This window comes from Brienomyrus brachyistius, chromosome 19 (assembly GCF_023856365.1).
Source record: "Brienomyrus brachyistius isolate T26 chromosome 19, BBRACH_0.4, whole genome shotgun sequence".
NCBI classification, from domain to species: Eukaryota; Metazoa; Chordata; class Actinopteri; order Osteoglossiformes; family Mormyridae; genus Brienomyrus; species Brienomyrus brachyistius.
This window is the reverse complement of record NC_064551.1, coordinates 8,490,088-8,544,026: the sequence shown is the minus strand read 5'-3', so window position 1 is coordinate 8,544,026 and position 53,939 is coordinate 8,490,088. Positions and strand designations below refer to the sequence as shown.

The 53,939-nt window shown below is 42.3% G+C and overlaps 2 protein-coding genes across 7 annotated transcripts in view; both read left to right on the top strand.

Moving 5' to 3' along the window:
* The window catches only part of e2f6 (E2F transcription factor 6), an 11,741-nt gene extending 7,078 nt beyond the window's left edge, over positions 1-4,663 (top strand). For all 4 annotated transcript variants that reach the window (XM_048984832.1, XM_048984830.1, XM_048984831.1 and 1 more), the window contains 6 exons: positions 430-491; positions 837-1,065; positions 1,345-1,500; positions 2,034-2,148; positions 2,652-2,811; positions 3,666-4,663. In XM_048984832.1, coding sequence (XP_048840789.1) covers positions 430-491; positions 837-1,065; positions 1,345-1,500; positions 2,034-2,148; positions 2,652-2,811; positions 3,666-3,679 — 736 coding nt within the window. In that variant the 3' untranslated portion in view covers positions 3,680-4,663. The remainder of the gene's footprint in view (positions 1-429; positions 492-836; positions 1,066-1,344; positions 1,501-2,033; positions 2,149-2,651; positions 2,812-3,665) is intronic.
* A 3,469-nt stretch (positions 4,664-8,132) lies between these two features.
* asap2b (ArfGAP with SH3 domain, ankyrin repeat and PH domain 2b) lies at positions 8,133-50,372 on the top strand. Of its 3 annotated transcripts, XM_048984823.1 has the most exons (29): positions 8,134-8,695; positions 15,528-15,600; positions 27,365-27,510; positions 27,650-27,724; positions 29,995-30,044; positions 30,757-30,886; positions 31,015-31,100; positions 31,195-31,270; positions 31,400-31,486; positions 31,583-31,686; positions 31,892-31,961; positions 32,110-32,197; positions 32,437-32,485; positions 32,675-32,841; positions 36,560-36,693; positions 36,917-37,011; positions 39,241-39,430; positions 41,946-42,031; positions 42,457-42,572; positions 42,758-42,825; positions 43,021-43,128; positions 44,408-44,663; positions 46,073-46,207; positions 46,467-46,677; positions 46,773-46,831; positions 47,457-47,539; positions 47,856-47,975; positions 48,163-48,268; positions 49,090-50,372. In XM_048984823.1, exons 1-28 carry the CDS (start codon positions 8,570-8,572, stop codon positions 48,235-48,237), a joined length of 3,063 nt encoding a protein of 1,020 aa, XP_048840780.1. In that variant the 5' UTR covers positions 8,134-8,569; the 3' UTR covers positions 48,238-48,268; positions 49,090-50,372. The 3 variants fall into 3 exon arrangements, with proteins under 3 accessions (XP_048840781.1, XP_048840780.1, XP_048840779.1); XM_048984824.1 differs by having other exon boundaries at positions 8,133-8,695; positions 47,460-47,539; positions 48,163-50,372; XM_048984822.1 differs by having other exon boundaries at positions 48,163-50,372.
* The last annotated feature ends 3,567 nt before the right edge of the window (positions 50,373-53,939 follow it).

The window sequence follows — 53,939 nt, the reverse complement described above, 5'->3', positions numbered from 1 at the left end:
TGACCCTGCTTTCTCAGCTGTTTAGGGCTTAGGATAAAACTTAATTAAGCTTAATTAATGTAATATATCTATTGTAATACAATTATGTATGTTACTGACTTCAAAACATTGTCATTGAATTTCCTCTTACATATATGTGGGACAAACTCGTTTTTGTTATGCCAACAAGAGCTATGAAATACAGGGATTTTTAAGGAAAGAACAGAGAGACTTAAGCTCTTAAACTGGTAGGTGTCTGGAATAAAATGCATGGTTTTCCCTGTAATTTTAAGAAGCATCTAGCAAACGCCTGATTAGTTGGCCATAGCTCACAGTTGTTCCCAACCTAGCTCCACCTCCAGAACATCCATATATAAAATTATGCAAGTGTAACTTGTGTGAATGCCTGTTAGATTATTATTAAAACCAACTATGCCTTTACCACCATAGGAATAACCACATAAAAACTGAAGAAGAGGCTGACCCAAAAGACAGTATTCCCAAAACGAAAGGTATGGGGCTTGGTTTAAAAGATGCGACTGACAGTTTTTTAAGTAATGGAACGTTTATTGTCGAAGTTAAATTCTGTGCTTGAAATGATGTGATATGTTTGAAACTGGGCTAAAAGGTTTGTCAGTTATCACTGATACTGACTAGAGTTCTATTTCTTAAGCTGAAAATAATACAATGTATCAAATGAGCATGATTCACTATTGCGAATGAACCATTTTCATATAATTATGAGCTTGATTTGCCTCAGGCAGTTTCTTTCAGAACTTATGGATACTTTGTACCCATATTGTACTCCGGAGAGACTATCTAAGCACTGACCTCAAAAATCTACACCCTCGCTACAGGCAACAGACCACCACCCTCCTCGCAGACAAAGTACAGGTGTGACGTATCACTGGGGCGGCTCACCAAGCGCTTCATGGACCTCCTGTACATGGCTCCAGAGGGTGTGCTGGACCTCAACGAGGCGGCCCGGCTGCTCGGAGCACGTAAGAGGCGGGTCTACGATGTCACCAACGTGCTGAGTGGCATCCAGCTCATCAAGAAACGGACCACCAACCAGATCCAATGGGTGTAAGTTCTGTTAGACACCCCTGAGCTGGCATGGTCCTCTTGCTGAGCATGTGTGTATTCATGCGTGGGTCCAAATGTAAGTCGTAGGGTTGGTCACAGAACCCTGTGGAGGGCTGGAGAGGGATCTCCAAAAGTCTGTCTTTAAAAAAATGTCTTGTTTCCTTCCTATCTACAATGCTCCAAGAAAATCTGTGATTGTTTGGCATTGCGATGGGCCAGACGCGTGATTGTGCCAGGGAGTCGGGCCAGTGTGTACTACCTTCCTCTATGTTGTTTCAGTGGTTCCATTCCTACCAGTGAGTTGCCCAGCCAGTGGCTTCTGAAGCTGAGGGAAGAGCTGCTGAACCTGACAGCTGTGGAAGAAGCCCTGGATGAGCTCATAAAGGACTGCGCTCACCAGCTCTTCTCCCTGACAGATCAGAAGGACATTACTGAATATCCTCTCCGCACGATGGTCACCGTCCATGCCTCACACCCTGGTGTTCTGAGTGCCAGAGCACCAAAATCTCCATTCCTACTTTTTGACAAACGGACGATCCGGTCAGACCAGAGAGCAGTGCTTCCCAGTCTGGTCCTCAGGGACCGCCAGTTCACGTTTTTTGCTCGGGAGCTGGGAGGGAGCAAAAATGTAGACTTGGCGGGTAGTTAAGGGTATCCCATGGGCAGGATGCTGGTTTGTCTCAGCGCCCGCTCAGTGATTCACTTTTTTGCTTCTGTACCTAGAAGTTCAAACTTAAATGATCTTTAAATGATCTAAAGACTGATTTTCACATTTGAAAATTGCTTCAATCTGTGTATGAAACTGAATTGCTCTTTGAGTCACAAAATTCTGATTCATCATAATACGGATCAGAGTTTTTCAAATTGTCATATTTCTTCAAAATGGCTTTGTTACATTTAAATGGTCATTAGTCTTGAATAATAGCCAGTGTCCTTGGCTGTTTGCACTAGTCCTTAACAGCCACCACCTCAGCCTATGTGACACATGAGGACATCTGCAGGATCAAGGCTTTCCAGGACCAGGTGATCATTGCGATCAGAGCTCCTGAGGAAACCAAGCTGGAGGTCCCTGCTCCCAGGGAGGTAAGCTGCAAACTCAAAAGGTACAAAGAAAAATCATGGTCAGGAGAAGTCTCTTCCCAGTCGGTGTCTATCAGAAACTTATCATCAAATCAATAATGGAGAAAACGAGAGAGATTTGAGGTCCAATTTGATTACAGGGACAGACACACATGTACATTTCACATATGAGAATTTGGTACAATTTGATCTTCATTTAAAGCCACATATATGCTTTTTTACTGGTTATAGACCAGGAGTCTCCAACTCCGGTCCTGGAGAGCTACCATCCAGTAAGTTTTCTATCCTACCTGGCGTCTGATGAGCCACACCTGTTCTCAGGTAAATACCAGGAACAGCTGTGGCTCATCAGAAGCCAAGTGGGACAAAAACCTACTGGATAGTAGCTCTCCGGGACTGGAGTTGGAGACCCCTGTTATAGACTGTTACTTGGGGGGGGGGGTTCCAGTCACATAAGCAATCCATTGGCAGTCTGGCCAAGCTGACCGGGACTTGTCTCTTCTCAGGATAGCATACAGATCCGCTTGAAAAGCTCAAAAGGCCCAATCAACGTGCTGCTGTGTGAGACAGATGGGATCGACGGGAGCCAGGGGGCAGTGGGGACTGAGTCGGGCCACTTCATGTCTCTGGAAAATGGCAGGATTCATGTGACAGCCCTCCAAGCAGGTATTTAAAGACCCAAGAGGCTGACTGCAATTTGCTCTCAGAATCAGGAATTATGGGAATCCTTTAGTTGGAATTCCGCATAGCTCGGTGGGTTTAGCGTGCGGCTGGTAAGACTGACAACCCTTTGGTCATGGGTTCGATGCTAGCCTCCGGGCAACCTCATCTGTTTTGGGGGGCACTGTGTGGCTCGATAGACAGCCTCAATGGCTGTAATCGGAAGGATGCTGGTTCGAGCCTGGCTTCACTACGTCTGCGGGTCTTCACAGCTAGCTTGCTATCACCTTCAGAGAGCAAGTTGGAGGAGGCGTAGAGAATTTCCCCCCAGGGATCAGTAAAGTATCTTATTATTATTATTATATTCAAAAAACAGACCAGCAACGGATGGAAGCAAACAAGCCCACTTTAGAGATTCCCACAAAGAGCTGATACCGTCCATCTTACACAATAATACTTCTGTAAATCACATTGTATTCAGTAATGTACAGGCATTAATTAAAGTGATAGTGTTTTACATATAACTAAGGCACCAGTTCAAAGTTTAAAAAACACTTGTTGTTGAGTTGATCTGTTCTAGTCATGAGACTTCAGTATTTTCTATAATATGTCCATAAGTTCATTTGCTGCAAAGATTATGGGTCAGATCATAGTAACACCCACAGTGATAAATGCTTTCCTTTCTAGAATGTTCTTGTATATAGGGGCACTGTCTGACTTTTCACTAAGGTTCTTTCTGTGCCACAGGGTCTGTTAAATTCATGAGCACATCTGTGTTTGAATCAGACATCTTGTTAGCTGGGCAGTTTTTTCTTTTCTGCAGCTCGCTGAAAATCAGTCATACTTTCTCTGTCCTGCAGACTCCTCCCATTGATGTGTGCATGGCACCAAAGGGAGCTTCTCTTCTGCTGTAGGAATCTCCAAACCCTACAGATACCAAGTAACACTAAACAGCCTATTTTCAATCTGGACTTCTCATTGTCAAGGAACCCTCATTCTTGGAGAAGTGGATTGCTGTTCTTTTGGAAATTGAATGACAACAAATCAATGGACCAGACCCCATGGTTTACATACTTGAGATTTTAAGAATGGTCAGATGATCGTACAAAGATTTATTTTTATATTTATATAATATATGTATGTATATGTATATATATGTATGTATATGTATATATATGTATGTATATGTATATATATGTATGTATATATAATGAGAAAAACAACATTGTGGTTTGCTTTGCTGCATTGCCGAATGCCTTCGGTTTCCTTGTTCAAGTTACGTGATGGAAAGTGGTAGCTGGAATATTTCGCAGATCAAGGTGGTGGCCTGTCTGTTCCCTCCAGTTCAGTGTAGTTTATCTGATCAGGCATTGCCGTAATCGTACACATGCAAGTCACCTCCCCACTCGCTGTTAGTTATGGATTTGTATCGAAACAAGTGAAAAATCATTTGAAACCACTAGTGTAATTTACTGCAAATTCTTAATTCTGCTTTATATATTTTAATGTAACCCTAAAGGGCTGCTTGTTAGTTTTAAATGTACCACCGGAATTTTATGCCAAGGCCAGTGGGACCTATAAAGGTTTCGCAGGGAATGCTGAATGAACCAATGTTGTTTGTGTTTTGAATTGAGTCTAATGGTTTGCATCAAGGGTATGTGTCATTGGTCTGGTGCACCGAGTGGAAATGCCCGTATAGCTCATCCTTACTTTATCACCCATGCCATTTAATATCAATAACTGAATTTACAATGTGATTTGCCCCTATTTTGTTATTCCTTCTGTAATGCTTTATAATATGAGCTTCAGAGCGTTGTTTTTTCCCAACGCTTTAACAAAAAATTTGACTTGTCTGCCATGGCTGAGTGGGAGGCTGGATTTTTTTTGTTTTTGTTCCCAAAACACTGAATAAAACTTAGAACCACAGACAAAACTATTCTCTAGTCATCACATAGAGCCTTTGGTGCCTATTACTGGGTTATGTTGCACTGAAAATGTCTGCATGTGTATCTGGGGTGAGACTACAAGCATTCAGATAACAAATGACCAATTTCTGTCAATATGAAATATTGGGACGATATATGGGTTGTTTTGTAAGCCTTCAGTTTTGATGTAAACCATGTGCATGAGGATAATAGCACAAATGATAAATCAGTTTAGTGCTCTTGAGGACTAAAATCATGCACAGTTTTGCATGAACCAAGCCTAAATACCACTGGACACCACTGGGGGGTGCCACGTTGTCTCAGTAATTTGGTGAACTTCTCAGAACAATAATATCCATCCATCCATTTTCCAAACCGCTTATCCTACTGGGTCGCAGGGGGTCTGGAGCCTTTCCTGGAAGCAATGGGCACAAGGCAGGGAACAACCCTGGATGGGGGGTCAGCCCATCGCAGGGCACACTCACACACCATTCACTCTCACACACACCTATGGGCAATTTAGCAAGTCCAATTAGCCTCAGCATGTTTTTGGACTGTGGGGGGAAACCGGAGTACCCGGAGGAAACCCCACAACGACTTGGGGAGAACATACAAACTTCACACACGTGACCGAGGCGGAGACTCGAACCCGGGGAACAATAATATGTTTTCACTCATTTGCAAGATTATTACCCACATTCATCCCAGATGAAGAAGGAAAGTTCTCTTTGTAGCTGAGGCTTGTGATTGATAGCCAGCAGCATAGGAGTGTAATGGTACACAAAATTTATGGTTCGGAACACACCCTGGTTATGGGTTAATGGTTTGGTGCAATTTTGCATAGCCCCTAAAGGGAAAGGATTGGATGTTTTTTAAAAAAAAAAAAAACTGTTTCGCTTGCCCTCATAATCCTGTCCTGTGACATATACATGCTGTGCACTCATTCACTGCTGTGCCACACATTCTGACCGATCCAACACTAATGCATCATTTTCATGTTTTTTTTTTTTTTTTCTTTTTTACTTTAAATCTGGTCTTAAATACAAAGGTATAGTATGAATGCTTAAGTTCAGTGGATTTGTTATTACTTAAGTATGCAAGGCAACTGTTTCAAAATAATACTTTAGCCCTGTCACCTTAGGAGCTCCGAACAATTTTGATACAACAGGTAAACAGAATTTGTTTTGAAACTGTTTGCAATTTTAATTAAAAATGAGGAACAGTTATGAACCAAACATAAGGCTGTTGACATGTGTAACAAAACCACGGAGATGTTCATTTGCACATTAAAAATAAATGTATAAATATAAAAATTAAACTGCATCATAAAGGATGAAATCCTGTGTTCTATACTACTGAGTATGGTCACACATTTGCAGTGATAATCACTGCTATAGCCTAGTTAGTCAGCGTCTGATGTTTCCTGCCCCGAGTCCTTTTAATAAACCCCTAGTCACCTCGTGTTCTGCCTGCCTGCCTGCCTGATCCTTGCCAGCTTGCCTGTCCGTGCGCCTTATCAGCGAGCACAACACACACGCACTCCTACGGGCAATTTAGCAAGTCCAATTAGCCTTAGCATTTCTTTGGACTGTGGGGGGAAACCCGGAGGAAACCCCACAACGACATGGGGAAAACATGCAAACTCCACACACGTGACCCAGGCGGAGACTTGAACCCGCCCCATTGGGAAACCAAAACGTTCCAAACAACTGCTTTAAGTAACGTGGGGGGGGGGGGGGGGGGGGGGGTGGTGTTTGGGCTGTACGGCACTAGCTGTAGCCAAGTAACAGCTGTGCTGAACATCAATTTGTGAATTTATATTTTGCCTGTGACAAGAAATGTATTCATTAATTTCATTGAGCATATTGAACCAAAAATGATGTAACCAAGCAGCACGCAACACATATGTGTGCTGTTACAGCCCTATAGCAGGTGGCTGGTTTCAGATATCAGCTAGTGACAGTTAACAGTTACTGACCAGTAAGAGCATATGACCATTGCCTTTTTTTTAACTCTTCATACCAGAAAAACCTGGAATGACAGCTACTGATTTGCTAAAACCAGCTATGCGTGTGTGCATGATAAACATTTCTCAGTTGCAGTTGCAGCAATCAAGATACACCTTCGAATGTTGAACCAATGTTTATCTGATGTATCATAATTAGCTGTGTTCTTTATAAAAATATAACACTTCCTGTAAATAATGTATTGGTGACTCTGGGCCAGCATCCTAACTAATGACGAATAAACCACTCCAGCAATGTCAAGTAAACGGTCCAGATCACATATTTAAATCTCAAGCAATGTCGACTGGCAGTCGAATTGCAAGAACTGTGCATGTTTGAGAAAACAGTAAGAATAGCTATTGATATGAGCGTTGAACTATGCAGAACGTGGGACAGAAATTCGGGCTAAATTACCAAAATACTTCCGCATGTGAAATAACAGGAAATGCACTTTATGAAGTGATAATTAACAGGTTAAAAAAAATCGATAACATGCTGAAAAATGAAATGCGTTTTTTCATCTGGTTTTCCTTTTTTATGAAATTGAACCGACATGAATTTATGAATTAATTTACAGTGATGGGCAGATGCGACAAAGGAAAGAAGGGTGATTGCCCAAGGCGGCATCACACAACTGATTAAGTAAGCCAGAAGTATGTCGCAACTGCAAAGTTACAGTTTCTCGGTTCCAGTATTAATCGCCAGCGCTGGACTAGCTATCCTGTTTGCGTTATCGTGGGAGACCCCAAAGACCTGGGCCGATTTTTAATTACAGTTCATCCCTGTTTACTGCCCCAGCCAAACAGCTCATCAGGGTTGCCAACTTTGGTCAGCTGGCTGAAGTGGATTTTCAATTCGAGACAAGTCTGCACGCGCACTGACATGTATGTAACAGTTTTATTACCGTGTAAATAGTCTGGAGAATTTGCAAACTACCTCAACGCTTTTGATATAGCTATTTTTAGGTTTATAATAGAAAAATATCCCTTAAGATTTCTTGCGTGAGTGTCACGACAGATGTGTGAGAGCTGGTAACCCTGGTTATGCACGTCATGCCATTCATTATTTCTTACATATTTCAACTACGTCATTTAATACGCCGGTTTAGCGAAATGTAATTTTTCAACTCACACAGACAAATCTGTAACCGCGCGAAACAAGTTACAAAACAAAAAAGAAATAAACAAACGATATCAACTGCGAAAGGAGCTTGTCTAAAATTAAAAAGATAAGCTGCGTAACATACCGGAGCGCAGTCACCTACCTGCGCGCCCCACCTGGATAAAGGTCCCGGATGCCGCGCGGATCTGCGCTGTGACCACGCCCCCGCCCGCTCTGATTGGTCCGGAACAGCCCCCTTTTGTTTCCCGTGTAGTGCGCCCTGTCACCTCCTCCTGCACCTTTACTTTATTTACCACGTTACCGCTCTGGAAACCTGTTCCGTCTTCCGAGCGCAGGGTCTGAAGTGCGCGGTGGCTTTGATAGTTCGGAACTTTTTTGTGTCCGTCCTGTGAGGAAAACACTTTTAATCCGAAGTAATTAGGTGTAATTAAAAAAGACTTTGATGCGCGCAGTTTGCAAAGTTGAAAGCAGCGTGGTCCTTTTCCGAGGCGGCACCCTCGAAGGCGACTCCTTGTTTATCGGCTGGTTCTGAAAGTACTCGGAAATCCTGGTGGGAATAGCACAACTGCGGCTATGGCTTACTCTGACTGATTTCAACAGATGCGATTTTTTACGTTTGTATTCTGGCGTTGGACTTAAAGCTGTTAAGGGGATTTCAGTTCCATCAGTATTTTAACGTTACTGGGATATTGTTAAACGACTCCTAACAAAATGCCGGATCAAATTACAGTCTCGGAATTTATAGCTGAGACCAATGAAGATTACAAAGCGCCCACTACTTCAAATTTCACCACTCGCATGTCTCATTGTAGGACCACAGTTGCCGCTTTGGAAGAGGTGAGTCAAAGTCACTTGGAACAGCATGACACGATCACATTGCCACTTTTACACACCCGCAGTTGTCTTCTCCACAGTTAAATATGTGTTAGATGAATATCGCATGGTTTTTCTTTCAAGGTTATCCGGTAGGGTCAAAAACGCTGAACAGTATATTTTTCTGTTAATATTCAGCTCAGTTTAATGGTATATGCAACTTTATTTGCCTCATATTCCGCAATAATTTCCATGACAGATTACAATAATCCAGCGCCCACTAACTACCGCGAAGTGTACGTAAAGTGGTTAAAAGCGTAAAACTTGGTTTCTATATTGCGGTTGTCCGCACTGTGGATCTGCTAGAGACAGCAAGGTGGAGACCAGCATAACGTGTACTCAGATGTCGCTGCTTGTATCTGCCGCTTAAGGGTTATTCATTTATACATTTTTCTTCCTGTTTGGTTTGTTTGATGGCGCATCTGGTTTTTCCACAATTGTATGTAATCGTAAGCGTCCGGATCTGAGGCCCTACCTGTCGTGGCACAAGAATAACTTCCCCTTTTCATCAAATTGCTACTGATAAATGTTTGGTTATGAGTCTACTGTTTATATATAACCTAACCTTAATAATGTCAGATAAGTCATAACGCAGGTGTCGTTCTGCTGCATATCTTGCCATATGCTGTTCCGTGAGGAAACTCAGATTTATAGGTCAATGTCCATTATATATGTTAAAATAGGGATTATTGTATTGTTTATTATTATTATTATTATTATTATTATTATTATTTGTTTACAACGCGATTAAATTTAGTCATATATCTGCGCTCTTACTTAATGCCGATTATATGTGTTTTTTGTGTTTGTTTGCTTCCTGCATCAATCTTCAAACATAAGTTGTGTATGTATATTGTGCAACAGACTGGAAACATTTTTGGTTACCATGAATAAATCATCTGATTACAAGTTTCTCCATGTTCAGTCAGGCTTGTCGAGAAGCTTTCTTTAGAGTCATTTCAGGCACGTGTTTCACTATCCCAATTTATCTTGGTAATTGAAGTTTTCCGTATGATAAAGATCATTTAAACGAGATGTAACGTAAAACGTTAAACCGAGTGCAGCTTCTTATGTATTTCTGAATTGCGTTGCCTAAAATTCCCTAAAACCCGTAGGTCACTATGTTGAGAATCTTTTAATAACTGTATGTGGTAACTTGCTCGTGTCTACCATATACAAACAATAAATTAAAAAATATGTAACACTTGAGGAACGCAATTCGTGAACAAATATAGACATAAAAGATGCTTCATGATTCATTAGTAATTAACTAACATGACATCAGTATTTCCCTTGTCATTCATTATTTGTTCCTTCAGTCGTTCAGAAAGGCTTACAGAATTAACCGATTGAGTAACAAGTAGTAATTGCGTGAGATAAAAGATGTCAATGAACATAAGATCAGTAGGTAACTAAGACTTAGTTTGTGGTTAATTAATACATAAATGATAGCATAATACTACATTATTTGTGCCCCCTCAAGTAAAGTGTTAGCAGATTTTTTTTTGCTTGCAACAGTCGACACTGACCTCTGGTACGCAGGGATTTATTTTTTTGGCTTTGAGATGTAAAATCTCACAAGGTAGGATGAAAACTGGGGAAGTCCTCGGTAGTATCAGTGCAGAACTAAGGACAGCGGGAATTTTTCATGACATGAAAATAAAGCTTGTTTTTGACTTGGTTGTTGCCGCTTATATAAGTAAGTAAGGCTTCAACGTAGAACAGCGTGTGTCAGAATAATAGGTCACAGGTTCGTATCTTAAGAGCTTCAGTCATTAATTGCTGCCTTTAATTTTATCATTCAAGCAGCTAAATTAATTAGCATGTTGCGATATGGTGGCTGCTCTGTCTGATCTCCTTAGGCTGTTGGGTTCTTTTTCTCATCCTTTCTTGGGGTGCACTGATCATACAGAGGTATCATCAGCACACAGAGCTGTGTAACTTTTACGCTGTTCAGCTGAAGCGTTCGTGCCACATTTTTACTGTTTATGAGGCCCCATGCAAAACATCACCTACCCCCCCCCCCCCCCCCCCCCGATTTTTCAAAATAAGCAGCTAGCAAGCATATTCGAGAAGATAGTAGCTAAATATCTTGTAAACAACAATATGCTGCTTCAGGATCTCCTAAATAAGGAATGTGTGTATTTTAATATTTAGGGTAGTGACTGTTTCTGGCTAACAGGCAGACCCCAAACCTTTGGGGGCCCCATGTAGACGATGGTGGTGAACACTGCCACTGGTGCTACCGGAACTCTCTCCCAAGGAATATTCTTGGGCCCACAATCAGGGACCTGTAAAGCCAGAGCACCGGATCACTGATTTTGTGAAGTCATTTTAAAACTCACTTACCAAAATAAGTAAAGGCAGTAGGAAGCATAGTTTAAACAAAGCTATTTGGGCTGCACTGTTTGTATAGCATGGGGTGACTTAGTAATGATAGTGATTTAAGCAGTAAATACCCGTACTCACCATATTTTTACGGGGAAGCCCAGTGAACTTTAAGGTTATATATGAGTTTATCCAGTGGCTCACACCTGCACCTGTGCTGCACCCTCCCGCCACATTGCACAACTGCCACAAGGGGGGGTGAAGGGCTCTGTGCCTATGATCAGCAGGTTGCTGGTTTAAATCCCATGGTCAACAGAGTAGCTGAAAGTGTTGGGTCTTTGAGCAGGACCCAGAACCTCGAAAAATGCTCCAGGACTGCTGTATAAACGGCTGGAGCCCAAGTTTGACCTACTTGTATGTGTGTCTTGTGTATGTGCTCATACTTGTACATATGGCAGCTCGGGTGTCATTGTTGTTATCTGGCTCTCTGGTCTCACTGCTGTGGCTCTGAGGGTGTTGAAGCTCCCCAGATGTGCAAGTCAGGGTCTCCAGGTCACGCCTTCCTTCAGAAGGAGTGCTCACACTGCCTGAAGCTGACCTGATCCAGTCCCAGCACGCCTACCCTACCACCCATCTCCTGCTCCTCTTTCATCTGTTTTTTTTTGTCTGTATGTTCTGTTTCTGTGAAGAGCTTCTCAAAGTCCTTTGCACATGAAATCAGTTTTTAAATGACACCACAGTAGTTTGCCCCCCCCCCCCCAAGCTGTCCAGGTTTCTTTAGCTGTATCCTGTACAGACACTCCCTGGGTTAAGATGGTCCTTGTTACAATATTTCGACTTTACGATGGGCATTCCAATTCCATTCTGTTTTTCACTTTCGGGGCATTATTCAGTAAATTCTATGAGATATCCAGCAATGTATTATAAAATATGCTTTTGCCCAACTGTGGACTAGTGTAAGTGTTCTAAGCAGGTTTCAGGTAGGCTAGGCTATGGTAGGGTAGGTATACAGTGTAAAAATGCAGTTTTGCGTTATGTTAAGTCTATTGGAACGTAACCCCACCGTAACCTAGGGAGCGTCTGTATTTACAACTAGCCATCACTGTGCAATAGCAACAATTTTTCAAAGATATTCAGTGTTGCTGTTTTATGAGAGCTGACTTCAGGAAAAAAAAATAATTATATAATTGTCATTTGACTGGATGACAGGACTAGACCTGGAATAATGAGTTTTTGTTTTTCCGCTGTGTTTTCTGTGTGACACCTGAACAACCAGCAGTATTGCAGCCCAGCAGTATCTTATTTCAGCAGGAAGACGATATAGTCATTTTACGATGATTCCTGAGGATTGCAAAAAATAGTTTCTCGTGTTCCAAAGTTCTGAGTCCTGATGACCTCCACCTCATAAGCAGCCATGTTACTGTTTGTGGGGGCATCTCTGACAAAGGTGTACAGTTCAAAGCAGGAAATGGAGGAGTTCCTTATGAGGAAACGCAGAATGGCTTTATTCCTTTCCGACAGGCGGCCGGGAGGCAGTGACGTTTGTTGCATGTTTTTTGTCTCTGTGACATATTTTCAATGAAAACAACTTGGGGTCTTTGAGGAATGTGGGCTTTTTAAAAATATCAAGAGTGAAATGACTTGAGGACAAACAAGCCAGTGCTAACTTTGCTAACCCTTACAAGTGGCTCAGTTTTTACCGGAACTTTCTTTTGGAGTCGGACTTGTGGCGCTTATCTTGCATTGTGGGTTGTCTAAAAGAGGGTCCATCCCTTTGTTTTGGCAACGTGTGACTCTATGGGTTAGGATTGAGTACCCACGATCAGATGGAGGCCCTGGTCAATGCCTGTGATTGGCAGCATGATGTCACCACTGGCTGCTTGTGATTGGCAGCATGATGTCACCACTGGCTACTTGTGCCAAGCCATTATATAACCTCAGTTAGTTACTCCAGGGACCATCTGACCAGTTTTTCGCAATTCAGTAAATTAAATAGAAATTTGACTGCTGCTTTTTCAAAACTGGACAGCAGAATAACTAATTTGCATTTCGTCATGAGCTTTGATTTTTGAGACATACCTAGCATTTGTATATAGCAAAGGACATATTTCATTTTGAAAGTGTTTCTGGAAAGGTCTCTATATAGGCAATGGTACGACTTGCCTTTTTTACTAACTAGTAAAACTAGTGGGTTGCTTGAATCGTAATGCTGTTTTTGAACCAAAATTCCATTAATTACCTTCAGCTATAGTACAAGACGCAACAAAACGTGCTTCTAAAGACCAACTGTAGAGCAACTTAAACTTTACTTGACCAAATTAATTTAGTTAAGTCTAGGCCTTTCCTCACCTTTTTCTGGTTCTGTGCTCAAAGAAGGAAGGTTTTTCTTAGGGCGATTTCACACTTGGCTTGATTTAGCCAATTTAAGTGGAATCGGTGCATCCCCCTCGCAAAACGAGACATATGTGAATGTTCCAAATGAATTTAGACCTCCCATAAGCAAACTGAACTCAGACCATCTAAAGAGGTGGTTTAAGTTCGGTTCAATTCAAGTTACTTAGCAGGTTTGTTTGCTGATGATATATGAACAGAAAGTGCACCCAGCTCACTTCACTTTTCTCTGTGGTTTTTAGCTCTTACGGGTTACCATACAGTGTCAATATTACAAGTATCAGAACATTTTTCAGAAAAGAGTTTGATTATACAGTACTGTGCAAAAGTCTTAGGCAGGCAAAGAAAATGATGTTTAGATTATCCTTGTGTTGGTGTAAAACTATGATATTATGCCTGTCAAAGTGTGTCAGCTTAGCCATTTCAGAACCTCTGCTAAAATCATCCTAGTATTTGCAGCGACCGTCCAGTGCAGCCATGTATTTTTTGACTTGGCCACTAGCTCACCTCATACAGCTAGTCAATCTCTCACTGACTTTTTAAACCAATATATTTAATTATCTAATTGAGCTGTTGGTGAAATTTAACAAAATCATGGAACGGCTGAGGTGCCCCTGATGAGAAGTTTGGGAACTGAAGCGGTGTTCATCTAGCCATCCAACTAGATATCAGTAACTTTTTAGAAAACAGAAGAAATTATTACTAGTTTTTATTGTGTTACTCTTAATTTGCACATGTTCTAAAGTTAAATTGTGTTTTTTGTTCTAAGCCAAAGTACACTTGCTACCCAGATAAACAGCTTTAAACATTTCTTTGGTCTGCCTAAGACTTTTGCACAGTACTGTATGTGCAAACACCCTAAGACAAGGCAGCATATTTCTGTATTAATTAGGGCCAGGCTATGGATGAGTCACTGGAATTTTGAAATGCATTCTTCCTAAGCTGTTTACGTTGATATGACAAGGACTTTTGTAGACATTTTGAGTTACTCTTTTTTGTACAAAAAATAGATAAAAAATAAAATAGATCACTCAAAAATGTAGTAGAGTAGATCGATTACAATGTTCAAGAAGTGTTGAATTGGTCATGTATCACATCTCAAAAATATGGCATTACATTTTTTTTGCCCCAAATGCCTGAAATTGCATTTATCAAAAAGTGTTGCTGGAAGTTTTGTCTGTAGCTTTAAAAATGATACCCTTAAGCTGCAAACTACATCCACAACAAGGCTATATTACCTCCCATTAGTTTTGTGTGATGGACCCAGGTACGGGTATGTCTACTTTTATACGGCATTATAACAGACAAAAGCGTGACTGGTGTGATGGTTACCTGGAGCCACCGAACAGAAAGAAGAATTGGGCAGCTGGTGTTTGGGTTGTAGTTGACGTAAGATGAAAATGGCTCGCCCAAAGGGGCTTCATTTTCACCCCGAGAAAGTTATTCCGCCGATTCATTGACTTTCTTAAGCAAATCTTGCCTCTTTTAGTCAAGCTTCTGTGGAATTCCTCTTACGGGACAGGGGCAACTTGTTTATCACCCTTGAAACAAGTAACTTGTGGCATTTAATGTGCGTGTTTGATGAATTGTGAGCTCTACTTAGGGTTGAGAACATACTAGGTCAGGGGTGGCCAATCTTATCTGCAATGGGCCGGTGTGTACGCGGGTTTTCACTGCAATTTCCTAATTAGGTCACTAATTAGAGGACTGATAACCTGAACAGTCCTCACACCTGGGTTTGAACAGCTGACCTAAAGGTTATCCCAAAAACCTGCATACACACCGGCCCTTTGCGGATAAGATTGGCTACCCCTGTACTAGATAATTGGTGTTTATAGAGGTGCTGGTAAATGCACAGATATTTTTTACTAGATCACTGCAAGAATTTTACTAGACCACTACTTCTTTTGTAGGATCATACACATACCAGAGTAAATAAGGACGATAAAGTTAAAAGCATTTGAAACACTGAGCAGATCTAAATGCTATGAGTGCTTAGTCCTCCTTCCCCAGCCAGGTGTTAAAAGATTCTTGAGTTGGTAAGAAAGACAACTGACGGCAGGCCTTCATCCCCCAGGCTCTGGACGGAGACCGCAGTGTGCTGCAGAGGATGAAGAAGTCCGTGAAGGCCGTCTGCAACTCTGGCATGGGTGAGCGGCTTCCCTGACCAACAGCTGCTGCTGCTCCTTGGCCTGTCAGCGTGTGTTCCTGTGATCCCGGGTGCCAGGGTTCACTATGCTGCGGTTGTACATGCCATTCCGTTTCTACGCCCTTTCAGTATTAATTGAAAAAACCCCAGCCTTAGTCAGTGATGTAAAATGATCCCTAAAGGAGAAGGGGGCGTGCACAGAGGGTGGTGTATGATTGGGCGACTGCCAGTCAGGAATGGCCTGGCCGCTACATTTCTTGCATTCTACTCTGTACATGTCCCAACAGGACTGTGGATTGCCTTGGCTTACAGCTCTTTGTGTGTGTGTGTGTGTGTGTGTGTGTGTGTGTGTGTGTGTGTGTGTGTGTGTGTGTGTGTGTGTGTGTGTGTGTGTGTGTGTGTGTGTGTGTGTGTGTGTGTGTGTGTGTGTGTGTGTGTGTGTGTGTGTGTGTGTGTGTGTGTGTGTGTGTGTGTCTGCTTTTTTGTGTATAACACCCTTATTTGGCGTTGTGGTATTTAAAACACAGTATCTATGTGTGCACTACATGTGTATGAAAAGTACGATTCTCCCGTTCCTTTGTCCACCTTCTTGGTGAGCTGCCCAGTCTCAGGGTGGTGTTCAGCCGGAACCACACCTGTAAAATATCTGGCTCTACAGACAAGTAAAATGGATTTTTCTTTCCAGTTTGCTATGGGATCATTCCCCCTTCGGTGCCTCAATTAGCCCACATTGTTTTCTGTATGCTGACCGCAGGCGTTCTTCCTGGTGACACTGCTCCTTCACTGGTGTGCTGGGCGACTGTCGGCAATGAAGGTCGAGGTTCACATAATTAAATTTCTGTACCTCTTTCTCGCACCCAACGGATGAACAGTTGAGCACTTGGTCAGCACAAATAAAGACGTAAATGGAGCCGTATTTAGCTCTGTACGTTGGGATTGTGAGCTGCGATGAGAAGGTTGCCAGTTCAAATCTCATGGTCAGCAGAGTAACACTTTTAGGCCCTTGAGCAAGACCCTTAACCCCAACTGTTCCGGAGATTAGCTGACTCTGCTTTCTTCACTTCATCTGCAAAATATATAATGTTAATTTGTCTAAAGTTACATACAGGGTCTGACCTGCTGTAGTTGGGGTTAAGGGATGTGGTCAAGGGCCTAGCAATGAAGTTGCTCTGCAAGCCCTTGGATAAATAAATAAAATGAAAATAAAATCTACATTAAAATTCATTACCTTCTTTCAAATTGTCCCAGAACACTGAATTAGATACAGCAAATTATGGCACTGATGATCTTGATTTTGATTGGTCATAAGAATGCTGATTGTTTCTGTAATTGCACACCTAGTGCCAACCAGGCAAATCACAGTAAATCAAAGCGCGATCTCAAAATCAAAGAAGTAATCTTTACTTCTAACTAAGGTCACTTATATTTCAGGTATAATACACAAATGAAAAAGTGTGGTTTCTTATCAGTTAGACAACAGCAGTGTGTCTGGCTGAGGACCAGGACCTGTGGTTAATGATTTAATTTCAACATGATTTCATGAGAAATACCCACATAGTCCAGTCATACTTTACAGTCCTGTTTAACCTGCTTAAACGGGATAAGCAAGTCCGGTTTTAATTCAGTTTTACCCATAACAGTTGAATACCAAGACAAAATAAAGCTATATTAATAAATAGTGACTGCATATATGTACATTTCTTTGTCTCTGCAGCCTCCTGTTTAAAACATTTTATTGCACGGCTTCAACTACATTAACTACAAATTTGGATTACATGTTTGTACCTGAACTCTGGTTTTTGGGCTTGGCAATGGGCAGTTTCAAACTAACCACTGGCTTGTAGGCTCAGCAATGGATAATTAATAACTGTGGCTTGGGTCATGTAAGCCAAATGGGTAACACTTTACTTAAGACCATGGTTTTAGTGATTTATGACCACTTCCATAACAAATAATGATGCATCTGAAGGTTATAAATATAGCCATATGTATTATGCACTATGAATGCTTTATGAAGCTGACATCTATTGATACCTTTTAATGTTTTATGTTGGTCAGCATAAGCATTAAGGATGCTTTGTACTGCAATATCAAGATATAAATATCGATAGGCGTGTTTATAATGTTTTATGAATGTATTATAATGCATTGTGAATGTGTTTATAAATCATTAAAACATGGCCTTAAGTAAAGTGTTACCGCAGCACAGGACAGTTAATGCAGTCTAATACCGACAGCATCGATTCTGCACAGAAGTATCCCCACAAAAAGTTTTAAATTCTTAGAATGTTTAGCGAGTGTTGCTATTAAGGTATGTAATCGTTCAGTTTTCCTGATGTTCCTAGAACGTAATCCCACTGCTACAGCTGGTACTGCAACTAAGAATAATTGAAAAAGCAAATGAAGGGCATGGCAGAGCAGCAGATAATTCTGTCGCTTTATACCTCAAGGGTCATGGGTTTGAGGCTTGATGGTGTATTTACACTAAACACAATCAGCACATTTTGTACACTAATACTTTATTATAACAATTTTCAGCAATACTTGTATTAAAGGAATGTATAGGTAATAATGTTATGCTGACATTAACAGAAAGAACCTTTGCAAAAAGGTAAAACATGGAATAACATTTGATTAGCATTACAGTGCAAACATTCTCTGCAAAGTTTGAGAAAGTGGTATTTCCAGGTAACTTGTCGGATTGAAGTTACTCTAGTTTAAATGGACTCGTTTAATTACATTTAGCCCAGACTACCTTGAATCCGACAAGTTATCGGGCTAAGCAAGAAATCTTGCTTTCTGAAACAGGGCCCTGGTAACATTCCCTGGTAGCTTGGATAAATCAGCCTTAAGATGTACATGACATATTTTTAAACGCATTCCGCGGAGACAGTTAATGCACGGCTCGACAGGCATTGTGCTTGGTGAATCCTAGTGAGAAACAATAGTTAAGAATTATTTAGAGCTTTCTGGGAAGGCTGTTTATTTAAATGCACAAAGAGCAATGATCTGATGTTATTCCCAGTGCTGCTAAGACAGGGCTCATGCTGTGAATACACAGGTTTTTTTTTTACGAACATTACTGGGTACACTCACGTCCAGGGGACAACACTGCTTTGGTAGCCCGTCTCAAGAATGCAGTCAGCTGTGGTAATTAATGTACATTTTGCATTGTTTGTAAATTCAATTCAATAATAACATTCCATTTACGAGCTGGATCTGTTTGTCTTTCATTTACATATTAATATAACATTATGTAAAATGTTAGCTGACAATAGGTAACTATCAGTATAGTCACACAGGTCTCTGTGAAACTGCTTGCTATTCACGTAAATGTTTAACTAAAAGGACCTAGTCAAATCGGAAAAACATGATATGTTTGCTGATATGTCTTGTGAATGGTTTTATTGGTTAAGCCGGTCTATCCTCTCCTGGCTTAAATATATCAGGAGCAGATGTACTGTAGACATACTGTATGAGACATGACATCTATAGCTATGTCTGTAACAGTGAGGAAATAACTGGCATGGATTATGCTGGAAGACAAAGTGGATCGCACTGCACCAGTTACCTCAATAAATTATTTCTCAGTAATGGTGAGAAATTGCCAAACTCCTGCGATATTCCTGACCACTGATGGATTTTTGATAAGTCCAAGTGGACAGCAATAATATGGCCTGAAATACACAACTACCTCATAGAGATATGTTTACAGTGTGTAAACAAATTCTTAGAGGCATATACATGCATAATTATATGCATAATTAATGTGATCCTGTTGGAATATGAAACATTTTTCAACCATCTTTTCCGTGACTTGTTGAGTTTACTGCACAACTCCCTTTCATCTATGTTGTATGTGTCTAAGAGTGCTGCTCTCTGCACCCTAGCTGCGTGTGCATGTCTGTAATGACGTTGCACAGAAACCTGCCTGTGGTCTCCTTCTTCAGTCCTATGCTGCTGGAGATGCTCAGGTCACCACTGCAGTCGGTCAGCTGACCACCTCACATATACAAAGCAAGGGAGATGCTGAGCTGTAGCTGACAGGAGCTAATGCTGACAGTCACTTCCTGTAACCTGCAGATTCTACTGCTCTGCTTGACAGCAGTAAAAGCATTATGTCGGTAACATATTACTTGTAGCTTTTATTACATAAATAATGTAGTAGTATACTCTTACTTAATGTATTAGTTGGCCAGAAACGAAGTGTTGGTTATTTACCAATGCCATGTTTAATCATCATTAGTTCATGTATTTGTGTGTATATGAGTGTAACTGAGTGATTATGTTACTTGTGCCCCCTCAAGTAAAGTGTCACCAGAATATCAAATCATAATAAATAACCCAGACCAGAAGAAGCTGTGCGTAAATGGACAGAGTTATAAATACTACTAGTTATCAGTTCGGGCAAAACTGTCGTCGACACAGCTGACCCCCGAAGGGTACCTGAAGCCATGGCTGTTCAAATCATGGTCTTCAAGGGCCGAACCCTGCTGATTTCCCAGCCTTCCTTTACCTGTGAGCTGGGTATGAAGCCTCTGGCCAATCAGAATCAGTAATTATTAAACTGATTACCTGGGAAAACAGAAGTCATGGCCTGCACCTAGAATCAAGAGCCCTGTCCTAAGTAATGTTCCCCAAATGATCCTCATAGTTCTAATTTCTATATTACTATGAGCTGAGGTCGAAAGCCCTTCCCTAACCCACAGGCTTCCGCTGCCAAACACACGTCATAGGACTCGAAAAGGGACACGAAAAGTAAACACTACAGTTCCGGTTTTACACTTCACTATTTCTCCCAAGATCACACACATTAAGTATGCGTTGATGAACAAGCCATGCATGACACGTTTTTGAACGCGTAGTGGCAGAGGCGAAGAGCCGCATGACGTGCAACAGACTGTATGTGCGGTTATAGAAAATAAATCAGCATCCCTCTGGTCAATTAGAATTGAGAAGTACCTTGGTATAGTATCTTATTAACTGCAGATTATCCAAAATTAACGTAATCTGCCACATTAGAATTGAAGTTAATGTTCTAGAGAGTGAGAATGATACAACTAGGAGGTCATAAATTAACATACTGTATGTAAACACAATTAAAAGCAAAAGTGAGATACTGAATCAGTGCTCTTCATATGATTTTTAATTTTCTGAATCTTTTGGTTCTTTGAGTTTTTGCTTGTTTCTGGTCATTTTTGTTTGAGGACCTCTGCTTTCTGCTTGTTTAGGGAATAAGAGTATGCATTTGGAAGATTCCAGACTATTTAACTATCCCTGCCGGCCCCTGGAGGATGGGCTCCCCCTTTGAGTCTGGTCCCTCCCAAGGTTTCTTCCTTCTTGGGAGTTTTTCCTTGCCACTGTCGCCTATGGCTTACTCACTGGGGGCTTTGGGTGAGGATGCTGTAAAGCGCTTTGAGACGATGTTATGTTGTGATAATGCGCTATACAAAAATAAATTTGTTGTTGTTGTTGTTGTTGTATCACAGTGCTGGCTAGATTTCTTTATTGATAAATATTTCTGTAAATGTTTCCAATCTTGAATCCCATCTAATCTCACCAGTAAGGGCAGTTTTATGTCAATTTCTAATCACTTGAGTCACAATATTAAGTTGGTCCCCACAATGTAATATAAACTTATTCCACACACAGACCGATGCACAGTTGTCAGCAATCCGCTTTGGAGAGGTACACATACAGGTGATATCAGCACTCAGCACGTGCCTGCAGAAAGACACGAGGGTGAATGGAGGTCTTTTGCTCCATATTGGGTGGAGGATGTGGTCCGTCCTTGGTGGTGGTGTGCTGACATTACCCTGGATACTGTGACTCTCGATACACCCCAAAGACTTGGTGTCCTGGTCACAGATACGCCAGTGAGACGCATACCAACAATTTGTCCTCTTTTAAACTCTCGTATGTCTCCCATTATGTAGTGTGGATTGCAATATTTTATGTACAGCTGTGCTATTGCTCTGCTAGTTAAACCTTCACACTCTGCTGATTGCATATTCCATCAGTAAGAACAAAGATTATATAGGCATGAAACCTCCAACACGTTATTGGCCAGTGTTTCAGCTTCATTATCCAACCCCTATAAGTGAAAAATCCACATGTGTGCCAGACAGTGGTTCGAATTTCAGCTTCTTCTATGTGAAGCAGACTTTTAGGGAGTTTCTAGAAACAAGACTGCATGGTAGGGGCGTTACGGTATACTCAGCCCATGAGACAAAACATGATATTCTGTTGACAAGAACGAGATGATATTTTAACAATATTTTAAGAAAAACTTCAAAGAGGAAATATATTACTGGAAAGCAACAAATAATGCTAAATAAAGCAGATGTATGGTGAAATACTTTAAACAATCACCATCATATGCAGTAAAGAACACAACAAATATCTAGCACCATAAAATCTTTCACCACAAACTCAAATGACAGGCTTCTCTCCTATTTGATTTCACAATTGAACATAAAACAGAATATAAATAAAACAATATAAATAACAAACACAACTTTTTTTATGTTTTCTTCACCGATGCAGTGGATTTAAGTAAAGAACTGTGATGGTGCTGCAAATGGCTTTGCATAGTAGTAGCGTTAGCCGCTGTGTACGGCATTATTTTCCTACAATGCTTGCAGATGGTTTGTGTTTTGTCTGTCACCCTTTCGCCATTTATATTTTCTGCCAAGTACCCAATATCCTGCCACCAAAAGATGATAAAGTGTCTGGGGCATCTACTATGGTAATTTGAGTCTGCTGATTTGCAGCGCCTTCGCGAGACTGCTTTTCATTCCAACGAGAAATCTCGTGATGTTGTAATATCACGAGATCTTGTGACACGAGATCTCGTTACACCCCTACTGAATATCTTCCTTTTCAGTCATCTCAGGTGATTTTTTCTCACCTTAACTGTTTGTTCAGTTCTGTAGTTTTGTCTATTTTAGGAGAGGCATCAGACTGTGAGCCAGACAAACAAAAGGAATGAAGTGAAGTAAACCCGTATAAGCTGTTTGTTTCTGTCTGAACCACTGGTATATCTCGGTATTAACTAAATACCTTGCAGCCATTGGCTGGGAATACCAGAAGAAATAAGTTTTTTTTTTTTCTTTTTGCGAACAGAGTTTTACAGTTCCCCAAGTTCGTAGTGTCAGTTTACTGTATACATGGACTCTTTTGTGTGCAGCTCTCATGATAAGGCTGCCACTCGGCTCAGCGCGTTTCAGTTTCTATGTCTGGCTTTGTCTGCACGCGTCCAAACGACTGCACGCCAGGGCCTGACCATCCCCTCGCCGGCAGCAAGGATTGCGCAAGCTGACAGGAGGAAACCTGTTTGGAGTGGGAGCCGTCGGTCTGGTTGTTTCGGCCATGCCTGAGTCGGTGGCCTTGAGCGCATTGGTTATCAGGAAATCAGATATGCACACCTCCATCCTTCACTGCGGCCTTCTTTGCCACTGTGAATATTAAAAGGGCTTTTCTGCTCTAGAACTGGTCGCACTGCTCATTCTGCATAATCTTCTGCCAAATTGCCTATCATAGTTGGCCTCAGCCTTTCATACACATTCTTGTATGTGCCAATAAACCTGATTCTGATTCTGATATAATGTCAGGACAGTTTGAAAAATGAGATATGCAAGTACCTCCCACTCTTCTCATACAGCTGCTCACCATAACTACTACAAGAACTATTCACGCTCTGCACTTTTGCCGCTGACTGCTGCTCTGTAAAAGTCCGTGCTCCCACCTACTAGAAGAACCTGATAGATTATCTTGCACATGCGTGGTCAATGCACACGGTTTCTGTTATGCATAAAAATCTGAGCTACATATGCACCAATCACAGGCGGCAGCCTTGATGACAACATTTACATCACTTACCCTCATCTGCAAACGAAAGCGCGTGTGGAAAAGTGAAGTGGGGCGGGGGGGGGGGGGGGGCGTGTATCAGTCAGCGCCTGCTGGTCTGGTCTTCACCCTAAATGAGCTACATGGGGCCATTCTGCTGTGCTGCCACTGCCTGCAGGAGGGGCCATAAATGTCTGGTGTGATGTGGAGGTCGAAAGCAGGGGCCTTGATGGCCTGACCCCCCCCCCCCCACTACCAAAACTGACTTCAGGGACAAAGAGTATAAGCTCTGTGGTGGGGAAAGGAGCCTGAGCTGGTGCAGCTGGTAGAGAGATACAAAACTAGATATAGTTGGACTCACACCAACAGTCAGCTCAGGCTGTGGAATCAGAGTTCTGGAGAGGGGGTGGAAGAGTTTTCCTGGGTGAGCGGTGCTGGGCAGGTGTGGGTTTAGTCATAGTCCCCCAGTTTGGCACCAGTACATTGGAGTTCACCCCGGTGAATGAGAGGTCACTTTCCTTCTGCTTCAGCCTTTGTGACTGTTGTCTGTGTACGCGCTGGACAGCAGTTCAGAGTATCCGGCCTTCTTGGGGATCTGGGGTGGGGGCTGAAAGGTGCCCCTTCTGGGAACTTCATTGTTCTGCTGAGAGGCTTTATACTTGTGGGTAATGATATTGTAGCCTGCAAGGGTGTGATTGGGAGGAATGGCCTGCCTGATCCGACCCAAGAGGTGCTCTGTTATTGGATTTCTCCGGAAGCCACAGTTTTTACATTTGTTTTGACTTGGCAGAGAATTTTGACCAAAGCGACGTACAAGTAAAACAAATAGCACAAATAGACATGCTGGCACATTTTGAATCATCTGCAGTAATTTGACAGCACAAACTAGGTAAACCTGATAGTAGAGAGTTTCTGTAGTCTAATCAGAAGATAACAAGAGCCTGGATTAGCCACTGAGTGACACACTCAGATAAGCAAGGCCTGATTTTCCTGATGTTATACAGGGTGAATCCACAAAATTGGGGGAGCACTCTTATGTGCTCGGCATAGGATAGCTTGTTATTTATCACTACCCCTAGGTAGGGCTGGTCAATTAATCACATTTTAATTTCAGTTACGATTTTGGCTTCCAACAATCATCAAAACAAAATAATCAAGATGAAATGATTATTGTGCTGCATTTTGTTTCGCAATGATATTCCTGTTTTACCTTCCGTTATAAATGCAGCGCACCCCTTTCTAACCACTTTTTATTTGTTATTATAATTATTTTAATTATATTTAGAGGTCAAGGTAATCCACCGTTAAAAAGACTATTTTTAAAAGTTCAATAAATGCATGATATTTGCGAATCGATGAGTGATTGTGTGAGTAATGAGTAATTACAATGAGTAATTGTGTTAATCGTCATCTCAGTATGGACCAAAATAATTGTGATTATGATTTTTGGCATAATTGAGGAGCCCTACATGTAGGCACTTGACAAACCCTGATTGCAGTGGCGCACTCAGAATTTTTTCATAGGAGAGGGCAGATTGGGCCGTTGAAAATCTTGGGGTGACACACCAAATCCCAAAGCCTTAACTGAATTTCAGGAATTTAAGCTGTTGTAGTATACGGACTAGTTTAAGATTGTCAGTATGAGAGTAGTTAATGTTACGAATTATCAGATGTGCATAGACTAATTCCAGTACAGTTAATATTTTGAGTTCCAAAACAATCCTGTTTAATTTTCTATCTGTAAAATACATGTTTGGTGATTATTTACTTTCACATTAATCATTGTGGAAAAATATACATTATTGATTTAATTGAATAGTATCTGATGTCAAAATTGATGCATTTTTTAATAAAGCTAGCTCATGATGTCATGAACATTTGTCAAGAAAATTTGGTCTTTGGTTTTTGAGTTGTTGAGATGATTACTTATGTGAAGTGTGTATCAAAACCACTGTTCCTTACAATGCTGTTAGCAGTAGCAGAATAGCATTTAGTGATCAATGCATGGTACAGGGTTATTTTTCATGACAACTACAGCTATTTTCAGAAGTAGCTCTGGAAATATTATTTAAATTGAAACATTTTAAATTAATATTAAAAATTAATAAAAAGACAATACGGCCAAAGTAACTGAAAAAAGTAGTAGTCGTAGGTAGTTTTAGCAACAGAAATTGGTATGCAGACAAATGACACCAGGACACGATAGGGCCATGGCTCAGTAATTAAATTTTTTAGTTATGTCATCAGATCTGTGACTATATGTCTTGGATGCTCAGGTGAAGAGAGGAGCTGAGCTGTCAGCTGATCACCATCTGGTGGTAATTTGAATCAGATGGCAGGAAACTTGCCAGGGGAATGGTACTTGCCTGACTGTATTGTGCCAAGTGTAAAGTTCGGTGGAGGGGGGACCTTGCACAAAGCAAGGTCCATAAGGACATGGATGAGCGAGTCTGGTGTGGAGGAACTTGCCTGGCCTGCACAGAGCCCTGACCTCAACCCAAAAGAACACCTTTGGGGTGAATAAGAGTGGAGACTGCAAGCCAGGCCTTCTCATCCAACATCAATGCCTGACCTCACGAATGCTCTATTAGAAGAATTTCAAAAATTCCCATAAACACACCCCTGAACCATGTGGACAGCCTTTCCAGAAGAATTGAAGTAGTTATAGCTGCAAAGGGTGGGCCAAATCCATATTAAAACCTATGTATTAAGAATGGGAGGTCATTAAAATTCACGTGTGTGTAAAGGCAGGTGTCCCAATACTTTTGGCAATATAATGTATCAAGTGTGCACTATAGTGGGGGAGTGTTTAGCAGAAGCCACTGTACAGGCAATCTTCAATTCACTTTTCCTACAGAACTTCTGCTACATTTTCAGAGAGGCTGGTGACAGCCAGATTGGGCTATATTCTTGGACTCTTGCTGAAGCAGCTATGTAAAGACTGTGGCCATAAGGTAGTTAGTGACTGTCGTGGCAGCAGCCCCTAAATCCAGTGGTGGACTCTCAGTCTAAAGAAGGAGGTTTTCCAATCTTGAAGGCAGTTGACAGGTACCAACTGGCTAAGCGGAGTACAGGTCTAGCAGTTACGGAAGTAAATACTCGGGTGTGGGAAGAGTTCAGTGAGTCCATGAAAAATGTCTTTCAGTTTCCTTGAAGAGATTCTGGCAAATGGTCAGGTGACTCAGGAGAGGGGAGCTGGCCTTTTCCCATGTTGTTTACAGGAATAGGGGCTGTTGACCTCCACTGGGGATATAGTCAGATGAGCACCTCCTGAATTTTACATCCTTGAAAGTAGTAGAGTAGGAAGACTTCAGAGGGGGATTTTTCCACCACCTCGGCTAAGGTCACTGAGATGAGTTTTGCCCTGAGTTCCTGAATACTCTTGATGTTGTTAGCTGACAAAACCTCTTCTATGTTGTGTGGAGGATGGGGACATTGCCTCTGAATTGACAGACTGAGGTGGTAAACCCAGTTATATATTTTTAAAAATGGGGACAAGAAGGTGTGTTCAGGTGGGTCGGACATCTGTCTAGAGTGCCTCCTGGATGCCTCCCTGGGGATGTGCTTCAAGCATGTCCAACTAAGAGGAGACCCCAGGATAGACCTAAGATGCTCAGATGGCCAGTGAATGGGCATCTCTTCTCAGAATGCTGCCCCTGCAACCCAGCCTGGATACATGGTGGAAAATGGATGCCTGATAGATTGAATATTTCAGTGTGGACAATTATTATGTTTGATATACCGTTTCACCTTCACTTCGTATCATTTTTCCCCCGATTCTGCAAAGTTGTGATTTCCTGTTCACTGTTACCATACCTGCCGCTTTTGTGCAGTGAGTTTAATGGAAATGGAAACAAAGGTGATTTTCTTACTCTTGAGTTGGGACAGACTAACTATGGTGACTTTCTGGGTTTCAGGCCACGTGGAAAACGAAGAGCAGTATACTCAGGCCCTTGAAAAGATAGGGGAAAATTACCTCACCAAAGATGATAACACCATGGGCTCAGCCTTCCTCAAGTTTGCCATTTTCACCAAGGAGCTTGCTGCCCTGTTCAAGAACCTGGTGAGGATCCGTCGACATGAACCATGTCTTTAACTTGACCTCATGGCTGTAAGCATTGTGACATTGTTGTGATGTATTTCTTAAGAACATAGCAATGAAAGTAAAAATGCAATTTTTCTTGATTTTCTGTTATTTCTAGTTTCAGAATATGAACAATATTATCACATTTCCCTTGGACAGTCTGTTGAAAGGAGATTTGAAAGAGGTGAAAGGGGTAAGCGTCTTTTGAATACCTCCTCTATCAGATACGCATTGTGAGATCAGAATGTTATATTTCATGAGGGTCTGTCAGAGTTCAACACATTATTGTGACAGATGCAAAAATAGATGCTAGGCAACATGAGCAGCTAGAATGTTATCTTTGCATTAGGAGATGTTTACCTGAATAGCAAAGCACCCCCCACTCAAAGTATGCTGACATCGGCACTGGTACCTCAGTAGGGGTTCAATGATTGATACCTGTCATAATCCTTCATTCAGAAAACAAGCTAATTTGGGTAAACATGGAAGAAACTACTACCTTTTTTATTATTTTGAAACAATGTTTCATGATTTTTTTTTTTGCATTTTATGACCAAATTCTGGAACCACCAGTGGTCCCTAAGTACAAACACTCCTCACTTAACAAACTACCTGTTTAACAACTGCCCGGACTTAACACCAGCTATCTGACAAGATAGTATTGTACGTCATATGAGAACTTTGGTCATGGGAAAAATCAGCGTATTCTATTCTATTCTGTTTGTTCTGTTTGTTCTGCTCACTGATTTATTTGGGTCGGTGACAGAAGGTTGTATATTGTTTTCTGTCATGACCCGGCTCGTCGGCTCCTCGTGTGTGCCACGCCCCCTGATTACCCGCGTGTGCGTCCCTGATTGTTTCCAGCCTTGTCTGATTACTTTGCTTAGTCTTGTCCTGTTTTAAGTCCTGGTCTTGCCTGTTACCCTTGTCCGTCATTGTGGATGATTGTTAGTCCCTGTCCGATGCTTCCTAGTCCCCGTTACTTTAATAAAACCCCGTTATTCCCCGTACCTGGTTTCCCTTGCCTGTTTCGCGCACGATCACTGTCTCCAGTATTTCCGGATCGTGACATTTTCAGTAATTGACTTTTATTTTGATATGCCATATCAGTTTACACTGAACTCGTGATCTACTTCAATTTTGATAAGTTGCCTTTAGTGTGATGCATATGCTTTGTATTGTGTAAACAGAGGACTTCGAGCAGCACATAGAGCACAAACGGGTGCATATTTAAAGGTTTTCCTGTGCCTTATACTTTTCTTACATCGCGAAAGCAATGGCTGTGTTTATTTTCTATGCCCTGTTTTAGTTTGGTAAAGTGCAAAAGGATGCTAACAGTGATTCACTGGATTGAAGTGATGCTCATTTGCGATACATGCCTATAAATGTTAACCTATCATTTATTTGTAATTTCATTGATGATTAGCATTAGCACTTACCAGCCAGCTTGTTGTAACTTTGCTATGCTAGATAAGAGATCTCCTAAGCCTTTAATGTGTTTTGTTTATTTCAATATAGGGTACATTACAGTGATGTATAGAAATGTTATAAATGGTGCAAAGGTGATATTTAAACATGGCTGACACAAACCCTTTACCGGTACAGTATGCTTGAAATATTGATAAGGGACGGCTCCTTGCTTATCGAACAATTTGCTTAATGACTAGCTGTTGGAACGGAACTCTGTCATTAAGTGAGGAATGTCTGTAATAAGTACAGGTTATGTGGAGAATGAAACTCAGCAGCACCTGATGTGTACAGTCAGCAGGATATATTACACACTTGACTCATTTTCATTTTTAATTTATATGACATTAAATTCACAAGCACTTAAGTGTAAAACGCGAATGATCTAGCCTCATGAAAAGAAAAAAGAAAAAAAAGTGAATATTGCGGTTGTGGCGGTTGCTTGTCATTCCCTGCGGTCGGCTTGTCAGTATCGCGGTATTGCAATATTGTGGTTATCGCGATAGCCCAAACTGCAGCTCCTGCTCCAATATTGCTTACACTTGCATTCTTTGGAAGCTCAGCCCAGTTCTACTTAAGCCTAGTTCACTCATTGACCACATGTATATTTGCAATGTGCCATTTGCCTGACATGTACGTCGCATAGGACACAAATCTGCTAAATATTTAAATGTAGATGGGTTTTGAGGGCACAGGATTTTCTGCTTTTTATACCAGGTTGCCATTATTTGATCAATTATTCAAATATGCACCTCCGCTGGGGATTCAGCTGATCATTCCCTGAAATGTAGCTCTTGAGGACCCGATTTAATAATTCAATGTCAAAAACATAGTTTCCTTTATAGACACACTCCCACCATGGAGACCTATGACCTACATGGTCATTGAGGGCTGCATAAAATGATCACCTACCTGCGTCACTCGCTTATCAAAACTATTGGACTACAGTTTAATAATCAAAACAGTATTGACATATGCTCCCTCTTTACTTCACAGGACCTCAGAAAGCCTTTCGACAAGTCCTGGAAAGATTATGAAACAAAACTGTAAGACTCTATCTCAACTTCTTCATAGTGCTTCCATTCAATCATCAAGTAGAATGCCCCAGAAGATACCTTACGGTCAACATCACTCAACATGAAGTGTTTTTCTGTCCTTCATACCTTTGTCCCAGCATTGTTTCACAGCCTGGACTATATTGGTCACATATATATGGGTTGACTATGCTGGTGGTGGTGCAGTTCCAAGATTGGCATGGACTTTGATGATTGAATGGAGGTAGAAACTCATCCAACATGTACATACCAAGTTATTTAAGATATGCGCAGTTCTGTAGGTAACCTCATACAGTATAACCATATCTCTTTGTCCCCAGTCTTTATTGACAGATTTATTATATGTGATAGAGTGATGCCTTTATATATATATTTAATATGTTGAAGTTGCCTTCAAGTCAAAGAGGTTGTGGCTGGAGGGAACAGAAAGTCAAAAGCTGAAAGAAACCATATTTCTAATGAGTGGAAGGTAGAGTCTAAGTGGTGTGTGGAACAGCCAGTAATCCATCATCTACAAGGCCAAGAATGACTGACCGACATCCTGTTAGGAAAGTGTCTGGTCTTGTATAGGCACTGGTGGTGTTTAAAAATATTTGCCGGACATTTTCCTTTGAGTTTATGTGCTGCTGTACATACATGTGTCTGCTATTTTTAATGTATAATGTGAAGCTTGTGTTATTGAGGACCTTGTATGCCCATTCAGAACCAAGCTTGAAAAGGAGAAGAAGGAACATGCCCGACAGCACGGCCTGATCCGATCGGAGATCAGTGGGGGGGAGATTGCCGAGGATATGGAAAAGGAGAGGCGCTATTTTCAGCTGCAGATGTGTGAGGTCTGGAATCACTTTGACTGTCAGCCTTGTGTCTGGACAGCACAGGGATGCCAAGATGTTCAGGATTGGTGAATTACCTGCCCAAAATATTACTCCTAATCATGTATATTTCTCTTGTTTTTTTTCAGTATCTCCTCAAAGTAAACGAAATAAAGGTCAAAAAGGGGGTGGACTTGCTACAGAATCTCATTAAATACTACCATGCCCAGTGCAAGTATGTCAAAGAATCTGTTTTCTCATGTCACGTGATGCTACCTGCATAGTCACATAGTTTCCTTTATGTGAAAGTAATTGTGCTTAACTTCCAGCTTCTTCCAAGACGGACTGAAGGTGGTCGACAGCCTTAAACCTACATTGGAGAGACTGACAACCGACTTGACGACAGTGAGATGAACTTTTGGTTTTCATAATCCCTCAGTGTTAATATTGTTAAAGTGCATAATGATAACCTGCAAATGTATGTGAATGGTTCACACTTGCGTTTAATGCTCCCTGCCCATATCCCATGGTCAGATCAAGCAGGCACAAGACGCAGAGAGGAAGGAGCTCTCCCAGCTACGTGATGTCCTGAAATCTTCGCTTCAGGTGGAGCAGAAGGAGGTGAGGGATTACAGTGCTACTTCCTTAAGATGTGTGGAAAATTGAAGGATGCATTGGAAGTAATCATCAGTCTCTGGGCTGAATGGCCCTTGGTAGGACTCCCAGGCACGGCAGAATTGTGGGTACAGCCTGCACCAGCTGCAAGGCAACAAGGATCATGGTACGGAGCGTAGCGGCACCCTCTACAAGAGGAGCGAGGGGTGAGTGTGCAGGACCCCCCCTGTGACCCTCCCCTCACTGCTAGCCTGATCAACCTGTTGTATCAGGGTATCCATCATTAGCTCGCTGTTTAATTTCATTAGTAAAACGGTGATCAGGCCAGTCATCTCTCCAGATAACATTCCACATTAGACACGGCACTGCCTGTGTGTCATTTGCCATGCAGACTTGTTTTCTCCCGTCTAGCATCAGGAAGGTATGGCAGAAGAGGAAGTGCTCCGTGAAGAATGGCTTCCTGACCATTTCTCACGGGACGGTATGTAAGCAGGCTGCATCGCTCGCATCCTCAAGGCGTCTTGCATAAATTGTCATGTGGTAAACTTCAGAAATTTCTACCTGTTTTATGGAGGACATAAAAACTGGAAGCACCACTTCATCACCACCCCCCACTCTATCACCTCCAGGCGAACAGACCACCAGCAAAGCTAAATCTGCTGACATGCCAGGTGAAGCGAAGTCCAGACGAGAAGAAATGCTTTGACCTCATATCCCGTAAGTCCTTCTGATTTATTTTTGCCTCAGGTTTCCAAGATCCAACCACAGAAAATAGTGCTAAATCAGTCCCAACTGATTATTTATCTTATGTACGGCACTGTGCATGACCTACCAGCATAGGAGGTAACTCCTTGGCATTAAAAATGTCTACTGATCTATCAGAAAACATGAGAACTTTCTCATATACTGTAGGTGCAGTTTGGAGTTTTCACCTCTCTCCTCGTCTTCTCATGCAGATGACCGGACGTATCACTTTCAAGCAGAGGAAGAGCAGGAGTGTGAAATGTAAGCAGGACTTAGAAGGAGCTGGACAAAGTGCCTTTGCATGTGTGAGCTGTGTACATACGCATCATATGTCTGTCTGTGTGGTTGGCCTGGTCTACATGTAAGAAGATGATCGATCATGCAAGAAGGAGATCCTGCTTGAATAGGTGTTGACCCCGAACTGACCTTTGCTCATCTTGCCTTCTGCAGATGGATCTCAGTCCTGCAGAACACTAAAGAGGAAGCTCTGAATGCTGCCTTCAAAGGTGACCAGGAAGTCGGAGAGAATAACATTGTGCAGGAGCTGACCAAGGCCATCCTGGGCGAGGTGATGAGGATGCCGGGGAACGATATCTGCTGTGACTGCGGAGCTGCCAGTAAGTGATGTGTGGCTCTGGGCTGGGGTACCAAAGTGATCTCCCTCTTTTTCTTCTAGCTCAGCCCAGCTAGTTGAGAAGGGGAGTACATGTAGGACACCCTGAACTTTGACATGTTCTAACACAAGCACAACAAGCAAAATGCAAACCCAGCATGAACACATCTGAGCGATGTGAGAAATTACAGAGGAAGCACTTTAATCTCTGTGAGGGTCCTTCAAGGTGTGACGTATTGTGATACAGAGCGAGAAAGACATGATTAAGTTAATCACTCAAGCCTTATTACTTTGAATGGCCAAATATGGACACCCTAAAGGACAACTCTAACTATTGGTACATTTCCTGTCATTGTAAATTCCAACCAAAATTACCAACCCAAAGTCAGTGTGCCTTACAACATCAACAAATAACTTCAATTTCAACTAACTAACAAATAGAGGTAGCTAACATGTCATTTCCACCAGGCCTCTTTACCATGCTTGTCCATGGCTTCCGATTTCAACTCGATATGTGTTCAGTCCGTTAGGAATTTCACAACTCTAGCTTGTTTGGTGATGTTCTGGATGAGTTTGAGGGGGGCCTGCAGTCTCATCAGATGCTGACTGAGGGAAATTTGGTTAAGCTTGGGGCTGTGGCTCTCCATCGGTGGATGATCCAGATGTTTTGGCCAATGGCTTGACTATGGCTTATCATACACTCAGTGGCAAGACTGATGTGATAACTGATTCTTGTGGAGTAGTGCAGTAGTCCTGCAAGTAAATCAAGATATTTTTAACAGCTTTGCATCACAGCTATGCCATTGAATGTAGTGTGTGTGGTGATGATGTTTTGTGTGTAACACCCTAACCCTTTCTGAAGCCTTGAAATTCTTGACATGAAAATTGTGAGCCGTTGTCTGTCCAGAGAGTGGCAGGAATCCCATGTCTACCGAGTTTCAGTTTTGATGGTGCTGTTCATCACCGCTTGGTGCAACTGGTGCTTTTGTCCTAACGTGCTGAGGCGTAGATAGAGATATGACTATGCAGAGCTCTTTGTGGGTGATGCCATCAAACAAAACAAGTTAACTTCTTGAACAAGCATGGGCACTTGACGCCTGTGAGCTGGCCAGCCTTGCAGAGTTATCCACTGATGCTTGCTCAGCTCTTCCTTCATGCACTGTTGTAGTTCAGTGTACTTCTGCTTGCTAACCGAGATAAAGCTGAGCATGGAGACACACTGTAGGTCAAACTCAGTCACAGAAGTGGCCAAATTAAAAACTTGGGTTGAATTTTAGGGCCAAACCAGGTCAATATTTATTGAAAATCAGTCTTAAATTGACCATGTTTAGTCAGATGTATTATGACGAATTATTTATATAGAACTTAACTTGTCCCAAGACTTCTTAGAATTCAGAACAAACTGAGCTTATAGATTAAACAAATGACAGATCACATTATAAATAAAACGCAGATCAGTAGCGTTCATTTTTTGTCTTCCTCTCAATAAGCAATTTTTCACTAAATCGTTTCCAATGAAAATGTTTTAATCGCAGGCACCCAAGCATTATAGGACAATTCTGTAGTTGCACTATGTACAGTCTTTTTTTATTCATAAACTATTGCTGTTATAGTTACAATGCATAAAGTGAAATTTCTTTCCATTTTTACTGTTATTCATCTTCATGTGCTAATGTACCGCATTATGTAAATTATACTCAATTTATATGTAAATTATACACAAACTGTGACATTCCACCACTAATGTCATACCATTCATTACGGTAAAATTACCTCACCTCAGGGTCCACTATGATGCCCCTGTCGCTCTTCTGCAGCCTGTCTCTCTCACAAACACATTCTGACTTTCCGAAAAGAAACACAACACGCATAACACAGCAACTTGGAGATCTTCTCCTGGACACCCATAGAAGTAAATACAGCGGACGTATTGATTTTTTTTTCTTTAGCATTAAATGGGAATTTCTGCCAGCACTGTTTATGAAGTAAATAACTCAGAGTTTTTGGAAACTGTGTAAAGTGTTTTCCAAACAAATGCCAGGTCTGGTCCTGTTTTCTAACCGGCTTCTTGCTTATTCTTACGCCCTAATAACAAACGTAGTGGGATGAGAATTGACTGACAAAAATGCTCTATCCCGCCGCATTATCAGTGTTTCTATCTGTATTGTGCTATTAACTAACCAGTTTAGTTGCAGTTTGCACAATCAAATAAAATAATCTTTATGAAAATAAATTTGCAATTTATGATGAAATCCCACCATTTCACAATTTTTTTTTTTATTATTGATTCACTGTTGGTTTTGACAGAAGGTCTTCCATAAGTTAAGTTTACTTGGAAAGCCATGCAGTGCTTTTCTGCTCGCCCGTTTTCTCTTTGCTTGCAGGTCTGTGAGTGTCCCCCCATCCCCCCCTAAATGTACACCTATGGTCTGAGTATGTCAAAGAAGAGGCGAGAGGGGGAGGTGGCTTGAAGGCCTTGATTGATGTGCCAACATCTATGTGTCTATCGCTATGCAATCTGGGATTTGTAGTGCCAGTGATGTGCGCCATACACCGGCAGGCCAGTTCTGATAGACATAAAATATTATCGCGTAGGCTGGATACAGTTGTACCTTGGGCAGTATTTTCACACCCCTGCTCTCGGCCATCAGTCTCTGGCATATGTTCCAGAAGCTGTGTTCTGGAAAGCACGTCTAGCAGGTCCATATCCTTTACACTCCTGTACCTTATTGACAAACTGTACCACTAAAGTAAAGACCCATTCTTTGGACACAGCACGGGTGTGGAAAGGAGTTACCATTTTAAGATCTTCAAGAGGCTTACGGTTAATGTACACAGTGACATGCTTCCCAGATATGTAGTTCTGGAACTTGATGCAAGTGAGAACAATAAAGTGTATTTCCTTCTCAAGCTGTGCACCAAATGAGGCGTTTGTTGAGGTTTAACCTGAAGTTATACGTTGTGGCTTTCTTAACCACCTTGCTGAGGTTAGAGTACTGTGGACAGACAATAACAATGTCATCCGTCATACTAATGGCTTTGCATGTTTCTGCCACAAACTTGATGCTAAACGATAGCTGAAGCCATCTGTCTCTGTTGTTCTGCATGTTGAAGGTTGTCAGAAAAGGTGCTTCTTCAAGTTTTATTTATCTCTGTTGTGTTGCATATAGGGTGGAAGTCTCTAACCAATAGATGGGAGTCACTACACCCTTTGCATTTGGATTGATTTTAATTGTGTATTTACCATTTGCTTATTTTTTTCCTTAGTCTAATATAACCAGCAAATTTATCCAGCCCTTTAGGAAGATTGTTTTTCTCAACTTCAGCCCCATTTAGCGTCTTGTGTGTATCTCTTCCCTGCTCTCTGATCCATGTGTCTAAGCATGCTTCTTGCTGGTGATTTCAGAGAACAGCCCGTTGAACATGAACTTAACATGACTTAGGAAACAGTTAAACTCTACGTGTAAACTGGCAGTGCCCCAGTCGATTTTGAGGTGTTCAATCTGTGAGGATGCCGTAGTTGAAGTACCTGTGTTTGTCTGACTTCTGATAAGTTATGTACTGTTATACAAAATGAGGCACTAGTGATTAGGCTAATCAGCTATACCTTACTGTCTTGAACAGTGAACTGAAACACTTAACACAATGCAGTCAAATATGTCAGCACATTGCACATAAAGCACATAAAACATGGCTATTGCTTTGTTTTTCCTCTGTCCCAGATCCCACATGGCTGTCCACAAACCTGGGTATCCTGACATGCATTGAGTGTTCAGGAATCCACCGGGAGCTCGGTGTCCACTACTCCAGGATTCAGTCCCTCACACTGGATGTTCTTGGAACATCTGAACTTCTGGTGAGTGCCATTTGGGCAGGGTTCTCAAACGGAACCTGGTATGAAGGAGCATAATGATTACAGTGCAAATAAATATCTAGGACGTGGTGTTGTACACTTTCATTCTACTTCCTGTGGTTACCTATTTAGCTGAAGCAGACACCAGTGTAATGAGCAGCCTGCCGATTAAAACAGGCCTGACATTCTGCTATTTCTGTCCCCCTCCCCCCCACCCCGTGTTCAGCTGGCTAAGAACGTAGGCAACTCTGGCTTCAATGAGATCATGGAGGCCTGCCCATCAAAAGAAGGTGTGCTGAAGCCCAATCCCAGCAGTGACATGTGAGTGACAGGACGCAGTGCCCCTCCCCCAACACCACTCCCTCTGGGCTTCCTGTGGACCTCGGCTTTGCCCCCTTCAGCACACTTAAGGCCCAGCATGCTGAGATACTACATACTCTGGTGAAGTATGTCGACATAAGGGTCAAAGTGTGCAAGTGTATCTGAAGAGCCTAAGTGCATGGCAAGTTCTTGAAACAAATGGGACACAATTGATATCTGAAGAGGTAAACAAGAGACACTGTGTCATTTGTGTTACTTGTGTTAGGGGTTGTCCTTCACTATAGCCTGTTCTATGTAAACATTTTTAAAACAGTTTTACACTTAAATTTAAACTTCTTGTTGGCATGTTAGGATCTGATAAGCTGGCAGACTTCGTCATGTTCAATGTAAACATTAGTCATCACTTATGCTGTGCATTATGGTCTATATACTTAAAGACCTGTGTGGTTTTTGCAGAAGTGTGGTTAAAGAGCATGTCATATGCTCTGTAATTGAATTATTTGAGGAATGGGACAGCCTTGAATACTCGAATGAATGAATGAATGAGTACACAAAGTGTGGTGGTGTGTAAGTGTAGACTAAGGGAAAATGGGGAAAAAGGCCTAGTCTCCCACTCATAAACCCTACACTTATACTATATAGACAAAAGTACTGGGACATCTGGCCATTATATCCACAGGAGCTTGTATGACATCCCATTCTAAATCCATAGGCATCAATATGGTATTGCTCCCTACTTTGCAGCTATAACTGCTACCACACTTTTGGGAGGATTTTCCACAAGATTTTGGAGGGTGTCTGTGGGAATTTTTGCCCATTCATCCAGAAGAACATTTGTGAGGTCAGGCACTGATGTTGGACGTGAAGGCCTGGCTCACAATCTCCGTTCTAATTCATCCCAAAAGTGTTCGATAAGGTTGAGGTCAGGGCTCTTTGTGGGCCAGTCAAGTTCATCCACACCAAACTCACCTAACCATGTCTTTATGAAATTCGCTTTGTGCACTGGGGCACAGTCATGCTGAAACAGGAAAGGCCCTTCCTTCCCCAAACTGTTCCCACAAAGAAGGAAGCATAGAATTGTCCAAAATGTTTTGGTATGCTAAAGCATTAAAACTCTCCCTCACTGACACTAAGGGGCCTAGCCCGGCCCTTGAAAAACAACCCCATACCATTATCCCCCTCCTCCACCAAACTTTACAGTTAGCAAAATGCAGTCAGGCAGGTAATGTTCTCCTGGCATCTGCCAAACCCAGACTCGTCCATCAGACTGCCTGACAAAAAAGCATGATTCGTCACTCTGAACAACATGTTTCTTCTAGAGTCCAGTGGCAGCATATTTTAAACCACTCTATCCAACATTTGCCATAGTACTTGATGTGGGACTTGCATGCAACTGCTCTGCCAAGTAAGCCCATTCCGTGACGCTTTCAGTGTGCAATATTTGTGCTGGGAATAATACCAGAGGAACTTTAGATCTCTGCAGTTAAGTCAACAAACAGAGTGTTGGTGACTTTTACACACAATGAGCCTCAGCGCTCGGCGAAAACACTCCGTTACTTTACATGGTCTGCCGCTTCGTGGCTGAGTTTCTGTTGTTCCTAAATGCTTCCACTTTGCAGTAATACCACTTACAGCTGATTGGGGAAAATCTAGCAGAGAAGAAATGTCACAAAGTAACCTGTTGCAAAAGTGGCATCCGATGACGTTACCATGCTTGAATTCGAGCTCTTCACAATGACCCATTCTTTCATACATGATTGTAAACCTGACTGCATGGCTATGTGCTTGATTTTATACACCTGTGGCGATGGGCCTGAATGAAACTCCTGAATTGAATGAGAGGTTTTTCTGATGTTTCCTATGAATGAGCCGATGACCGATCTGTAATTCACTGCAGTGCACATGCTTTAAGTTCTTGGTTATTTGCACTGGAGACGCCCTAAACTTGGACAATATTTGCTCTCACACTCATTATATATATTGAATAGTCTGTGAAGCTTGTTGCCTGATTGGTGCTCACCCGGACACTTAGGCTAATTTTGTTAAGGTGGATGTCCTACACAGACATTTACAATTGCTAAGCAACCCCTTGCTTTGGCAATCTCCTTGTAATACTTTTTTGATCTTGTTTGTACAATCAGGCGTGTGCACACCTGTTTGTGTTTGTGTCATATGTTCTGGCTTCCAGCATCTGTGATCAGTATAGCGTGTCTGTATTCTCTCTAACAGGCAGATGCGGAAGGACTACATCACAGCCAAGTACACAGAGAAGGCTTTTGTGCGCAGGAAGTACCCCGACACAGCATCCAGGCTGCTTGCCCTGTGCAGAGCAGTAAAAGAGCATGACATCTTCTCCGTCATCCAGCTGTACGGTGAGGGGGTGGACCTGATGGAGGCCCTGCCGCTCGCCAATGAGCATGTGAGTATAATGATCTATCACTTAGTTCATTTTCATAGACCAGTTTTCACAAGCAGGGCGCAACATAAGTGGTCCAGTAAAAAACGTTTGTTGGGCAAGTTGATTGGCCAGTCACTGGCCCGTTTGGCCAATGATGGTGTTTCTGCCAGTCACAGGCATGACGAAGCATGTGGAAGGTAAGTAACTCAGCTGGCTAATGTGTGTTAGTGTAACTTTGCCTATAAATGATGGTAAGCACAACTGTGTCATAGGGTGTCGTAGGGTGACCACCTAATCCATCTCACGAGGGACACATGAGTTACGACAGGGTATGTAAAAAAAAAAAAAGGAGTTCACTTAAATAGAGTTCTTGCTGTGTGCTGATTGGTCAGTCTCCTATAATCATGCATGTGTCACTAACGTTAATGTGAAACAGCTGGATGAGTCTTTCAGTGAAGGAAACAAACCAGTCAAAGCACAAGAGGAACTGAACTATGTAGGGAAGCACAAGCGCCTTTCAGTTTTAAAGTGGTTTGTAAAATCCGAAGTAGCTCACTGTGTCCCTCCTGACAGAGATTCGGTGGTCAGCCAGCCAGCTAGCAATCAAGCCTCTTTCTGTAGCCAAGCTATGCTGTAGAGTAGCTAGCTAGCTAATTTATGAGACTGTTTAAAGTTTTGTATCCGTTGCACTGCAAATACAAAATAAAGGAAGTTCTTACAAGACCATACTCTCCATATCCATTAGTGCTTTATGACACTTGTCTGTTATTGTTTTTACCCATAATGACATGCGATCCAATATCCAGTCCTCATGTTCATACTGCAGAAGAAGAGCAGCTTGGGCTGCCATTGCCATGCTTGGTACTCTGCTTTACTGCTGTATTGTGAATATATTGTGTTTCTCTGGAAATGGTTGCCTTTTACTTCATATCTACCACCTGCCAGTCCAGTTTACCCATGTGCTATGTGTACATGCACAGAATAAGCAGATGGAAGTAATAATCATTTTGAATTTGTTTACATGCATTTGAATGAACAGATTCCTATTCAGTAACCTGAATTTTCATGACACGTTTTATAATCAGACTGAGGAAAGTTTGAGTGAGTGTCGTTTCCTCTTTCACAAGCCTTGTGACTGGTGTAGGTACAATCAAAGAAAACATTTGAGTAAAACAAGTGGAGGGGACACAAGTAACAAGTAACTTAGTAACTCAGTTACCAATCAAGGTCACATCATGAACAAATTTGGTACCTGCATGAACTCTTTGATTAATGATGAACAAACGAACATGGATTCACTATGTAACTAACATTTGTTTTCTGGTTAATTAATAGATTAAGTAAGCGTGTACTACATAATTTGTGCACCCCCCCCCCCCCAAGTAAAATGTTACCAACATTTCTTAACATTTTGACTTTGGAATCCACAATCATGCACCCTAGTGAACTTATGTTAAAGTTTGCACAAGATGCATAGTCCAGAAATTTCAATGAAAGGTTGGATTTTTCTCATTTTTTCAGTGTGACAAAAAGCTGCTTCACCAAAAGGTGGATTTTTTTCTAACCTTTTTACAAGGGGTGACAATAATTATGGAGGGCAGGGCACTGTACATAATTGATGAATTAACAATTTTATGGAAAAATGTTTTATTTTTATTTTTTTCGCCGTGCCAGTAAAAATATTCAAGGGGCCAGTAAAACTCTGATCTACTGGCTAGGAGGGTCAGGGGGGGAAAATGACACTGACAAGTATATGGTCACTGACAAGTATTAGCATCCTGTTAAGTGTGTCACCTGCCGTGTGCTGTATGCTTTGTGCTATACCCCCCCCAACATGCCTGTACTCGATAAACACTGAATGAATTATGGATGGATGAATAGATGGATGTGTTTTCACCAGTGTTTGAAGTGGGGGAAAAACAGGTGACGGTACTCCCCTTGTTATTTAGTACCAGGTGACGGTACTCCCCTTGTTATTTAGTACCAGGTGACGGTACTCCCCTTGTTATTTAGTACCAGGTGCCGGTACTCCCCTTGTTATTTAGTACCAGGTGACGGTACTCCCCTTGTTATTTAGTACCAGGTGACGGTACTCCCCTTGTTATTTAGTACCAGGTGACGGTACTCCCCTTGTTATTTAGTACCAGGTGACGGTACTCCCCTAATTATTTAGTACCAGGTGCCGGTACTCCCCTTGTTATTGGTTCAGTACCAGATGCACCTCATTCTCACCTCTGTGTGTCTCAAAGCAGAAGCAGGGATGCACAGAAACTAAGTAAGTCCTATGTATTGTATGCAAGTAACAAGAAGCTGCTGGTGCCTGGGCATCTGAGATCTGGGTCAGTATTGTGTCTGTGCTGGACAAGTCTTCACATCTGCTCTCCCATGTAATATCAAGTTAAGGAGGGGTGATAAGGTGTGGTGATGAGTTTACTGCATAAGGTAAAACGTAGGCGATGTCAGGACACCAGCCCAGCGAGCAGGGGCAGCCTAATGCCCCCATGTCTTACCTCGTTCCCCCACTACACGCTTCCAGGAGCCAGGAGAAACGGCGCTTCACTTTGCCGTCCGGCTGGCAGACCGGACCTCCCTGCACGTTGTGGACTTCCTGGCTCAGAACAGGCAAGTGGGTCTTAGCTGAGACAAACTGCTCCAAGCCGGGGGGGTTGCAGATGACACGGTAAGAGAGGGAATGGTGAGGCGTTTCTGTGAAACTCAAAGGATGACTCGTGTTTCAGGGAAAAGTGCATCCCTCAGACTGAGAAGCTTTTGAGATATTAGTCGGTCTCACCATCACTCACATATTATGGGTGAAAATTCTCTTTCCTAAGTACCAGGTTCAAGTGTATACCTGGGACATTTCTTTAACTATGCCCCTGCTGGCACTGCAGCCCTAGACCATAGCTTATGCTCTGTTCTGTTATAGATGACTTAGAGCTTGGAACAATGTAATGTGGGTTGAGGTGTGATGGGCCTGAGCTTCTGAGGGCCTTATCAGGTTCTCCAGCTATGACCACCATGTCACTCCTGCAACGTCTGACCCACAGCGGCAACCTGGACAAGCAGACGGCCAAAGGCAGCACAGCCATGCATTACTGCTGCCTCACCGACAACAGCGAGTGCCTCAAACTGCTGCTCAGGGGCAAAGCCGTCACGGACATCGGTGAGAACCGACGACGCCACCAGGAAGCCGCTCTGATGAAATTACCCAGCGTTTCCACTAGATTCTGCTGCAGCTGGCAACGTAGACCATAAACTATAGACCCACCCTCCCTTTCAGGAATCACAGAGCTCCACCTTGTGTGTGACCATGGTAACCGTGCTCTATCTGTGTCTGTCTCTGTACAGCTAATGAGGCTGGAGAGACTCCTATGGACATCGCCAAGCGGCTGCGGCATGAACAGTGCGTGGAGCTGGTGAGCACCTCTCCTTTCAAAATCAGGACAGGGCAGGGGAGGCCCTGGCAGAGCTCAGGTTCACCGGGCTGGTCTGTACTGGAGGCCCACTGATGCTCCAAGGGCCCAATGTCCCCAGCGTGAAGAGTGGCATGGACACTTATGGGGGAAATGGTTGGCTGACTCTTTCCTTCATTTGTCATCCTAAACTGGCAGCTGAACCGGTCACTGGCTGGGAAGTTCAACGCCCATGTGCACGTGGAGTACGAGTGGCGCCTGAAGCATGAGGACCTGGATGAGAGCGACGAGGATCTGGAGGAGAAGGTGCTGCCTGTTACCCACCCTGCTACCCACCAGGGGGTACAACCCCCCCCCCCTGTTTAATGCCTACTCTGGAGCCCCACTACCTCACTACACTACGTTAACGTCCATATATTATACCACGATAGAGCTCGTAATTTTCCCAAGCTCAACACATCCCTGGGTCAGTAAGAAGAGGCTTGCATTTCACTTCTTTAACCATTTACAGTCTTTGTATGACATAACCACATTTGTTAAAACCAGTGGATTTTTTTTGGGAAGTGGAAAGGCGCACACATTTGTAAAGTACTCCTTTTACTGTGTAAGCCTTTTGTTAAGGGATATGTCAGACATACAAAACACTCTTACCTGAAAAGGGTTATGACTTTATTTCTTCTCATCACTATTAATAATTATAATAATAATAAAAACACGCTCGGGGTTATGGGCCTTGCTCTAAGGATCACAGACGTGGTTATTCGGCAGAGGCCAGGGTGAAACCAGGCTGAGCCACACACTGCCCCCTGGCTGGATAGCTGGAAGCCTGGAGTATGAAAATGAGAAAAAATGGATCAATGTTATGATGTCATTCGATGAAGACTATGATTGCTTGACCCTGGGACACGTTGTTTTTGGGATAAACAGGAACTCTTCCTGTTGTATACAGTATTTTGGTGATATTTTCAAAAGCAACATTATTCCAGTGTCTTGATGAGGGATTCCTCCATTTTAAATTTTGAAATGGGGGGGGGGGGGGGTTCACCCACGTGAAATTTTGCTGAACAAAAATACCACGGTATAGCCAAAGTACCACTGGATCTGTGCCTTAAATTCCTTCATGTCAAGTGGGCTTTTGACATGATAAATTCTGTAGCTTCCCATGACAAATTTTGCTGAACATCTATTGGACTACTACTGATAAACTGCTGAGTGGGGGTAGATGAAGTTTGAAAAAGACCCATAAAAGCCACCCTTTTTGTCCTTTGTTGCCACCTTGCACTGCTGTTTTGGGGTGAACGAAAACAGGTATATATTTTCATATTTACAATATTTTTGTGAAGTGGTAGTAAGATCTATCAAAAGATCAAAAATCGTAATCCTTTCCATCTTCGCTGGGTTTGGCAGACGCCATCTTTTACAGACACCCTTCGCTTTGCTGCCACTAAGCAGTATTGCTTCAATTTTGGTGCAATCTGGTCAAATTTGATTCTATTCAGGTTGTCCTCCATGTAATATGTTTGGAAAAAGATCTGTAAAATACTTTTTGAGTTAGCACACGGGATCAATTGTCTGTTCTGTGCAGCCGATCCTGCCAAGGCGGGAGGACCGTCCATTCCTCTCCGTGATGCCAGGCCCAGGCCCTGGTTCCGGCCCCATTCAGCCCCAGCTGGCCTCTCTGGCCCGAGATGCTGCCAGCCTGGTCCGGGACAAGCAGAGGGGATTCATCCCCAGCATCATCAATGAGACCTATGGCACCTACATGGACTCCCCTCCCCCGCCACCTCCCCCTCCCCCCAACTTTCCTGTTCCCCCGCTGCCCTCTCGACCCACAATCAAAGGTGAGGACCCCATTACTTCTTATCCCTTTCACAGCTCACAATGATAACCAACACAATGGATTGTAACAGAATCACATCAGTAGTGATGGCCAAATGAGGCTTCATGAATACTTTGCTGTATTTTTTGACGCCACTAGATGGTGCTCTTGATTTACTTTTGGGCATGCTTTGAGCCCTTTTTTTGAACAAAGAGCACCATCTAGTGGGCTCACCAAGTACAGCAAACGCTTCCTGAAGCTTCATTTGGCCGTCACTATATAACAGCTGGTTAAGTTTCTCCCTGTGTGTGTAAGTGAACTTCAGCCTCCTCCTGCAGAATAACAGGATGCAGTGTAGCTGGCTGTACATCAGTGTATCGCACTCTAAGCTGGACTACATGCCTCTGTGATTTTCCTGTGTCTTGTGTGCGACATGTATGGATGATGGATGGATAACTTAAGACATCTTAAAAATGATCAAGTCATTATTACAATTAAGGTTTTCTCATATTTATGATGATATGATAATATTTTACTCTTCATTGCCTTCATATATGGAATTCAGAGCGGACATGCATCGTTTTTTTCTTTTTCTTACTGTTTCATCGAGATCACAATTTGTTTTCACCCATGATGTACGTGTCATCGTCATGGACCAATGCGTTCAGTTTCACTTTTTATCATGGACTGTCACAAGCAGAGCAGAAATAGCAGTATGTCTGTCAGTGCTATACAATAATCATATTCGTGTTCACTTGCGAAAATAACCAAATCACAGCTTTGAATTAATTTTCCCATAATTGTTACCGTGAGAAAATTGAGCTGTTAAAGAATTCCAATTTTTCATCAGTAATCAAGAGGACATAATTACAGACTGCTAGGTAATGTTTACTACTCACTAGACTTCTCTTAGGAAGGTAACGGAAGTAATGGACAGAAACACTACATAAGAGTAAGATTATTAAGATTATAGGGTGCAAAGAGGGAGTTTATTCGACATCATAGTCCTGGGTGCTGATGCTGCGGTGGGCACAGTGAAGCAGGCAATTACGGAAGGCATCTACGTCACCGCATCAGGAAAACAAAAGCTGTGATCTCGAGACAAAATCAGTGATGAGTTCCTCTCTGGATTACCGCATTCAGACACCATCCAGAACCTTCCACTTTTTCCAGCCTTTGTGTTGTAGCCTATTACAAAATGGATCAAACCAACTAATCTTTGCCATCAATTTACACACTATACCCCAAAATGACAAAATGAACCCATATTTCTATTTCTTACTGCCAATTAAATGTCATTTTAAATAATGGGCAACTGACTAATATAAAATAAATGCCGATCCTCCTGTGTAATGTTACTGCTCAGTAACGCTCGCACACAATGTCTGCCCTGGCTGGGCTGTGAGCTGTAACCCTGTTTTCTGTCATCAGTCCCATTACCTGGATTTATTGGTGTGGTACCCACCATTGGTGGAGGAGGGTGGAAGCCAGGGCCAGGGGATACGGAGGCGGTGGGCAGCCAGAGGACCAGCTCTGAGCAGGCCGGTCCTGCCCCCACCTCGCTTGGTGAGTACTGCCTCCCCACCAGCTCCAGACGGCCAGCATCCACTGCTCTGCATGGCCCAGAATATTGTGACTGTTTTTATGGATATAAGCCCAACCCAAGGTTTAGCCAGAGGATCTTAAAGTATTACCTATTAATGCAGACAGCTCCATAGTTTCATTGGCTCAGTTCATTCTTTTACCTCGTATTTCATCTTGCACGCAAAGGAGATTGCATGTTTAAATTACAATAACTTAAAAAAAACCCTTCATGTCCCTCCAGTTGTGCCTCCATCAATCCAGATAGGACCACCAGCGCTTCCAGTTCTTCCACCAGTACCACCATCATTACCACCATCAGTGCCAACCCCACCCATGCCTCCACCACCACCTCTTCCTCCAGTCAAACCTGCTTTGCTTCCACCCTCAAGAAAGCCTACCCTGGTGCCAGGCCTGCCCCCTGGGAGAACTGCAGTACCTAAATCCCCCTCTAGGTGACACTAGTGAGACTTGCTTATGCTATTGTTGGCATTGGGAGCCTCAGCTTCACAGATAGACTCACCTTGTGTGTTTGTGTTTGTGATTTCAGCATGGATAATACTTTTCCAAAGTTGCCCACAACCAAGCCTGTGTCACCGAAGAGACCAGGTAACCAGAGTGAAACTTGCTGTACTGCACTTATCTGTGGGACTCATCTACACTGAATATCTTTTCTCTAACTGCTTGTTTTACAGTAGTAGCATTTTTGACAGGACTTTGAAAAGCTGGTAGGATGAGTCAGAGCTTATAATGTTTCAGATATCTCACTATAAACAAGTCAAACAAAAGAAAAACAGAAATATTGGTGTCTTTTATATCCTTTCTCAACACAGAAATGGTAAGTTTCAGGGATTTCAGGTAGCATATAGGTTCCAGGCACGTCTCACAGGGCAGAGGCCCACGGGGCAGGCCCAGGACAGCTCTTTTCCAAAAGGAGTCTTTGGTCATGGAAGGAGAGGGCTTTTTGGTATGTTGCCAGCTCAACAGGACAAGCAGTGCAGAGATGAGATGAAACTGTTTCAGTGTAGGAGTTGAGCCATTGCCTTTCTTAAGACTAAAATGATCTTCCATATTCCACAACATAGCAATTTAACTAGTGAGGACATGTTCTGGTGAAGCCACCTGGGGGCGCCAATAGGCACGTGCCACACAGTCGATCTCTTGACCCTGTTCCTGTAAACATGCTTCCTGTGTTCCCTGTCTCTTAACATTCCTGTCACCTCCTCTGTTTAAGCAGGCAAAGGAGCATCCAGCTCCCCACTGGATGCCTCTGAACAGACCCCACCCCCACCTCCCGTACCCAGGCCGACCTACCTAGTAAGTCACCATTGGTCAGAGGCCTTCAGAATTGGTCCGGGGAGGGGGGTGTACAAAGGATGCAAGATGTGCAATTTTATAGGTTATTGTCAAAACAAAAAGCAGAATGCACCAATGTATCACTCCTGCTTTTACAGCACTGAACCTTCATCCTCAGACTAGAGTCTGATGAGCCAGATTGACAAGCTTTATTCAGAAGCCCAAAATGAAGCCTTGGTATCTCACCAGTGAAGCACAGTGGTGCTCAGATTATGCCTTTCAGAAGAAGAGCGCCTCCTACAGGGCGGTGTGTTCATTATCCATTTTTGCATGTCAGAAACAGAAACCCAAGCGCGTAAAGGCCATATACAACTGCAGAGCCGACAACCCAGACGAGCTGACCTTCTCCGAGGGAGAGGTGATTGTGGTCGAAGGGGAGGAGGACCAAGAGTGGTGGGTGAGTGTCTGGGATCAGCGGCACTTCCTGTCATTAAGTAGCCCTTTTGTATGTAGGATATTTGTCAGCAGCAAAACCATTTATTATTGTTAAATTGAGGTTTAGTGAGAGGGAGGTGGTGCAGCTCCGGTTACCTTACGCTCTCAGAATCCCCCCTGAGCAGACTACCTGTCATCTGACGTTCCAGGTCGGCCATGTGGAGAACGACCCGAAGCGGAGGGGCGTGTTTCCTGTGACCTTCGTACACTTCATCACGGACTGACTGACACACATCAGTCAAGGGGCAGGATTTGGTGGGGGAACTGTACTCTAATAAGTCTGCACAGTTTGTGTGTGTGTGTGTGTGTGTGTGTGTGTGTGTGTGCGTGCATTTATATGTTTGTGTGTTTGTGCTTCTGCAACTTTCACTTCTCTTCCTGCAAAGTTACATACAGCTGAGAACTTTTTTTCCCAAAGGTTTTAAAAAGCAGCAAAAGTTTATGCTAAAATGAAATTTTGCAAGGAAAATATAATTTCGTATCAGTGCTGAATCTGAATTACAGTGACATAGGGAAAAATACAGCTGGATACAGGAATGCGTGAGAAGGTGTGAATGTTTCATTATTTCTCTCTGAGAATCACCCAGCACGGTGAACATGGCAGGTCCACATTTCCCTTTGGCTTTAATGAAAGTAATGATTCATTAATTTCCATGAATCTGCCATAGAAAAATTCTTTCAGACAGTTTTTGTACAGTTTTTAACAGTTTACCTTTTATATTATACTGTTATTTTGTGTGTTTAGTTCCAGTTCTGGGAAAAGCCATAAGATTTTTATATGAGAATATTCTCCACTTGTCCCATTACGTTCCAACTGGGAAATCCTGCTGAAGCCCATTATCTAAATGCAAGTTGTTCTGCTAACACGTGTATGGCCGGTAGATGGACTGCTGGAATACTCACCAGTTATTCAGTATTGACACACTCTAGGCCACTCATTTACTAGCTGAATGAACGAGTCTAACTTCACATTAACGCACTCTGACACAGTAAATGAGCCTGAGACCGGCTCATTAGCACTGGGTAACTCTGACTGATGCAGGGTCCTTACCGCAGCCCCTCTGCACCTTCTGTAGTGGTGGTCAACTCAAGGAAGGACATCCCGTCATGGCCAGGAGCAACAGGGATGCATCTGAGGACGAGAGGGGACCATTCTTAGTATCACTGCTGAAGGCAGATGGGACTGGCTCTCTCAGAAAAGGTTCTGTGGACCTTAATCTCCAACACTGCCTGACAGACTCTTACCACATATATGCAGCAGATTGCTGCAGTGTCAGGGGTCCACATGTCAACAAGTAACAGGTGCCAAGTTGGTGAGAAATCTTAATATGAGATCCTAATAATGAATAATTGGTATGGTGTTTTGAAAGCTATGTACATTTTATATTTAAGTAGTTTGTGTATTGACTGCTCCCTGTGATGGGTTATTCCCTGCATTGCATTCTGGGATAGACTCTGCACCACTGCGATCCCCAAACAGGACAAGCGGGTACAGAAAATATATGGATAGATAGTATGCATGATCTAGAATTTACCCTTTGGTGCGGAGATGCATTTAGATGAAACATGGCTGTTTTTACTGTCCCTTTGTGTTGCTTAGTCAAAGTCCTGTAAATATCTTCACTTTTTAAAACATGAACATAGTGGGACCCCCAGATCCACGGTTTCAGTTATCTGCAGTTTACCGTGGTCCAAAAAGTTTCAAGCCATGCACCATACACATATAGGCTGTAAGCCAGTAAGTACTCATAATAGCTAAGATATTTTTAAACAAATTATTCTCATTAGAGGTTATATACAGGTACATGATACAATATTTTTCATTGTAAAGTGTGTAACAACAGCCTATGTTTTTTCATTGATCCTTTGTTGTTTCAGGAGTATAAAACGCATGATTTTCACTGCTGCATCCCTTGATACATGATATTTTTTAATTGCTATACTGACTCTTGAGAATTAGGCTAAAACGTCAGAATCCCTTTCATTTGAGAGAGTACAGTACTGTACTATGCAATGTACTTTACCAACAGTAAATACAGTAATAATGTCTTACTGTGTATAAATTATCAAACTTTACCATAAGTAAATACACTGCAATCATGTTCTATATCGGGTTTGGAAATGGTTCGCTATTATCCACGGTTTTCACTATCCGTAGTAGGTCTTGCAACGTATCACCCACGGATACTGGGGAGCTAATATATTGTTACTTTGGCCTGACACAAGAAGGAAACCCAATAATAATAAACTGTAAAATATGTGGGGAGATTAAGGTACTGCGATTTGTACATGAATATGGGAAACTGAAACCAGAAAAAAATGCATCATTGTTAATAAACATTGTCCTGTTTAATAATGATTGAGAATTGTGTTTCGTCTGACATGCTGATATTTGTGTATAAAAATACATTTAACATAACAGTTTTTTTTCTTTCAGTAATTTTTAATCCGGGTTCTCACTGCCCGGCACAAACACACAGCATTACTACACCCAGCGAGTCAGGGATATATAGAGGCTAAAAGTACACAACACACCTAGAACATTTCCCACACAGAATATGCGTAGCCTTTGTCAATTTGCTTCTGCATTATGCCAAAGTAAAATACGTCACAGTACAGAGCATCCGGTGCAGTGGAAAGCGCCCTCATGTTTTACACTTTACATTAGGTTAGAATGGCTGTCCGTTTTGAACGGTGGTAAGTTTAAGATCTCATTCTTGCATTAGAATACATACCCTTTAAAATTTCTCTTCTGGTACTGTAATATGGCGTCATATGTTTTAAATCTATTACACACTAAGAACTGAACTGAAGCTTGACTTTTACAAAGTAATACCGCAAATTAAATCGCAATATGTCAGAAAAATCGCAATTATATATTTTCCCCCATTGTTCAGCCCTATATACTGTATATGAAGTGTAAATTCCATACTGAGTGAGGGCTATGTCACCAGCTTACCCTTAGGGTGATTAGATGTTAAGGACATTAACTCTTTTTGGCATATAGACCTAGTTTATATTCATTATAGCCTTTTCATATAAAACAATAAAAGAGGTTTGACAAACATGACTGAATGCTGTGCTTATTTTCACAGGTTTAAAAAATACCCATTTTAGCTGACATCTCACTGAAAGGTTTGGCAACCAAACCCACATATTTTAATCAGGGTTGCCAGCTCTCACGCATCTGTCGTGACACGCATTCAGACTCGCACGCTCATGCAAGAAATCTTACGGCAAATCTATTGTAATAAGTTTAGCGAAATTAGGGGGATATAAAGAACACTACGACTTATACAGGCAGATTCACGGTTAACTGCTGCCACCACATTTTTATAAATTCTCTGGGGAGATTTATTAATAAATACAGCTGAGGGCTACAGCTCCTTCTGAAGGGCAAAACCAGATGATGGAAGGTGACACCCCATGTATATACCTAAAAAATGCACAATTAACACTGCAAACTCTAAGCAAGGAAATACACACTACACACAGTGTTAAAAGTTACCCTCAACAAACACTGCCACAGCACTCTGCTAAAAACTCATTAACACATATCCACACGCACATTCACGCAAAATGTAATTCAATTCAATTTTATTTATATAGCGCTTTTAACAACAGTCATTGTCTCAAAGCACTTTACATTTAACCAGCCAGAACCCCACCAAGCAAGCCTGAGGCGACAGTGGCAAGGAAAATTCCCTCTAGCAGGAAGAAACCTTGAGAGGAACCTAGACTCAGAAGGGGACCCCATCCTCCTCTGGGCAACCGGGGAGCATGAAACTGCATTTATACTGAGATTCATTAGAGTTCATATAGTTATAAAGTCCCAGTTGGTTTCATGTTGTTCTCTCCAGGAGTCCAGGTGCAGGTTCACACGGTGTAGAGTCGGCTCGGTATCAGCTCGGAAAAGAGAAAAAGATGGAAAAAGAGTTATTGCCCTACACCTAACCTAACCTCCAGCAGGACTAGAGTAGCTATGACAGCCTGGCTAAAAGAGAGACCTGGAAGGAAGCACAGACATGAGGGTTTCCAAGGGTTTTGGCGTCAAGCCAACCCGCCGTCCACAGCTTAAGTGATCGGCGAGAGTGGCAGGACGACAGCACCAATCCCCTCTTTCACCTTTAATCTCAAATGACTATGAATCTCCAGATTTCCCTTCACCTTAAAAAACGGGATTTAACTATCCAAAAGACTGGCTAAAGAGGTACGTCTTAAGCCTTGACTTAAAAGCAGAGATTGTGTCTGATTTCCAAACACTAATAGGAAGGTTATTCCATAGCTGTGGTGCTTTATGAGCAAATGCTCTTCCCTCAAAAGTAACGTTCTTTATTTTGGGTATGGATAGAAGACCTGCATCTTGTGATCTAAGTCTACGATTCGGAATGTAGTTGCAAATGAGGTCACTCACATACTGCGGTGCAAGACCATTTACAGCTTTATAGGTTAAGAGCAGTGTTTTGTAGTCAACACGAAATCTAACTGGCAGCCAGTGCAGTGAAGATAAAATTGGGGTAATATGATCATATTTTTTAGTTTTGAAGGGCTATATAGTGGTGCAGTGGTTAGCACTGTTGCCTCACACCTCTGGGACCCGGGTTCGAGTCTCCGCCTGGGTTAGATGTGTGTGGAGTTTGCATGTTCTCCCCATGTCGTCGTGGGGTTTCCTCCAGGTACTCTGGTTTCCCCCCACAGTCCAAAAATATGCTGAGGCTAATTGGTGCTGCTAAATTGCCCATAGGTGTGCATGTGCGAGTGAATGGTGTGTGAGTGTGCCCTGTGATGGGCTGGCCCCCATCCTGGGTTGTTCCCTGCCTCATGCCCATTGCTTCCGGGATAGGCTCCGGACCCCCCGCGACCCAATAGGATAAGCAATTTGGAAAATGGATGGATGGATAGATGATCCTATTTTTTTGTTTTGGTTAGGACTCTGGCTGTTGCATTCTGGACTAGCTGGAGTTTATTTAATGACCTCTTTGGACAGCCGGAGAATAAGACATTACAGTAATCGAGCCTGGAGGTAATAAATGTATGAGCCAATTTCTCTGCATCTCGAAAGGAGAGCGTGTTTCTTAACTTGGCAATATTACACAGGTGAAAGTAGGCAGTACGGCTAATATTAGAAGCATGTGCTTCGAACAAAAGATCAGAGTCTAAAATAACACCAAGGTTTTTAACAACAGTACTTGGTGTAATAGGTAGTCTATCTTCTGGTTTGGCTGATATATATAATTGTGTATCATCTGCAAATCAATTAAAACTAATTCCATGCTTACGAATAACTAAGCCTAGGGGTAATATGTATAGTGAAAATAGTAGGGGAGTTAGAACTGAACCTTGTGGCACTCTGTATCTGACCTTGACATGTTCTGAGGAAACACTATTTAGATTCACATACTGATAGCGGTCTGACAGGTAAGATTTAAACCAAGAGACTGTCACTCCCCTTATGCCTACAGTATGTTCAAGCCTATGTAGGAGAATGGCATGGTCTATAGTATCAAAAGCAGCACTAAGGTCAAGCAGCACTAGAAGTGGGGCACAGCCTTGGTCAGCAGACAGGAGAAGGTCATTTACTACCTTCAGTAGAGCAGTCTCTGTGCTATGATGAGCTCTAAACCCAAACTGAAATCTCTCATAAATCTGGTTCTCCTGCAGAAATGAAGTTAGTTGACTAGCTACAACTCTCTCTATTATTTTAGAGATAAATGGTAGATTAGAGATTGGTCTATAGTTTATCATTTCCAAGGGATCCAAGTTTGGCTTCTTCAATAGAGGATTAATTACTGTTAGTTTAAGAGATTGTACCATTGAGTCGGGGTCTGTGCTCATAACTATATCCCAGAGGTGTCGCCTCATTTAAGGCTACGTACTCATTAGGTTTTATCCATGTCTCTGTTTGACGGAGCATGTTTAGGACGTG

Bases quoted from the DNA above. Each gene is read 5' to 3' on its own strand.
- asap2b (XM_048984823.1), top strand. From the start codon at position 8,570: ATGCCGGATCAAATTACAGTCTCGGAATTTATAGCTGAGACCAATGAA. The intron at 15,601-27,364 runs GTGAGCGGCTTC...TCTGGGTTTCAG, and splicing joins CGTCTGCAACTCTGGCATGG to GCCACGTGGAAAACGAAGAG. The intron at 31,271-31,399 runs GTGAGATGAACT...TCCCATGGTCAG, and splicing joins TGACAACCGACTTGACGACA to ATCAAGCAGGCACAAGACGC.